The 72,089-nt window shown below is 46.6% G+C and overlaps 1 long non-coding RNA gene across 1 annotated transcript; it reads right to left on the bottom strand.

Moving 5' to 3' along the window:
* Positions 1 to 22,848: 22,848 nt before the first annotated feature.
* Positions 22,849 to 54,360, bottom strand: LOC119525094. Its single transcript, XR_005214918.1, has 3 exons — positions 54,322 to 54,360; positions 37,771 to 37,834; positions 22,849 to 23,266 (listed from the first exon to the last, which is right to left on the bottom strand). It is a non-coding gene; the product is annotated as an uncharacterized LOC119525094 (long non-coding RNA).
* Between the last annotated feature and the right edge of the window lie 17,729 nt (positions 54,361 to 72,089).

Genomic DNA, 72,089 nt, shown 5'->3' with positions numbered 1-72,089 from the left:
TAGGCCTCCCTATGGTTGTTCCTAAGAGCCTCCTCCCGAATGCCTCTTTGTTGCTCAGATGTGGCCCTCTCTCTCTAGCTAAGCCAACTTGAAAGGTGAAATCACTGCCCTCCCCCCTACGTGGGATCAGACACCCAGGGGAGTGAATCTCCCTGGCAACATGGAATATGACTCCCGGGGAGGAATGTAGACCTGGCATCGTGGGACGGAGAACATCTTCTTGACCAAAAGGAGGATGTGAAAGGAAATGAAATAAGCTTCAGTAGCAGAGAGATTCCAAAAGGAGCCGAGAGGTCACTCTGGTGGGCACTCTTACACACAATATAGACAACCCTTTTTAGGTTCTAAAGAATTGGGGTAGCTGGTGGTGGATACCTGAAACTATCAAACTACAACCCAGAACCCATGAATCTCGAAGACAGTTGTATAAAAATGTAGCTTATGAGGGGTGACAATGGGATTGGGAAAGCCATAAGGACCACACTCCACTTTGTCTAGTTTATGGATGGATGAGTAGAAAAATAGGGGAAGGAAACAAACAGACAAAGGTACCCAGTGTTCTTTTTTACTTCAATTGCTCTTTTTCACTCTAATTATTATTCTTGTTATTTTTGTGTGTGTGTTAATGAAGGTGTCAGGGATTGATTTAGGTGATGAATGTACAACTATGTAATGGTACTGTGAACAATCGAATGTACGATTTGTTTTGTATGACTGTGTGGTATGTGAATATATCTCAATAAAATGAAGATAAAAAAATATATGTAAAAAAAAAAAGAAAAAAAAATGGACAGTAGTGACAGGAGCTATGCACACTGGAGGTCATCCAAGGGGCAGTGTGTGTTGTTCCACAACTGTTGGTGGATCAATGGGGGCCTGAAGGTGGATAGTTGTGGCATGGTTTCTGCCAACGTGAGGTGGTCAAATGGTCACCAAGTGCGGGTCCACGGCTGCTGCTGGGTGGGTGGGAGATTGAAGGAGGGCAATTCTGACAGGTCTTGTGCACACAGGAAGTCATGAAAGGGGCATTGAGTGTGGGTCCATGACTCCTGGTTGATCAGTGGGGGCTTGAAGTTGAACAGTTGGTACAGGGGTTCTGCAGGTGGGAGGTTGTTCAAGGGTCACCAAGTTTGGGTCTGTGGCTGCTGGTGGATCAGCAGAGGCTCAAAGGTGGACAGATCTGACAGGACTTGTGCACACCAGAAGTTATCCAATGGGCATTGACTGTGGGTCTATGACTTCTGGTTGATCAGCGGGTACTTGAAGTTGGATGGTTGGGACAAGGATTGTGCAGGCAGGTGGTGGTCTAAGAGTTGGTAAGTCCAGGTCTGTGTCAGCCTGTGTATCAGCAGGGTCTTGAAAGAGGACTTTCCTGACAGGTGTTGTGCAAACCTGAGGTCATCCTTGGGGCAGTGTGTGTTGTTCCATGACTGCTGGTGGATCAGCATGAGCTTTAAAGTGAATAGTTGAGTCAGGGTTTGGCAGGTGGTAGGTGTACAGTGGTTGCTGAGTGCAGGTCCATGGCTGCCCGTGGATTGTCAGAGGCTCAAACGTGGATAGTTCTGACAGGACTTGCGCACACCAGAGGTCATCCAAGGGGCACTGAGTGTGGGTCCATGACTTCTGGTGGACCAGTGGGGACTTGAAGATGGACCTTTGGGACAGGGGTTCGTCAGGCATGAGGTGGTCCAAGGGTGGCCGAGTGCATTTCCACAGCTACTAGTGGATTGGCGGGACCTTGAAGGTGGACAGTTTTGACAGGACTTGTGCACATTGGAAGTCATTCAAGGGGCGCTGAGTGTGGGTCCATGACTTCTGATTGATCAGCAGGGGCTTGAAGTTTGGCAATTGGGACATGGGTTCCGTGGTAGGTGGTTCAGGGGTTGCCGATTGCAGTTCTTCAGCTGCTGGTATGTTGGCTTCTTGAAAGTGGACAGTACTGACAGGAGTTGTGCACATCAGAGGTCTTCCCAGGTGCAGTGTGTGTTCCAGCACTGCTGGTGGATCAGTGAGGGCCTGGAGTTGTGTGGTTGGGACAGGGGTCCTGCAGGCAGGTGGTGGTCCAAGGATTGCTGAGTGCATGTCCACTTCCACTGGTGGATCATTATGGGCTGGAAGCTGGATGGTTGGGACAGGGGTTGTGCAGGTGGTTGGTCTACCCAGGGACATCGAGTGTGGGTCCACAGCTGTCAGTGGATCAGTGAGGATGCAAAGTTGGATGGTTGGAACTGGGTTTCCCCAGGCAGGAGGGGGCACATCGGGTGTTGAGTGTGGGTCCATGGATTCCCTGTCCCACAACAGGAAGTGAAGCGGGATGCCATCCAGGGGGACCCCCGTTTGGGTGGGGTTCCTGGTATGGGATGTGTTTGCGAGGGAGGACCCCTCCACTGACCTGAACAGCTCGGCCAGAAGGAGCAGGAGCAGCAGCAGCGGCGCCATCTCAGCTCACTCAGCCTTTCTGCTCAGCCTCAGGCCCTGGCAACTGCCTTGGATCCAGGCCCCGCCCCCAAACCCACCCACCAATCAGCTGGCAGAACTCAGCTTGCTTCTTGTGACATCGCCGCCTACTCTCCCCTTGAGGTCACCTTCCCCTCCCCCATGACGTCAGCGCCCTCCATCCCCCAGCCCCCTGCTTGTGCCCTGCTGACTCCCTGCCCAGGGGACCTTCCCCACCACCATCCTCCCTCCGTGCAGCCCCCGCATCCCTCAGTCTGTCCTGGATGTGGCCATTGGGTTGGGGGTGGTGACCAGCACTCGGGCCTCACCTGAGGTGACTGTGGGCAGCCTGGGTAGCTGCCACCACCACGTTTCCTCAGGGACCCGGAGGGCTCTGGGATGGGGCAGGGAGGGGGACTTCCATTAACATGGTGCAGTTTAGCCCAGAGTCCTGCCCCTGCCCAAAGCCATGACCAACTCACTGCAGGTGGGTCTGGGGTCTCCATGGGGAACGTGCTCACCCCTCACCTGCCAGTGCTGCCCCCACTCCCTTTGCTGGTGGAGCTTTGGGCTGTGACACTGGGTCTGTGGACTGAGAACTTCAGGGGAGGGGAGACCCCAGTGCAGAGGTGGGTGCTGGGGAGGCTCCCACACCAGGAGGGGCCTTGTGCCCAGGAAATGCATGTCTGGGCCAGTCACACTCATGCCTCCTGGGCTGGGCTGGGAGCACTCCAGGGGTGTGAAAGCAGCACCGTGTCTCAATGCCTTCCCCCTAACAGCAGGAGTTCACTGGGGTCCGCAGGCCCAGTCTAATGGGACAGTGTCTCCCTGGCTCCCTGACCCCCTGGGGTGATCATGTAATGAACTTTTAGCAGAGGGGCTCTGCAGGGTTTCCACAGAGGATCTGACAGGGAGCAGCAGCCCCATCACTGCCGTTCCAGGGAAAGCTCTGCTGGGCTCTGCCCCCTGATGAGCCGCTGGGCTCCCGGGAAGGGGCTCCTCACCCCCTCACACCTGTCAAGTTCTCTCTCAGCCACTGTGACATTTTTTCAGTTGTAGGAACTGGGTGTTCACACCCCCTGGCCAGTCCTGCTGTCATTCGTGCCTCTGTCATTTCCTCCCTGGCCCCAGCACTAGGACACACCCCCCACCTCCCACAGCTTCCTCCTCTGTGTCCTCATCACACCCGGGGTGATGCCTGTGTGTGCTCATCAGATTCCTGCCTGCCCTTCCCCAGAAGGGGGCACAGGGTCACCCTGGCTTTATCCAGTGCCTCTATGCCCTGCTCCTGAGCATGGCACCAGCACAGGGAGTTGCTCAAGCATGTCCCTGCACCCCACTTTATATGACTCGGCTCCTGTGCAGTTGAGATATCCCAAGTTAGCAGATGCAGCCCCGATAAAGCCTGAGGTCAGACCACCCAGGACAGTTTCTCCCCATCCATGTTCTAACTGTCCACCTTCAGGCAGGTGACTTCCCAGCCCACTAATTTCAACTGTGCATGTGTCGATGCTGGGAAGCAGCCCATGCTGTGGATACAAGCTGTGGGGTGTGCATGCAAGGCCCTGGACCTGTGGCTGGCACAGCCTCCTGCTTGCCCATCCCAGCCTGAAAGGAATTGCATTAGGCCCTGAAGAGTCCTCTGCCAGGTGCTTGCTAGCTTGAGGATCTTATTGTGCTGCCCAATCTTGGAGGTGTTTGATGTAGGAGGTGGCAGTCAGTCCTCCAACCTGTCTGTTCCAGAGCAGGGCTCCAGGAGATGCACAGGGACAGTGCAGCCATACTGCCTGCTGGCTGGAGACACCCCTCCCCTCCCCACCTGAAGAGCCAGGCTGGAAGTCCTGTGGGGCCAGACTGGATGAGGAGCAGACCCTACTGTGTGGGGTGATGAGGGGGAGGATGCCAAGCTCTGGGGTGACCGAGATGTCTGTGGGGTGGAAGGAGGAATTCCAAGTGGCCCAGCCTGTGGGATTTTGGGAGGAGATGCAGGCTAGGGGCCAGCCCAGGGTTCCCAGCTGCCTTCCCAGGAGCCCAGGCCCCAAGACTGACAATGGGTGGGGACTCGGCATTGCAGAGGTGCAGAGAGCAGGCCACCTTGCACCTGTGCACAAGGGCCTGTGTGGAGAAGGACCCCCGCATGTGCACACGGTGTCAGGGGGACCACCCCCTCCCTCACCTGCACACACAGCCCCTCATTCTCTTCTGTGCCTGTGCACCAGCTTCCAGGGCAGTTCCTGTGAAACCCTGAGTGCTGGAATGTACCGATCCAGAAAGGGGGAGGCATGACTTTCGTTTTCCCTCCACACAGGTGGATTTGGCTGGGAGCACAGAAGAGGGCCTGACATCTGTCATCCCATCAGTAGTCCTCAGCATTTCTCCCATGAACAGCCTGTGGGAATGTGAGCTCCAGGCCTGGGCTTCCCTGCAAAGCAAAGATGGTGGAGCATGCTGGGATGGCAGGTGAGGCTAAGGGGACCATGGCAACATGGGCAGCTGAGGCAGGTGCAACACAGTGGACAGGAGGGCTGGGGCTTCAGGATGACAGGGTGGGTGAGGGTGTAGGCTGAGGCCTGGCTAGGAGCCCATATAATGGGGGGGGGGTACATGAGCAGAGGCTGTGGATCAGCTCAGAGCCCATATTTCCCCATTGTAGATGGGTGGAGGTGTGGAGCCCAGCTTGGAGCCCATATTACTATGGGATAGACAGGTGGAGGCTCTGAGCACATATTCCCACAGTATAGATGGGTGGAGGCATGGGCCAAAGTGAGGAGCCCCAATACCTGTGGGTATCAGGTGGAAGCTGGGGCCTGGCTCAGAACACATATGCCTGTGGGAAAGACAGGTGGAGGCTGGGTTCCAGCTTGTAGCCCATATACCTGTTGGGTAGACAGGTAAAGCCTGGGATGTATATCTTTGTGGTAGACAGGTGGAGGATAGGGCCTGACTTGAAACTCATATCCTCACAGTATAGACAGGTGGAGGCTAGGACACTGCTCAGAAACTGTACTCCCACAATTTAGACAGGTGGAGGCTAGAGCCTGTCTCAGAGCCCATATTCCCACAATGTAGATGGGTGGAATCTGGGGCCTGGTTTGGAGCCCATATCCCCTCAGTATAGACAGGTGGGGGTGTGGAGCCTGACTTGTTGCCCATATAACTGAGGGGTAGCCAGGTGGATGCTAGGGCTTGGCTTGGAGCCCGTATACACACAATGTAGATATTTGGAGGCGTGGGGCCCCGCTTGGAGCCCATATAGCTGTGGTGAAGACAGGTAGAGGTGTGAGGCCCAACTTGAGCACATACAACTGTGGGGTAGATGGGTGGAAACTGGGGCCTGGCTAGAAGCCCATACCCACACACTTTACATGGGTGGAGCTGAGCCCAGATTGGAGACCATGTATCTGTGGGATTGTCAGGTGGAGACTAGGGCCTGGCTCAAAACCCATATAACTGTGGTGTAGATAGGTGAAGGCTAGAGACTGGCTTGGAGCCCAAATAACTGTGGTATAGACAACTGGAAATATGGGGCCCACTTTGGAGCCCATATATAGCTGTGGGGTAGATGGCTGGAGGCTGGGGCCCAGCTCAGTGCCCATATCCACACAGTGTAGACACCTGGAGTCTAGGGCCCAGCTTGGAGCCCATATAACTGTGGGGTAAATGGTGAAGGCTGGGGCTCCATTCAGAGCCCATATCTACACAGTGTAGACAGGTGGAGGTATGGGACCCAGCTTGGACCTCATATACATGTGGGGTAAACAGGTTGAGGCTGGGGTCTAGCTCAGAGCCTATATACCCAAAGTGTAGATGGGTGTAGGCTGGGGCCCAGCTTGGTAGCCATATACCTATGGTGTAGACAGGTGGATGCTGGGGCCAGGCTCGGTGCACATATTCCCATATTGTGAAAGGGTGGAGGCTGGGACTCAGCTCAGGGTCCAAATTCCCTCAATTTAGATGGATTTAGGCTGGGGCCTGCCTTGGAACCCATATACCTGTAGGGTTGACAGGTGGAGGCTAAGGCCCAGCTCAGAGCCAATACACCTGTGGACACCTCAAGGCTGGAACCTAGCTCAGAACCTAAGTAACTGTGGTGGAGACAGTTGGATGCTTGGGGCCCAGCCTGGAGCCCATGTACCATCATGGTAGATGGTTGGTGGTCAGGACCCAGCTCAGAGCCCATATTCCCAAAGTATCGATGTGTGCAGGATGTGGCCATGATTGGAGCCCATACACCTGTGGTGTAGACTGGTGGAGGCTGGGTCCCAGTTTGGAACCCATATATGGTTGCCTAGACAGGTGGAGGCTAGGGCCTGGCTGGGAACCATAAACCCACGGTGTAGACAGGTAGAGGTGTGGAGCTCAGCTTGGAGCCTACATACATGCTGTGTAGACTGATAGAGGCTGAGGTCCAGCTAGAAGCCCCACTCCCCACAGTGTAGACAGGTATAGCCTGGGGCCAAGCTTGGAGCCCATATAACTCTGTGGTAGACAGGTGGAGGCTGAGGCCTGGCTCAGAGCCGATTTCCCCACAGTGTAGTTGGTTGGAGGTGTAGGGACCAGCTTGGTGTAGACAGGTTGAGGCTGATGCCTCTTTCAGAGCCCATATCCCAATAACGTAGATGGGTTGTGGCATGGGGCCCAGCTTGGGGCCCATATAAATTTGGTGTAGACAGGTGGAGGCTGGGGCTCGGCTCAGAGCCCATATACCTGTGGTGTAGACAAGTGGAGGCTGGGGCCGGCTTGGAGCACAAATAACTGGTTAAGACAGGTGGAGGCATAGGGCCTAACTTGGAGCCCATATATATTTTTGATAGCTGGCTGGAGGCTGGCTCAGAGATTATAACCTCACAGTGTAGACAAGTGGAGGCTTGAGGCCCAGCTTGGAGCCTATATACCTGAGGTATAGACAAGTGGAAGCTTGGGTCCAGTCTGGAGCCCATATAATTTTGGCTTTGACAGGTGGAACCTGGAACCTGGCTCAGAGTCCAGACAACTGTGGTTCTGACAGGTAGAGGCATGGGGCCCAGTGTGGAGCCCATATAACTGTGGGGTAGATGGATGGAGGCTGGGGCCAGGTTTAGCCCATCTAGCTCTGGGGTACACAGGCAGAGGCTAGGAACCAACTCGGAGCCCATATCCACACAGTGTAGATGGGTGGAGAAGATGGGCCTGTGTTGGAACCCATACACCTGTGGGGTAGATGGGTGTAGTCTGTGGCCCAGCTTGGACCCATGTACCCGTGTGAAGACAGGGGGAAGCTCAGAACAGTCTACATACCCACAGATTTCATGACTATGTTCTGGGGCCCAGGTTGGAGCCCATACACCTGTGTTGTACACAGCTGGGGCTGGGGCCCGGCTCAGAGCCCATGCACCTGTGGTGTAGACAGGTGGAGGCCAGGGCCCAGCTTGGAGCCCACATACCTCTGGGGTAACAGGTAGAGGTTGGGGTCCAGTTCTGAGCCCAGATTCCCACAGTGTTGACATCTGGAGGTTGGGGCCTGGATTGGAGCCCATACAACTGTAGCATAGACTAGTGAAGGCTGCGCCCCAGCATGGAGTTCATATACCTGTTGTGTAGACAGGTGGAAGCTGAGGCCCACTTGGAGTCCATACACCTGTGGGGTAGACAGGTGGGGCCTGAGGCAGGTCCAGAGCTCTTATTCCCAAAAATGTACACAGGAGGTGGCTGTGGACTGGCTGGGGGCCCATGTATCTGTGGTCTAGACATTTTAAAGATGGGGTATACCTTGAAGCCCATATACTTTTGTGATAGAGAGGTGGAGGCTAAAGTCCAGCTCAGGACCCATATCCCCAAAGTGTAGACAGGTGGAGATGTGGGGCCAAGCTTGGAGCCCATATACTTGTGGATTAGACAGCAGGAGGCTGGAACCCAGCTCAGAACCTGTATATCCACAATGTTGATGAGTATAGACTGTGCCCCAGCTTGGAATCCATATACTTGTGGTGTAGACAGGTAGAGGCTGGGGCCCAGCACGGAGACCATAAACCTGTGGGATAGAAATGTGGAGGCTGCCGACTAGCTTGGAGCCCATATCCCCACCATGTAGATGGGTGGAGGCTTGGAGCCTGTCTCAGAGCTCATATCCCTGTAGAGTAGACAGATGGAGGCATTGTACCCAGCTTATAGCTCATATACTTGTAAAGCAATGAGGTGGAGGCTGGGAAGTGGCTTGGATATGCTCTCCTCAATGTAGACAGGAGGAGGCTCGGCCCCGCATTCAGCCAACATCCACACAGTGTAGATGGGTGGAGGCTGGGTCCCAGCTTAGAGCCCGTATACCTGTGGGGTAGACAGGTGGATGCTGTGGCCTGTCTTGGAGCCCATATTTCCCCAATGAAGACAGGATGAAGTTGGTGCCCAGCTTGGTGCCCACATATCTGTGGTATAGACAGATGGATGCTGGAACCCTGCTCAGGGCCCATTTTCCTGCAATCAAAACAGGTGGATGCTCTGGCCCGGTTTGGAGCCCATATCCCATCAATATAGATATTGGGGGCTGGGGCCCACCTTGGAACCCATATACCTGTAGGGTTGACCAGTGGAGGCTGGGGACTGACTTGGAGCCCATATAACTTTGGTGTGGACAGCTTGAGCCTGGAGCCTGGTTTGGAGCCCAAATAACTGTGGTATAGACAGGTGGATGCATACAGCCCAGCATGGAAACCATATATCTGTGTGGTAGATGGCTGGATGCCAGGGTCCAGCTCAGAGCCCATATTCCCACAGTATAGATGGATATTAGGCTGGGCACGGGTCAGATCCCATATCCACACATTGTAGATGGGTGCAGGCATTGGGCCCAGCTTGGAGCCCATATCCCCATAGTGTAGACAGTTGGATGTGTGGGGCCAAGCTTCAGCCCATATCCCCACAAGGTAGATGGGTGGTGACTTGGGGCCTGTTTGGAGCCCATATACCTGTGGTTTAAACAGGAAGAAGATAGGGCCTGGCTCGAAGTCAAAATGACTGTGGTGTAGACATGTGGATGCTGGGGTTCACCTCAGAACCCATATACATTTGGTGTAGATAGGTAGAGTCTGGGGCCCTGGTTGGAGCCCATATCACCACAGCGTAAAAAGTCGAGGCATGGAGCCCTGCTTGGAGCCATAGACCTGTGGTGCAGACAGTTGGAGGCTGGGACCCTGGTCAGAGCCCATATCCTCACCCTGTAGCCTGGTTGTGTCATGAGGCCCAGCTTGGAGCCCATATAAATGTGTATAGACAAGGGGAGGTTTGGGGCCAGATCAGAGCTTGTATCCCCACAGTACATATAGGTGGAGGCCATGGCCTGGTTCGGAGCCCATATACCCAAAGTATAGACAGGTGGATGCTGGGGTCCAGTCTGGATATCATATCCCCACAGTATAGATGGATGGAGGCGTGGGGCCAGCTTGAAGCCCATATACCTGTGGTGTAGACAGGTGGAGGCTGTGTGTGGCATAGTGTCCATATTCCAACAGTATAGACAGTTGGAAGGAGGGGCCCAGCCTGGAGCCCATATGTGAACAGTATAGACAGGGGGAGGTTGGGGCTCGACTCAGAGCCCATATGATGACAGTGTAAATGGGTGGAGGCTGGTGCTCAGCTCCAAGTCCATATGCCCACAGTGTAGACAGGTGGAGGTGTGAGTCCCAGCTTGGAGCCCATGTTCCTGTTAGGTAGACATGTGGAGGCTGTTGCCTTCTTCAGAGCCCATATACCTGTGGTGTAGACGGTTGGATACTACAGCCCAACATGGAGCCCATATACCTGTGGGATAGATCTTTGGAGACTGGTTCCCAGCTTGACACCCATACACCTAGAGTGTAGACAGGTGGATGCTGGGGTCTGGCTTGGATACCATATCCCCACAGTGTGCACAGGTGGAGGCCCAGGGCCCTGCTCGGAGCCCATATCACTCTGGGGTAGACAGGTGGTGACTGGGGCCCAACTAGGATCCTGCCCATATTACCAGAGTGTACATGGGTGGCAGCGAGAGCCCTTCTTGAAGCTGAAATAACTGTGGTATAGATAGGTGGAGGCTGGGGCCCAGCTTGGTGTCCATATACATGTGGTATAGACAGGTGGAGGCTGGGGCCCATTTTGAGTCCCCCATACCTGTTTTATAGACATGTGAAGGGTGAGGCCTTCTTCAGATCTTATATACATGTGGTATAAACGGGTGGATGCTGCAGCACAGCATGGAGCCCATATACCTCTGTGATGAGTGGAGGATGGGGTCCTGCTCAGAGCCAACATACCAAGAGTGTAGACAGGTGGATGCTGGGGTACAGCTTGGATACCATATCCCCAGAGTGTATATGGATGGAGGCATAGGGCCCAGCTTGAAGCCAGTAAACCTATGGGGAAGAGAGTTGTAGGCTTGGGCCCGGTTTGGTGTCCATATCCTGGCAGTATAGATGGTTGGAACGGGGGGGAACAGACTGGAGCCAATATCTGAACAGCATAGACAGGTGGAGGCTGGGGCCTGACTCAGAGCCCATATAACTGGGTTAGACAAATGGAGGCTGGGTTCCAGCTTGGAAGCCATATACCTGTGGGTAGACAGGTGTAGCCTAGGGGCCAGCTCAGAGCATATATACCTGTGGTGTAGATAGTTGGAGGCTGGTTCCTGGTTCGAAGTCCACATCCTGTTGGATAGAGAGGTAGAGGCTGGGGCCCAGCATGGAGCCCACACACCAACGGTGTAGACGGTAGAGGCATGAAACCCAGCTTTGTGTCCACATACCTGTGGTTTAGACAGGAGGAGGCTACAATATAGCCACATTGTAGACATATGGAGGCTGGGTCCAGCTTGGAACCCATATCCCCACAGGGTAAATGGGTGGAGGCTGGGGCAAGGCTTGGAGCCAATATCCCCACAATGTAGACAGCGTCCTTGGGCCCAACTTGGCCCCATATTCCTATGGGGTAGACAGGTGGGGGCTGGGGCCAGCTCAGAGCCCATATAACTGTGGTGTAGACAGGTGGAGGTTGTGGCCTGGCTCAGAGCCCATATCCCCACAGTATAGACTGGTGTTGGCTATGGCCTGGCTAAGAGCCCATATTCCACAATGTAGATGGTGGTAGGCTGGGGCCCGGCTTGCAGCACATATACCTGTGTAGACAGGTGGAGACGGGGCCCAGCTTGGAACCCATATACATGAGGGGCACACAGGTGGCGGCTAGGGTCCAGCTAGAGCCCATATCCCTCAGTGTAGACAGGTGAGTGCTTGCGGCCAGGCTCAAAGCTGATATCCCAACAGTATAGACGCATGGAAGCCGGGGCCTAGCTTGTAGCCCATATACCTATAGTACAGAGAGGTGGATGGTGGGGCAAAGCTCAAAGCCCGTATTTGTGGTTAGATTGATGGAGGCTGAGGTCCATCTTGTAGCCTAGATACCTGTGGAGTAGAGAGGAGTAGGCTGGGCGCTACTCAAACCGCATATCAACAAAGTGTAGACGTGTGGAAGTTGGGACTCAGTTTGGAGCCAAAATCCCCTAATGTTGATGGATGGGGGCTTGGGGCCTGGGTTGAAGCCCAGATGTTGGTGTAGAGATGTGGAGGCAAGGGGTCTGGCTCAGAGCCCAAATCCCCACAGTGTAGACAGTTGGAGTAGGCGACCCAGCTTGAAGCCATATCCCTAGAATTTAGACTGGTGGAGGCTGGGGCCCAGCTTGGAACCCAGATACCAGTAGGAGTGTCAAGTGGAGGGTGGGACCTGGCTCAGGGCCCATATACCTGTAGTGTAGACAGACTGAGGCTAGAGCAGGGCTCTGAGCCCAAATAAATGTGGTGTAGATAGGTGGAGGTGGGGTGTCCCACTTGGAACCCTTGTATCTGTGGTGTAGTTGGCAGGAGGCCAGAGCGCATCTGAGAACCCATATTCCTACAGTATAGATGGGTGCAGGCTGGGGCACGGCTCTGAGCCCATATACCTGTGGGGTACACATGTGGATCTTGGGGCCCGGCCTGGAGACAATATTCATGCAATGCAGATGTGTGGGGCTGGGGCCCAACTCAGAACCCAGATACCAGGAGCATTGTCAGGTGGGAGCTTGGGCATGGCTCACAGCCCATATACCCATGGTGTAGACAAGTCCAGACTACAGCCTGGCTCAGAGTCCAAATATCTGTGGTGTAGACAGTTGGAGGTGTGAGCCAGAGCTTGGAGCCCATACACATGAGGGGTAAACAGGTGGAGTCTGGGTCCTGACTGAACCCATATATTCACAGTGTAGTTGGGAGGAGTCTGGGGTATGGCTGGGAGCCTATATCCCAACATTGTAGATGGGTGGTGTCTGGGGCCCAGTTAGGAATCCATATACGTGTGAGGTAGACAGATATAGCCTGTGGCCAGGTTCTGATCCCATATCCCACAGTATAGATGGGTGGAGGCTGGAATCTAGCTTGGAGGCCATGTACATGTCGGGTAGATAGTGGACACTTCAGCCCAGTTCAGAGCCTCTATCCCCAAAGTTCAGACTTGGAGATGCTGGTGCCCAGCTGGGAGCACATATCACACAGTGTAGACAGGTGGTGGCATTGCACCCATTTTGGAGCCCATATAACTGTGATGTAGACAGGTGCAGGCTGGGGCCCAGTTCGGCACCCATATTTCCACAATGTAGATGGGTTGAGGCTGGGGCCAGGCTTGGAGCCCATATCCCCACAGTATACATGCATGGATGCTTGGGCCCATCTTGGAGCCCATATATCTATGGGGGTAGACAGGTGGAGGCTGGGGCCTGACTTGTAGTCCATATACATGTGGTGTAGACAGGAGGATGCTAGGAACCTGCATGGAGCTGATGTATCTTGGGATAGATGTGTGGAGTCTGGGTCCCTGCTTGGAACCCATATACCTGTGGGGTAGACAGGTGACAACTGGGGCCCAGCATGGAGCCCTTATCCCCATGATATAGACAGGTAGCAGCTGGGGCCCAGCTCAGAGCCCATATCCCTATGTGAAGATGTGTGGAGGTGTTGGGTATGACTTGGATCCAATATACCTGTGGTGTAAACAGGTGGATGCTGGGGCAGAGCTTGGAGCCCATATACCTGTGGGGAAGATGGATGGAGGATGGGCCCGGCAAAGAACCCATATTCCCACAATGTAGACAGTGGAGTCTGGGGCCTGGCTATGAGCCTAGATACCTGTCGGGTAGACAGGTGGAGGCATTTCTCAAGCTTGGAGCCCATATAACTGTGGGATAGACAGGTGGAGGCTGGGGTCCAGCTCAGAGCCCCTATCCCCATAGTGAAGAGAGGTGAAGGCTGGGATCCAGCATGGAGCCCAAAGAACTTTGGTGTAGACAGCTGGATACTGGGGCCCGTTTCAAAGCCCATATTCCTGCAATGAAGACAGGTGGAAGCTGGGGCACGGCTTGAAGCCCATATCCCATCAATGTCGATGCTGGAGGCTGGGACTTACCTTGAAACCCATATATCTATAGGGTTGACAGTGGAGGCTGTGGCCCAGCTAGGAGCCCGTATACTTGTGGTCTAGACAGGTAAAGCCTGGAGCCTGACTTGGAGCACAAAATAACTGCGGTGTAGACAGGTGGATATATGTGGTCCAGATTGGAGCCCATATATCTGTGTGGTAAATGGCTGGAGGCTGGGACCCAGCTCACAGCCCATATTCCCACAGTATAGAAGAGTACATGTTGGGCCCAGGTCAGATCCCACATCCACACATTGTAGCCAGGTGGAGGTGTGGAAATCAGTTTGGGACCAATATACACGAGGGGCAGAAGGGTGGAGGCTGGGGCCCGGGTAGAGCCCATATAACTGTGGGGTAGACAGGGAGAGAGTGGGGCCCTACCTGGAGCCCATATCCACACAGTATAGACGGGTGGAGGCTGGGTCCAATCTCAGAGCCAATATCCCCACACTATAGACAGGTGGAAGCTGGGCCCAGGCTTGGAGCTCATACTCACACAATATAGATGGCTTTGGGCAAGGGGCCTGGCTCATTGCCCATATAACTGTGTGATACACTGTTGGAGGCATGTGGCCAGGCTTGGAGCCTGTATACCTGTGGAGTAGACAGGTGGAGGCTGGGGCCCAGCATGACCCCATATGCCTATGGGGTAGACAGAGAGTCTGGGGTCTGGCTTGGAGCACATATCTCCACAGTAAAGACGGGTATAGGCTGTGGCCAGGCTAAGAGCCCATATTCTGCAATGTAGATGGGTAGAAGCAGGGGCCTGATTCAGAGCCTATATCCCCACAGTGTAGATGGGTAGAGGCTGTGACCCAGATTAGAGCCCATGTATCTATGGTGTAGACTGCTGGAAGCTGGGGCCAAGCTTGTAAGCCATATACCTGTGGGGTAAATGGTTAGAAGCTGGGTCCCAGCTCAGAGCCCATAAGACCACAGTGCAGATGGATGGATGCTGATGCCTGGCTTTGAGCCCATATGCCCACAGTGTAGATGGGTGGAGGCATGGGGCGCAGTTTGTAGCTCATATATGTGTGGGGTAGACAGGTGAAAGCTGGGTCCCAGATCAGAACTCATATCCCCACAGTGTAGACAGGTGGATGCTGGTGCCTGGCTTTGAGCCCATATGCCCACAGTGTAGAATGCTGGAGGCCTGGGGCTCAGCTTCGAGTCCATATACCTGTGGTTTGACAGGTGCAGGCAGGGAACAGCTTGGAGCCTGTATACACACAGTTTAAACAGGTGTAGGCTGTGGCCCAGCTTTGAGCACATATACCTGTGGTGTAGACAGGTGGAGGCTGTGGCAAGCCTGGAACCCACATATATTTGGGGTAGACAGGTTCCAGCTCGTACCTCAAATTCCCACAGTATAGGTGAGTGGATTTGTGGGACCTGGCTTGAATACCAAATACCTGTGATGTAGATAGGTGGAGGCTGGGGCCTGGCTCAGAACCCACAGCCCCACAATTTAAAGAGGTGGAGGATGGGGTCCAGCTTGGAGCCCATATACCTGTGGGACAGATGGGTGGCGGTTTGGGCCCAACTCACAACCCATATCCTCACAGTGTATATAGGTAGAGGCTGGGGTACAGCTCGGAACCCATGCATCTCTGGTGTGGACAGGAGGAGCCTGGGGTTCTGCTTAGTGCCCATTTACCTCTGGGGTAGATGAGCAGAGGATTGGGCACAGCTTAGAGCACACATATCCTCACAGTGTCTATGGGTGGAGGTGTGGGACTCACCTTGGAGCCTATGAACCTGTGGGTTAGATAGGTGGAGGCTGGGGCCTGGCTCAGAGTCCAAAAACATGTGGTATAGACAGGTGGAGGCTGGAGGCCTGGGGACAACTTTGGAGCCCATATACCTGTTGGGTAGATGGGTGAAGGATGGAGCATGGCTCAGAGTCCAAATGTCCACACAAGTGAGGAGACGAGGCTGGGGTCCAGCTTGGAGACCATGTAACAGTGGGGTAGACAGGGGTAGCCTAGGGACAGGCCTGGGGCCCATATCCCCACAGTGTTTATGGTTGGAGGCTGGGGCTTAGCTTGGATCCAATATCCCCACAGTGTCCACGTGTGGAGGCTAGGGCCCATCTTGGAGCCCATATACCTGTGGGCTAGGCAGGAGGAGGCTTACACCCAGCTCAGAGCCTGTATACGCACAGTGTTGAAGAGTATAGGCTGTGCCCTGGCTTGGAGTCCATATACCTGTGGTGTAGACAGGTAGAGGCTGGGGCTCAGCACAGAGCCCATATACCTATGGTGTAGACAGGTGGATGCTGTGGCCCACCTTTGAACCCATATACCTGTGGGTAGACAGGTGGAGGCTGGGGTCCGGCTCTGAGCCCATGTCCCCACAGTATAGATGGGTATTGTCTATGTCCCATCTTGGAGCCCATATACCTGTGGGGTATACTGGCGGAGGCAAAGGTCCGGATTGGACCATATATTCCCAAAATGTAGACAGGTGGAGGTGTGGGGCCTGGCTTTGATCCCATATAAGTTTGCTGTATAGAGGTGGAGGCTGGGGCCCAGCTCAGAGTCCATATACCCATGAGTATAGGCTAGGGCTCAGTAAGGAACCCATATCCTAACAGTATAGACAGGTGTAGGCTGTGGCCCAACTTGAAGCCATATCCCCACAGTGTAGACAGCTGGATGTGTGGGGCCCAGCTTCAGCCCATATAGCTGTGGAGTAGACAGGTGGAGGCTGTGACCTGGCTAGGAGACTGTATCCCCACAGTGTAGACTGGTGGATATGTGGGGCCCAGCTTGGAGACAATATAACTGTAGGGTAGATGGCTGGAGGCAGGGGCCCAGCTAAGAGCCCATATCCCCACAGTGTAGAACTCTGTAGGCTGGGTCCCAGCTTGGACCCCATATAACTTTGGTGTAGACGGATGGATGCTGTGGCCCAGCTTTAAACCCATATAACTGTGGTGTAGACAGGTGGAGGCATGGGGCCCAGCTTGGAGGCCATATACCTGTTAGGTAGACAAGAGGAGGCAATGGCCCAGCTCGGAAGCCATAACCCCACCGTGTAGACAGGTGGAGGATTGGGACCAGTTTCAAGCCCCTATACCTGTGGTGTAGACAAGTGGAAGCTGGGATCCAGCTTGGGGCCCATATACTTATGCATACTGGTTTGTATATATTATGTCCCCCAGAAGACACCATATTCTTTAATGCAACCTTGTGGGGGCACACATATTAGGGTCGACTAGATTGGAATTTTTTGATTGAGTGTTTCCATGGAGATGTGACCCACCCACCTGTGAGTGAAATGTTTGGATAATTTCCATAGAGGTGTTACCACGCCCATTCAGGGTGGGTATTAATTGGATCACTGGAGTCATATAAAGGAATTCACAGACAGAAGGAACTCAGAGCAACTGAGAGTGACATTTGAAGAGGAGCTGCAGCTCAGAGAGGACAAAATGCCCAAAAGCAACATTTTGGAGAATGCCATTTTGAAACGCAACCTGGGAGCAAGCGGATGCCAGCTCTGTGCCTTCCGAGCTAGCAGAGGCTTTCCGGATGCCAATGGCCATCCTTCAGTGAAGGTACCCTATTGTTGATTCCTTACCTTGGACACTTGATGGCCTTAAGACTGTAACTTTATAACCAAATAAACCCCCTTAATAAAGCCAATCCATTTCTGGTGTTTCACAAAACGGCAGCCTTAGCAAACTGAACATTATGGTTCAATGAATGGAGTCTGGGGCCTGGCTCATCTTCCAAACAACTGTGGTTTTGACAGGTGTAGGCACGGGGCCCAGCATGGAGCCCATAAACCTGTGGTGTAGACAGGTGGAGGCTGGGACCCATCTCGGAGACCAAACTACCAAAATATATACGAGTGGAGGCTGGGCCCCAGCTTGGAGCCCATATACCTCTGGTGTAGTCAGATGAAGGCTTGGGTCCAGCTTGTAGGCCATTTACCTCTAGTGTAGACAGGCGGAGGATGGGGCCTAGCTTCAGCCCATATAGATCTGGGGTAGGCAGGTGGGGGTTGGGGCCTGTCTTGGAGCCCATATCCTCACAGTGTGGACGGGTGGAGGCTGGGGCCCATCTTGGAGCTCATATACTTGTGGTGTAGACAGGAAGAGACTGGGGCATGGTTGGAGCCCATATATTTGTTGGGTAGACAGGTATATTCTAGGACCTGGCTTAGAGCCCATATCACCACAGTGTAGACAGGTGGAGGTGTGGGACCCAGCTTTGTGACCATATACTTTTGGAGTAGAAAGGTGGAGGCTGGGGCCTGGCTCGGAGCCCATACCCAATATGTGGATATATGTGTCTGGCAGCAGCTTAGAGCCCATAAAACTGTGGTGTAGATATGTGGACGGTGGGGCTAAGCTTGGAGCCCATGTTCCTGCAATGTAGACAGGTGGCAGCTTTGGCCCGACTCGGAGTCCATATTCCCACAATGTAGACAGTGGAGGATGGGTCCAGGCTCCAAGCCTATATACACTTTTGGGTTAGAGATTTGGAGCCTGGGGACCAGCTTGGAGCCCATATCCCCACAGTGTAGACTCCTGGAGCCTGGTGTCTGGCTTGGAGACTATATACCTATGGGGTAGACAGGTAGAGGCTGGGGCCAGCTCAGAGACCCAATAACTGTGTTTTAGACAGGCTGAAGCGTGGGGCCCAGCCAGGAGTCCATATACCTGTGGGCTAGAGAGGGGGAGGCTGGGGTATGATTGGGAGCCCATATACCTGTGGGGTAGACAGGTGTCGTCTGGGACCAGGCTTGAGGCCCATATATCCACAGTGTTTAGGGGTGGAGGCTGGGGTTCAGCTTGGGGCCTGTATACCTGTGGGTTAGATGCTGGAGGCTTTGGCACAGTTCAGAGCCCCTATCACCACAGTTTATACTGGTGGAGGCTAGGCCCAGCTCAGAGCATATATCACAGAGTGTAGACAGGTGGTAGCATGGTGCCCAGCTTGCATCCCATATACCTTTGGTGTAGACAGGTGGAGGCTGGGTACCAGCTTAGTGCCCATATTCCTGCAGTGTGGAAGGGTGGAGGTTTGGGCCAGGGTCGGAGCCCATAAACCCAGAGTGTAGATGGGTGGAGACATGGGGTCCAGCTTGGAGCAAATATACCAGTGGTATAATCAGGTGGAGGCTGTGGCCCAGCTTGGAGACCATATACTTGTGGGGTAGACAGGTGGAGGGTGGGGCACAGCTTGGAGTCTATATACAATAATGCAGATGGGTAGAGACCTAGAGCCTGTCATGGAGCCCATATACCTGTGGAGACTAGCGCCCAGCTCAGAGACCATATCCCCACAGTGTATACGGATGGAGATGTCAGGCCAAGTTTGGAGCCCACATTCCTGCCAGGTAGATGGGTGCACGTTGGTCCCAGCTTGGAGCCCATATCCCCAGGGTGAAGATGACTGCAGGCTGGGACATGGCTCAGAGCCTGTGCTGGTTTGGATGTATTATGTCCCCCAAAATGCCATGTTCTTTAATGCAGTCTTGTGAGGGCAGACATACTAGTGTTGATTAGGTTAGAATCTTTGGATTCAGTTGTTTCCAGGGAGATGCAACCCACACAACTGTGGGTAATACCTTTGAATGAGATCATTTCCTTGGAGGTGTGGGCCCACCCATTCAGTGTGGGTCTTGATTTAATCACTGGAGTCCTATAAAACAGCTCATAAACAGAAGGACCTCAGAGCAGCTGAGAGGGACATTTTGGAGATGGCTGTTGAAAGCAAATTTTTGCTGTCACCTTGCAGATGCTAGTCCAGTGTTTGTTCTGGAGAAGCCAAGAGAGGACAAAATGCCCCAAGAGCAACATTTTCAAGAAAGCACAGGAGCTGAGAGAGGAGCTGAAACACAACTCAGGATTAGCAGATGCCAGCCACGTGCCTTCTCAGCTAACAGATGTTTTACTGACACCATTGGCCTTCCTTCAATGAAGGTATACTCATGTTAATGCTTTATTTGGACATTTTCATGGCCTTAAGGCTGGAACTTTGTAACCAAATAGACACCCTTTATATGAGCCAATCTATTTCTGGTATTTGGCAAAATGGCAACATTAGCACACCAGAACAGAGCCAAAATCCATACAATGTAGACAGGTTGAGGCATGGGGCCCAGCATAGAACCCATACACATGTGGAGTAGACAGTTGGAGGCTGGGGCCCAGCTTGAGCCCATATCCCCACAGTGTAGACTGGTGAAGGCTGGGGCACAGCTCAAAGCCTATATCCCTACAGTGTAGTCGGGTTGAGGCTCAAGCCTGGCTTGGAGCCCATATCACCACAGTTTCAATGGGTAGAGGCTGGATCTGGGCTCGGAGCCCATATCTCCTCAGTGTAGACAGGTGGAGGCATGGAACCCAGCTTGAAGCCCATATACCTATGAAGGAGCTTGAGGTTCCACTTAGATCCCATATACATTGGGGAAGATACGTAGAGGTTGCGGTATGGCTCGGAGGCTATATGCCTGCAACATAGACAGGTGGAGGCTCAGGCCCAGCTCGGAACCCAAATCCTGACAATGTAGACAGTTGGGGGCATGGGGGCTTGCTTGGAGCCCATATAAACATGGTGTAGACAGGTAGAGCCTGGGGCCTGACTCAGAGCCAAAATAACTGTGGTATAGATAGGTGGATGCATGTGACCCAGCTTGGAGCCCATATATCTGTGTGGTAGATGGCTGGAGGCCGGGGCCCAGCTCAGAGCCCATATTCCCAAAGTGTAGAGGGGTGGAGGCTGGGATTGGCTCAGACCCATATACCTGTGGGGTAAACAGGTGGAAGCTGGGTCCCATCTCATAACCCATGTTCCTGCAATTTAGACAGGTAAAGGCTGTGACCCAGCTTGGAGCCCATATCCCACAGTGTAGACTAGTTGGGGCTTGGGGCCTGGTTTGGAGCCCATATAACTGTGGTACAGACAGGAGGAGGCATGGGGCCCAGCCTGGAGTACATATATTTGTGGGTTAGATGGGGGGAGGCTGCAGCCCAGGTTGGACCCCATACTCCTACAGTGTAGATGGATATAGGTTGGGGCCCAGCTTGGAGCCCATAACCCCACAGTGAAGACAGGTGGTCGCTGGCACCTGACTTGGAACCCATATTCCTGCAATGCAGATGGGTAGAGGTCTGGGGCCTGCCTCAGAGTCCATATACCTGTGGGGTAGGTGGGTGGAGGCTGGGGTCTTGCTCAGTGCCCATGTCTCCACCGTGTAGATGGGGGAGGCTGGGTTCAGCTTGGAACCCACATACCTATAGTGTAGAAGGCAGAGGCTGGGGCCGGGCTTGGAGTGTGTATCCCCACGATGTGGGTAGGGTAAGGCTTGGGCCTGGCCTGGGTGTAGGATTAGAGAGCACAGGTCTCCTGAAATCCCCTCTGCCCTTGAACCCCCCTCCCAGAGCATCCTCAATCAGGGAGAGAAGCAGCTAAAGTGGCAAAGCCCTTTGTAGAACCGGAGCTAATGAGATCAGGCTCCAGGCACTGGCTGCACCAGCCCTCTCCATGCTGGGCTTTCACTGCCAACCTGCCAGCGTTGGCGTGGCTGGTGCGCACAGGGCACTCAGCGGACATTTGGCAACAAGCAGGGAGCACTGGGGACCACAGGCGGCAGGCGCCTCCTGTCTCAGCCTTCCAGCGCAGGCCCTTCAGGCTAAGAAGGCCCTGGGGATGCGGAGAGGGGAGCCCGGGGCTGGGAAGTTTCTGAGAGTGCGCTCGGGGTGCACGTGGTCCCTGCAGCTTCTTGCCAGAGCGCCCTGTGCCCCTAGCTCAGTGCGGGGGTCTCTAGGCCAAAGAGCCTCTCAAGCCGCATAGGTCTCATTGACACCCCACGCGCCCGCAGCCAAAGTCCCAAGCACGGGGACCCGGAGCCCCGCGCTTGGACGGCCCAGAGAACGGAGAGGACCAACGTTGCACGGTCCCGGCGGCCGAGCCCTGCTCCCGAGGAAGCGCGACTTGGGGCACCGGGTGCGGGCGCGCAGGCCTCGCCGCCAGGTACCGCGAAGCCCGGCCCGCCGGGGGTGGAGCGCTGCTGCAGGGGACGGGCTTGTGGATGGCGGCTTCGGCTTGGGACGGGGCTCGAGGCTCGACGCGGGAGGGGCAGGGCCCCTGCACCCGGGCCCCGAGCCAGCCGAATGCCAGAGGGGCGCGGAGACTACGGACTGGAGCTGGCCTAGGGAAGCGGTCTCCACTGCCGCCGCCGCGGCGATTGGAAGCGCCACTCCCAGAAGTGATCGGTGTCTGTTAGGGCACGGGGAAGGTTGGGGACGGCGCCGGGGAGGGGCCAGCGTGGGACCGAGATTTAAAAAATATCTCGAGCGCGGCAGCCGCCGCTCTGTTCGCTCAGCCACCATGGCAGGCTGCGGAGCGCGGGGGTTCCGGGCGCCCTGCCGCCCCCGGAGCAGCGCGCACGCTGGCCCCGAAAGCCCCGGCCGGATTGCGCAGCCGCTCTGCCATGCAGGGTCTCATCGATCGCTCCCTCCCGCGCTCGCTCCGGCCGGGGAATCAGGGGGCTGCCGCGCCGCTGCCGCCTGGGACCAGACTCCAGGCAATGCGGCGCCGGCCGCCCGCGGGACCCGTTGCCCCGGACTGGCAGACGCCAGCGCGCTCGGGTGGCCCGGACCTCTGGAAAAGCGGCGGGCCGGGAGCGCGATGCAGTCGCTGCCACTCCGGGCTGCCAGGGCCGGCGGTGAAGGCTCGGATTCAGCCCCGGCTCCGGCCCCGCGGCGTCTGCACTTCGTCCGAGGCCCGGAGGGGACCCGGGGACGCCTGAGCCCTGCAGCGTCCCCCGCCTGGTGCTTCGGCGGATCCAGCTGGAGCCCGCGGGTCGGACTCCACCTAGTCGCGCGGGGGCTTCCCTGTAGAGCCTGCCCAGAGCTGGGCGCGTGTGCCTCGGGCCCCCTGCGTGGTGGGGGCGCCCCTTTCCCCTGCCTCGCCCCAGGGTTCGGTAGAGGCGGGAGCACCGGGGCCCAGGAGCTGGCTGCTGCGTGGAGGGCTCAGGGCCGGCGGCACTTGGGAGGGAGAGCCCAGGGTTCTGAAACAGGCACAGGGGCCTGGAAACACACTCAGGCGGGGGCCCGCACACGCCCACCTCCTGGCCCCAAAGTGCCACATCCCTCAGGCCAGCTGCCTGGCTCCCAGCGCCTGGCTCTCTGGGCACATTCCCCCCTCCCGCCCCAGGTGCCACAAGCGGGATCACTGAGGGACATTTACTGACCTCATTAATGAGGAGTTTGGGAGCCGGGCCTGGGTGCTGTCGGTACCAGGAAACATAGTTTTAACCCCAAAGTCACTGCTGCTTCCGGCACAGGAGATGGCGACTGTCTGTCCAGGAGCCCTGGACACTGAGGGAGGCTGAGACAGCGCTGATTGTGCCCAGGACCCTGAGAAGGAAAAGAAAGACAGTGAGTTCAGGACCAGGCCCCAGGTGAGTGAGGGGAGGAGTAAAGAAAGGGGTCACCCATGAACCAATAACAGGGAGCCTCAACTGTGTAGTGAGGATGGTGAGGAGGAGGGAACCCAGGCCAGGGTGGAGGCACCCAGAATTCTGCTCACTGAGACACCCAGGTGGGCAGGGCACCTTGAGGACTTGATCCCTCCAGGCTGCCTGACTCTGAGGGGAGGGGTGGGGGAGAGGAGGACTCATGAACATCTAGTGTAGCCTTGATCTTCCTCATTGCCTGTTGTGGCTACAGAGCCTTGAGGATGGGACCCTTCAGTGTGACCTGGGCCCTGGCATAGAGGGCAGACTCAGAGATGTGTTCCACCCCCAAGTAGCTCTCAGGCTGGTCCCTCGAGTCACAGAGCTGCTATGCAGAGGTTGCAGGAGTCAAGGAACCCGAGCCTTTACCCCAGCCCCTCACAGTCCTGGCCAGAGCCCAGAGAACTCCACTCAGCACAGACCAGCCAGAACCTCAGGACTGTGGGAGGGACCCCAGTGCCCAAAAGTTCCATGTTGTGTCCCAGATCGATGCCCACAGATGTCACATAGAAGAGAAGAGATTTTCCTCCCAGGGACAATCCTGCCACCAACTGTCCCTAAATGCCTGCCAGGGCCCTGCTCTTTAAGTGACCAAACTTCCAGACACATTCTTCTGTATCCAAAGGGCACTTAATATAAATTAGACAGAAATCATCAAGGAGCAGTTTCCAGCATTGTGCTCACAGTTCTATCCCCTGCAACCCAGAATGTAAATTCCATGGGATGTGCTTGCAAAGAGTAATCAAGCAAGGACAGGAAGAGAATAGGATTATTGTGTATGTGTTATTCTGTACTTTTTTCCCACTCAACAATATTAACATCTTAAATCACACATGGCCCAATAACACAATTTTTTTCCAATATATTTCTCTGTCATCCTTCTCAAACTCAGGGGTCAAGATTGAGAACTGTGGTGACCTTCATCCCTCACTCACCCTCATGCCCCATCTCAAATCCAAAAGCAAGTCCTGCTGATCGTGCCTCCAAAAAATCACCCAAACTGTCCACCAGCCCCAGGTGGAAGCATGGACCTCCCACATAGAGCAACATTGGGGTTCCCACCTGGTCTTCTCCATTCTCCTTCTCTTCCCCCCAGACACTGCCCACACGGCAGCCACAGGGAAGCCTATAAGTGTACCTCCAGTCATGTCATGACCTGCCTTACAAACTTGTCACTTCTCTTAGCAAACCCCTGCCCCGGGCATCCACATCTGAGCTCCCAAACCTACTTTCCACTTTCCCCTGTTTCACTGTGACACCTCCCCCAGCCACCTTCCTTCTTTGGAACTCTCCAAGGGAGTCAACTCTGGGCCCACAGTGCTCTCTGGTAGACAAAATCATCTCAGGAAATCAGGATCAGCTCCAGAGGAAAAGAGAGCAATGAAGGAATTGGTGATTGGGAAAAAAAATTGTAAGGAGGGAAACCTGAGAAAGCCCAAGGAGTGCATATTCTGGAGTGAAGAAAATCTAATTGAATCTCACTGGGATCGCCTCTGCTCCCTGGCTATGGAAATGAGTTAAAGACCTGGGAGCAGCTGGATCCCACTGGCCTGAGGCTCCCCATCCAGGAGCTCTTGTCAGACTGAGGTCCTTGTCAGCAAAGAGGAGGAGGTGGCTGGGGTTGTCTGTGGTCATCCTGGGAACCAGGATTCTAAGGTCACCTCCATCCCACAGAAATGTCTCTTCCTTTCTGGCACAGAGACTTTGAGGGAGGTTCCCAGAGAGATGTGACTAAAAAGACAATAGGGACTTTGGCTCACTCAGTGAATGGAAAAGGGAATCCCTCCCTGACCCTACTGGGAATGGGAGGGATGGGGGCACAGAGATTTTACTGGTGAGAAAGTCCTGAGGACAATATTTCAGCATCACTACCCTTCCCATGGGGCCACTTTTCCAGACCTTAAGACCTGAAAATGAGAAAGAGTTCTGAGGTGGTCGCCTTGGTAACTGTTGAGAATGAGGCCTAGGAGGACTGGGGAGGAAAGCCCAGTTATAGAGACAGGGATTTGTACCGTCTCTTCACAAGCTAAGAGGACGTGCTTTACTGTTCCAGACCTTGGTGGCTCCTCTCCCTCTCTCTCTCTCTCTCTCTCTCCCCCTCCCCCTCTCTTTTCTCCCTCCTTCCTTCCTTCCTTCTGTTTTTGGAAGCAGCATATCTTCCAAAGACAGAACACAATATGGGGTGTCAGATCTGATGGCCAGGTCAGAAGCCATCAGTCTGGGGATGCGGGCCTGGTTTGGGACCCAGTGGATGGAACTGTTTCTTGGGCTCCAGCAGAGAGAGTTCCCAGGGAAAACCCCACCTCCAAGCTCAAAATTCTCCTCTTCCTTAGGTTGTCATACAAAAATCACACTTCAGTTTTACCTCCATCCTGTATCTCTCTACACCCTTTGTCCTTTGCAGGAGACTGCAAGATCCTGGCATGATTCATATTAAAAATCCATTGATGCCAAATATTTAAGTCAGGACAAAGTATCAAAAGAGATTCATTTATTTTTGTTTTTTTTATATTTTAATAAAAGACAGTTTTACAATAGAAGAGACAAAAATATTTATCCTGATGATTGACCTGGCTGAGAACCCACTGGGAATAAGTGTGGTTGTGCTGCTGGGTGCTAACCACTCCACGGCACACATGAGCTCTGTTAGGAGGGCTTGCCCAGATCCAACAGGCTAACAATATAAGGAGAAAATGATCTTTACCAAACTTCTCACCATTTGGGAAAGACTACTTTTATTTTTTGTAAGCTTCCTTCCTAGGTCATTGGTTGTCAAAACTTTGGTTTCAGAACCCCTTTTTGCTTCTAAAAATAACTGAGGATCCCAAACTTCTTTTGTTTATGTAGGTTATATCTATCAATATTTATGATATTAATTAAAACTGAAAACATACTCTAACTTAAATCAGACTTAATCCTAAACCCATCACATCAAAATGTAAATAACATATTTTTAGATAAACTGGCTATGTTTTCTAAAATTAAAAAAAAAATGTTTTTCCATGAAGTGAGGCATTGTTATAAATTTCTGCAAATTGCTTTAATGTCTGGCTTAAGACAAGACAGTTGGGTTCTCATGTCTCCTGCATTCAGTTTGCTGCAATATGTGTTCTGGTTGAAGTTTAGGAAGAAAATACAGTCTCACACAGGGATGTTCATTTGGGGCCTTTTGAATCCTGCAGCAGGACTCACCAAGAAGAAATGGAGGAGACCCAGCTAGGAGTGCCCCAAACCGCCCCACAACATGGCCAGTTGAGATTCCAAAGAAAGAGGCACTATGTGCCCAGGTGATCAGTCCTTAAACACTTATTAGTTGATCTTACAGAGGGATGCATTTAACTTGAAACAGACAGCAAGACAGCCAGAAGTTCACTTGCGTTCACTTGCATATATTGCACCTATGGCCACTGCTCATTAGATTATGTAGGGCAGGGGGACAAATGTGGCTTAATTGCCAGAGGCTTGCATGAAAGTTTTGGGAAAACATCTGGGTATGAGCTCTTTGCTCAAAACAAGATAGGATAGGGGCAGGTAGTGTTTCAAGATTATAGCAACAAAAATCACAGCGTGCTTCCAGGGAGTAAGGAGAGGGGGGCCCGAGGAGGATGGCAGGTTTGAGGCCAGCCCTCAGTCAAGTAGGAAATGCTACAAGGACATACACAGCCTTGTTACTGAGGGACAGAGGGGCCATTTATAGTGAACCCATCCTAAGAAAGGAGCAAATGGAGTTGCATGATTTGGTTTCAGGAGAGCAGTCAGAGATCTGAGGGGAGGGCTAGTTTGGTACAGAATGAGCATTCATCACAGAAACAATGTCCTGGATGGGAGGACCCCGAGGGGAGGGATGCTGAAAGGACAGGACCAAAGTCTCCTTTCCTGCTGGTCCCTTGGCAAGATGTGCAGGGCCTTTTCACAAAAGGCTTAAAAATGAATTTGATGTGGCAAAATGTCAAAGGCTGGTTGGATCTGTGCATCTGGGATGTGGATATGTTGGAGTTCTCTGTATGTATTGTGTAATTTTTTAAGATAATTTTTGATAGTTTATTGACCAAAAACATATATACATTTTAAAACTGATTAACATGCAAATTAATAAAAATAAAATAAAATTTAAAATGCAGTTCCTCAGTTGCACTAGCCACATCTCAAGCACTCAACAGCCACATGTGGGTGGTGGCTACTGTATTGAAGAGTGCAGACACAGAACATTTCCTTTATTGCACAGAATTCTACTGGACAGCACTGGTCTAGATAATCCAAGCTGAAAAATAAACCTAATGTCTCTACAGAGATATCATCAGGCTTGAGAATGGTTACTGCATCAAAGGATTCCCCTTTTGTGAGCTACTGCATGTGTAAATGGAAAAAATGCAGTAAGAATGAGTTCAACCCTAAGTTTCAGGGGTGGGATGGTAGGTGGAGAGACCTGCCAGAGGAGGTGCCTGTTTGTAGCTTCTCTCAGATGGCATCTGGGGCACAGACAGCAACTGGCTGAGGTTCTCCTGTTTTTCTCACCCTCCAGACTCCTGAAACAATCTCACCCACACATACATAAACTAGTAAAATGAAAACATCCATTTCTAACACAGATAGAACTCCTGCCTTCAGATCCATATATCTAACTTCCTTTACCCAGTATCCCAATTTAGACTGTTTTGAAAGTGCCTCACTTAATATATCAAACCTGAACTCATCATTCCTGCCTTGCCCCCCGCAGATCTGCTTCCCTCAGAGTGTTCACTGATCACAGCAAATGGCACATCCGTCCAACCATGAGCAAATGGGAGAGAACAGGTCACCACTCTTCCCTTTCAACTGCTGTGGGAGGTTGAATTACCCATGCCAAGTTAGACATGTTCTTAATCTTATCTCCTGTGGATGTGAACCTATTATAAACAGGATCTCATTAGGATGTTATTTTTAATTAAGGTGTGACAAACTGAACCATATTAGCTCTTAATCTGGATTGGTGGAATCCTTACAAGGAGCAGGCCTCAGGGAGAAGCAGGGAGTCAGTGGGAATCTAGAAGAAAAAGAAGACCTCACCATGTGATGGAAAAGCTAAGGAACCCAAGGATTGGGGGGATACCAGCAATGCTACGTATCATCTTTAATTTAAAGAGTTAGACTCATAGCTTATAATTATGTCATCTTTTCCAGACTGTCTACCAAGCTATAGTTACTAGCATTTAATTTTAGCTATATGTCCACTGGGCTGTTTCAGTCTTTATTCAAAATACCTGTATCAATAAAAAGCATTACATTGCTTAATTCTTATAAACCTGCTTACAAGTACCCCATTTTAAAGAGATACAGTTGAATAAAGTTTCTCTTAAGAAAAATTTATCAATTGTCACTGAAGGGTAAGAATCATTTTTCTTTGGTACCATGATAATTTGTGTGTGTGTGTGTGTGTGTGTGTGTATAAAATCATGCTGTGCCTATAAACTGTGACTGTATTTTTAAATTCAGTTTTATTGAGATATACTCACATACCATACAGTCATCCATGATGTACAATCAACTGTTCAAAGTACCATCATATAGTTGTGCATTCATTACCCCAATCTATTTTTGAACATTTTCCTTATACCAGAAAGAATCAAAATAAGAATAAAAAATAAAAATAAAAAAGAACACCCAAATCATCCCCCCATCCCACCCCATTTATCCACTCATCCATCCATACACTGGATAAAGTGAGTGCAATCCACAAGGTTTTCACAATCACACTGTCACCTCTTGTAACCTACATTGTTATACAATGGTCTTCAAGAGTCAAGGCTACTGGGTTGGAGTTTGGTAGTTTCAGGTATTTACTTCTAGCTATTCCAACAAATTAAAACCTAAAAAAGTTATCTATATAGTGTGTAAGAATGTCTACCACAGTGACCTCTTAACTCCTTTTGAAATCTCTCAGCCACTGAAGCTTTATTTCAGTTCATGTCACATCCCTCTTTTGGTCAAGAAGATGTTCTCAATCCCACAATGCCAGGTCCAGGTTCATTCCTGGAAGTCATATCCTGCATTTCCAGGGAGATTAACACCCCTGGGAGTGTGACTGGTTTTTGAAATAAACATACCAGAAGTTAGTCACATAAATTAAATTTGTTATTCAAAGTAATCTCCTCTGGAGACTCAATCCAATAATGGAACCAAGGCTCAAAACATTTTGGAGTGCTCGCTTTGGTAACTGTGTTTAGATTTTACAATACATTTTTTGAATATTCTCATAGATGGTAAATATTTAGCTTCTAATAAATCTTGTTTTACCTTTGCAAGCAACTAAGTCATTAAATAAGGCCAGAGATCTTGACATTTTGAATCAAAAACAATATAACACTGGCAATGTGCAAGTTTCTTTGTATAATATACTAACTAGTTCTGAAAACCTGCCAAGAGGGGTTCTGGAAATGTTGATGGGGCCGGGGAGACAGAGAGAGCATAAGGAAACTTGTGTTTATAAAGAGGAACAGGCCCTTCTAAGAATCTGAAGAAAATTAAGCCAGGGACACCTTGAGGTCCAACTATGGAACCAGATTAAGACTCCATGTTTTAGAGTAGCGGTTTTGATTTTTTTTTTTAACTGTACTCCACAGTAAAAATTACATTTTTTACTGTGACCTGGTTTGTACAGACACGGATACATCCAATTAAAGTGAAAGTTTCAGAAAACAATTCTGAACCATACTATATGTGATAAACTGATATTTTTTCTTCTATATGATTTCATTAAGGAAAAATGTTTCTCCTGACCTATGGCACCAGTTTCACAATCCAATTTGAAAAATACTGGTTTAGAGCAACTGCTGTATATAATTGGAGTAAGTCAATGAAAAAGAGCAAACTCACTTAATTTTTAAGATTCTGATATTATTTCATAATGATAAACACAAAAGTCATTACAGCCAAATCTTTTAAGTGGCTGGATTCTTTATGACAAAGTGCACTGTGTTGGTCATTCATCTTCTTGGCTACTACTGGAGGCACTGAAAAATAAACCATACATTGGTGACGAAAACTCCATGTCTTAATATAGAAAACCATAAATGATTTTCATGTAAAGTGGCAAGGTAGACAGACGTATGAAGTCCAACGCAAAGGGCAGTGGTTCTACGAATTGTCAGTGACAGAATCTTCCATAATCTGCTACTGGTATAACCAGATGGCAATTTATTTTCCAACTCCACATTTTCTTCTTGTGCTGAACAAGCCTCAGAAACTTCTTCAGTATGTACTGCTTTACTTTGCTGCATGGGCATCACGATGTCAACGACTTACATGCGTTGTTCTTCTGACCTTCATTAGTTAAGAATGACTAGTATGTGCTGGCATCTCCTCAGCATGCAGGGCACTTTCTCCAGCTTAGCTCTGCACCACAGCCCTCCATACCTGGTCTCCTCTTTAGGTACAGGTATCCGCAGGGACAGTTGGTGGCAGGGTAATTCAGTAACTTGTTCCAGGTCATCCAGATCCAGTGGCCCTGCAAAGGTCATGAACCAAGACAGGCTTCCTCCCATGGGGCCAAGTCCAGGGAAAATGCCCAAGATGCAGGCATCGCCACTCCACAAAATTACTCTTGAGCTCCAGCCCTCAACCTCTGTGTGTGCCCCATCCCTATCAAGATGCCCCAAGTCCTCACACAATGCGATGGTGGTTGAGGGGCTGGCAGTCATCACCATGGATTCCATGAATCACCCTGGGCAGGACACAAAAGTGAACTAGGCCACTCTGGCCCCGCCATGCAGCCCCCACAACGGCAACACAGCCCCAGATGTGCAGCCCCTCAGCCACCTTCAGGCACACGCAGGGAAGGGCAAGGAGGCCCCTGGCAGGCCAGGGCCCTTGGAGGTGGGACCATCCAGAGCTGTGGGAGGACTGTGAGAGGCAGGGCTTTGCGCAGCACCTGGCTTATGGGATTGTACATACATCAGCTGCCCCAGGAAGGGGCACTGTGTATTGTTTTTGAAACTGTGTGATAATTTTCCAAGTATTTTAAAATAAAAGTTTAGTTAAAAAACTTTTACACACACACACACTCCTTATTTATGGGTTCTGAAAGATCCTCTCCATGGTAACCCCCCACGGGTCACACCCTTACATTGTCATCTTCACAAGTCTGGATGGAACCTGAGACTTGCCTCTGACCAATAAAATACGCATAGGTCATGGGCAAAGTCTAGCAAAGATCATAGGCTATGTTACATAAGACTCCGTCTTAGCAGACTGTAGAGAGAGGCTGGCTCTGAGGAAGCAGAGGCCCCTGCCATGAGCTCTGCTTGGCAGCCCTGCAGCTTCTTCCCCAGTTGGGCCTCCTGATGATGCTGCAGTTGTCCCAGGGCCTAGATTCACCCCCTGCTAAGTCCTTGTGCAGAGAGTGGCAGCCAAGCAGGGCTGAGGCCCCCGGCCCTGTCAATCTGTGAGCCAATAAATGGGAGCTGTTTGCAGATGTCTGTGGAAGTCATTTCACAGCAATGAGAAACTAAGACATGGGTCACTGGGTCACTTCCATTTGTGCCAACTCAAGTCCCCTTGGAGACAGTCTCTCTTTCCCTCTTCATTATATGGAGCAATAGCACTGTGGGGAGCCCTGTCCCTAAAGTATCTGCAGCCCTGGGATGAGGAGCACAAGAGACAGCAGGGATCACTGTCCAGCCCTATTGATGGGGTGAAATTGGAAGACATGGAGGATGTGGGAGATTTTGGCCTCACTTTCCTGCAGTCTTGGACCACCATGTTAGTGCTGCTGTCCCCAGGTGACCCACAATGATGATGTGCCCCGGCCTAAAGGTGGAGCCTGGAGATGCTCAGGGAGGCCACATTCTGAGACTTGGAGCCAGAGAAGTGAGGTGGGACCCCAGCTGTCTGACAACTGATGGTGTAAATCAGGAGTCTGGGTGTCATGCTCAGTTGCTGTTAGGATCAGGAGATCTGGTTCTAATTTCCAATTCTGCTGCTGCTTCCAGAACAGGAGATGGCGACCTGTTATGGAACCAAAGGCACTGAGGGAGGCTGAGTCAGGGCAGACTGAACTATGGGCCTAGAGAAGGGAGAGATGCAGGGCTGGATGAGGTCTGGGTCATGACCCCAGGGGATCCCAGGGAGGAGGAGAGAAGGTTCAGCCTAGTGCCCCCTGACGGTCTCCTCCTTTGGTGACTCTGAAGTGTGCAGAAAGCAAGGAGGGAGAGAGGACTGGAGTCCAGGCCATGGGGAGATTGCCCAGAACTCTGCCTCCCAAGCCCCACAGCTGGCACTGGGGTCCCCAAGCCTCTCTTATCTCTTCTTCATCTTCTGAGATGCAGGAGGGGCCTTCATCTGCTGGATCCTGAACCATGACAATTTTTAACCCCCCTATGCTCTGAGCACTTGAGGTTTGGCGCTCAGCAGACTATGTAGGAAGGTAGTGGGGGGATAGCTCACCCATGTAAGAAGTGGGGGATACAGAGCTGCAAAGAGACCAGGCATCAGTGAGCACCTGGCCCTTAGTCAATTCTCTCCTGCCACACTCAGCCTTCCCATCCCCTTCACATTCGTGTGGAGGGTTCCCCCTGCTCCCTTCAAATCCAGACCCTGCAGGAGGCCTGAGACCTGAGACTGGGATGAAATAATGTTGTAGCGCCCCCCCCTCCCCCCAATCAGAGCTCAATCACAGCCAACTCAAAATGATTTTTAGAATGGTGGTTCTCCCACAAGGGCACACAATCATGGAACACAGATCAGCCCACCGTGAATTCTCTCTGAGACCATGCTCTGGGATGACCTCTGCCTCTGCTTAATCTTAAAGTAGATTAGGAGTGTAGAGGTCATTTTGGGAGGGTGCATTAAATCAGAAACCCAGTGTGCACTGGGTGTCACAGACAGGTGGCTATCCAGTGAAGCTCTGTGCCAGAGCAAAGTAGTCTGGACAAAGACTCAGCAGCACCAGGCTCCATCTTGCTTCAGCCACTTTCTAATGTATCTTGTGTGCAAGTGGTTTATCTTTTTCAGCCTCAGTGTCTGAAGGACTCCTATTACAGTGTGATGGTTAATTTCAGGTGTTTACTTGGCTAGTTCATGGTGTCTGGTTGCTTGGTCAGATAGGCACTGGCCTGATTTTTACTCTGTGGGTATTTCATAAATGGATGTGCATCTATAAAAAGTTGATTGCATCTACCATCAACAAAGGAGGTTGCCCTCAGCAATGTGGGCAGCCTCCTCACCCAATCAGCATGGGTTGGAGGTGTTAGTGTAAGAACTGGGGATTTCAAAAACCAGAAAGAAGAATCTCTGCCTCAACTTCAGTCAGCCAGTTTCCCCTGGGGAATTTGGATTCAACTTTAGCATCATTTCAATTGGCATTTCCAGCTGTGGACTGTCCCATGGAATTCAGAGTTAGCAGACCCTAAGATCACATTCACTAGCACGTTATATAAATGTTGCTTTACATGCACACACACACAATCCTGCCACTTCTATTTTTCTAGAGCACACTAACACAGACAGCCTTAAAGTTCACAATGACCTTGGATGAATCTAGACAGAAAATCTTATACAAGTGAAATCAAAGTGTTCCCCGTAATTTGTAAGTGTTCTCTGATTTTTTTCCCTGTCATGGTTAGGTGGAGGATTCCTTCTTTTCAGCTTCAGGCACAGAAAATATTATTTCCCTGTCTCAGTTCTCCCCTGACATCCTTCACCAGTTAGTGGAGACCCAGCCTCCCTCAGTCCCAGGCAAGCCCCAGAAATGGATATTTTCCAATGCACCTGCTCCTTATTTTTCCTTTCATGAAGGTTCTTATAGTCTCTCTCATCAGCATTCTAATATGGTACAGGTTGACTCTTGCTTTCCCCAAATGAAGATAATTCTATTTTGTCACTGGTCAAGGAAAAAAAAATCATAGAAGAAGTTTACAAGTCAGGTGGAAATATAACTGAAATTCTCACTACTTTATGATAACCAGTGTCATCATTCTGAAGGCCCTCTGCTGCACTTCTCAGCATGCTTATTTAAGATGTTCACATATATGCATTATGTATACTCCCTGATGGTGGGGTCTGTGTAACTTTCACTCACCATTCTATATCCAGTATGATAAACATTTGGAAAGCATTATTTGAAATAATGAGTGAATGAATGTTATATATAATTTTGCAAGAGAGGATCACATTGTATCATCAATCCTGTGAACTAATATTTTGCTTTCAAGCATGACATCTTTTCATTGTATGCTAGCTCATCTAAAAAGTATCATGAGCCCAAAACAGCACTTTCTCTTTCCTCTGGCACTGTTCCTCTACCATTCAACTCATCACCATATAAACAAGGACCAGTGGCCTGACTGACTACATCACAATTCCAGAAGTCACCCTCCAGCCATGCTTTCCCTCATGCCCCACACCTGAACTTCCTGCAACCTGACAATGCCATGACACCTCCCACATCTGTCCACCTCTGTGGCTCTCCTTGACTATGCTTTGTCCAACCCTGCCCGCTCAGGGTTCTCCCTTCCTCCATAGCGGCTCCCTTCCAGCATCACCTTAGCGAGCTAAAAAACATGAATCAGGACTTGCGAGGGTCACTGGATCCTCTTTTCATTTAGAAAACCATCCAGCCCTCTTATCTCTTCTACCCCATGAACTGTCTGCTCCTTCCCTGCCAGTCATCTCCCTCCTCTCTGCCCTCATTTCCATGGCTTCTTCTTGCTATCAAACTGGCCAAGCACTTTACATCAGGACTTGAGCAGTGTCCCAATGTCCAGAGCACTAGTCCCTCAAGTTCTCCTGCCTTTGTCATTTCCTATGTCACCCTGCCTGCTTTCTTTAAGATTTAGACACAACTAGCTACTTCAAAACAACATCTCTGTGTGGGTTTTCTTTTTCTGTTTTCCAAGCTAAGCCTCACCAATCAGAGCCAGTGCGTTCCTCTTGAGCATCTGCAGCCAACCAGGAACAATTGTTTGTTGAATGAGTAAAAGAGCGAGAAGACAGCTGAGTGTCTCCATCCCAAGGTGAGAAAAATGGAGGGTTTCCTATGCACACCACAGGTCTAATGGGGATACATGCAGTGACCTCATTTACATGCATGTATTCCCACATTCATTCATTCATTCATTCTGTAGCTGGGAGCCTGAAGCTCTGTGGCTCAGAAGCAGAAACATGTTTGTGGGAAGAGCAGGGCAGGTCCACAAAGAAAAACCAGCCTGAGAGCCTGCTGTGATGCTGGGGGCACTAGGACTGTCCTATGGCCTGTGGTAAAAGATCTGGGGTCACTTGAGATGACAAGGACATGTACGAGACCACACTCCTTCCCATCCTTTTCCAAAAACACGGTGCACAGTCCAAACAGGCTGAGTATTTCCCAAGTCTGAGTGATCCACAATAAGATCCAAATAAGACCTCAAAGAAGTCCCCTCTCTGAACTTGAATGACAGGGCTGAGGTCCTCATCTTCCTCCCACTGTGCCTCATCCCTCCACCAGGGAAGGATCCTCCCTCATCTCACTCACCCCATATGTCCTAAAGCCTGACTTTTCCCCCTCAAGATGGACCTGGCAGAAGCAGGCACCCAAATCCAACTCTGAACAGTTCAATCAGCCCTGGTTCCTACTTGTTGCAGATGTGAGGCCCAATGGTAAACAGACAAAGCTCAGGAGACCCTGCTCCAGCCCCCATATGGTCCCCTCTCCAGGCTCAGCATTCCCTCTGCCTGCACTGACCCCTGTGCCCTGTAGCCTGAGCCCTTCGCATGTTCAGACTCTATGAGAAGAGATTTGTTAGTGAGGGAAAAAGAGGGCAAGAGAAATCTGAAGTAATCAGGATGCAAAAGGTGCTTCATGGTGTCGTTCAATTCCCTGAGATGTTGCTCATATTTTTCCATTCTTTTCCCTATCTGTTCTTTTGTGTGTAGGATTTCTAGTGTCTTCTTCTCCACTTCCTTAGTGTTTTCTTCTGCCTCTTGAGATCTACTGTTGTACATCTCCTTTGTGTTTTTCATCTCGTGTTGTGCCTTTCATTTCCATAGATTCTGCCAGCAGCTTTTTCAAACTGTTGATTTCTACCTTATGTTCATCCCTGGTTTTCTTTATATCTTTCATCTCTTTCACCCATATCTTCTCTGAACTTGTTGATTTGGTTTTTTATTTGATTTAGCATATTTCTTTGAAATTCTTTGATTGTTTCATTGAAGTGAAACAATATCTCAACCGTATCTTGATTGAGATGTAAGCTTGTTCCTTTGGGCCATATCTTTGTTTTTTTCTATGGTAATTTGTAGTTTTCTGTTGTCCAGGTGTCTGGTTTCCTTGGTTACCCCAATCAGATTTTCCCAGACCAGAATGGGTTCAGGTCTCAGAATGGGGTTATATTCTGGGTTTATCTTAGAAGAATGACAGGCTTTCCTGTGAGGCCTCTAGCTCCTGTGCTTTGCCTAACCAACCCAACAGGTGCCACCTATAAGCCTGTCATTCCAGACTGGTTTAAGGAGGTATAGCTAATCCCTTTAGTTTCTGTTTTGGCTGTTTTCCCCTGGGATCTGGGTTCTGAGTTCTGAAGAGAAGGTTGGACCTAGATCTGGGCCCCAACTCCTTCCTCTAAGGGAAGATACACCCCCTAGGGAGTTATCATCTTCATTTGAATTGGTGCTTCTGTTATCTCCACCCCTGTCTGAGTCAGAGCACTGCAAACTGAAAATGGCTGAGGCTCTCTCCACTGAAGCACTCAGGTTGAGAAAGAGAGGGAAAGGAAGGCCCTTTTCAGAGTCACCCCATGCCCCCCTCCCAGTTTTGCCTGTTGATCAGAGAGAGCCCCTGGTCTTTCTGGCTCTTTAAGGTCAATCATCTCTAAAAGCCTCTGTCTGCTTGTTACGGGTTTTGTCTATGTTTGTAGCTTGTATTTAGCAGTCCACATTTGTTAATTAAAATCCCAGTTGAAGCTGGGCTGAGCTATATTCACTGGCTCTGGGAATGCTAGTTTCTCCTATAGTGAGGGCTTTGCAGCTCAGCCTGCCATGGAAGGAGGGGACTCCTGGCATGGTTCTGCAGGTTTTAATCACAGATTTTATGCTGCAATCTCAGCTATTCCACCCAATCCAGATTGGTGTAGAATATGTGGACAGTCACAGTTGTCCCCCAGCAGTTGTTCCATATTATTTAGTAGTTATACCTGGTCATTTATTAATTATTCCAGGGGACCAATTAAATTCCACTCCTTTCTATGCTGCCATCTTGCCCCTCCTCTCTATTTTAAGGATGCAATTTAGAGGACTCCAGAAGTATATGGATTAATGAGTAGCCTGAATTTATCATGTACATCCATATTCCCTCAGGAAACATTGCCCAGATAGTTATATTCTAGCACAAGAGCATAGGAGAGGAAAAAACTAAAGAATAGAAAATATAAACATGGACCTTATTATAAAGGCATCTCTCACCTCACCTCAGGTGGACACTGATACTTCTAAAGCCCCTCAGGTATTTCAGGCAGAAGGTCACATCCTAGAGCCAAACAGAGAGAAGGATTAGTGATAATTACAATATCCAGGGATATTTTACATCACAATACCTATGTGGCACTGCCATTTGAATGTTTATCAAGCATTTCTCACTTAGCTGGAAAAAATAATTGAACTCTGTTTCCCAAAAACATATTCCTCCAATCTATCAGTCAGTAAAGAAAACACACCTTTGAACCACCCAAATCAAAAGCCTGGAAATCAGCCTTGGTCCTGGCCCTCAGAGGCTTCATTAGAGTCAAGGGGGGCTGCATTAGAATTGGGGCAGATACACACAGGAAACAGACAAGATAAAAAAGTAAGGCAACTGGTAGGGTAAAATGGGAAGGTGTACAGTGGGCAAAAAGATCAAGAAATGAATTTGTATATGCATTAAAAGTCATTAAAGGGTCTGTGCCAGCAGGGTGTAGAGTGGAGGTGGGGTGGGATTACAAACTGGCTTAAGATTTTTTAAGGCATTAACCACCTCCAGAGACCATGAGGGACGACGCATCTCAGCTTTGTGGTTCAGGCCGCCCTGACCCTCAGCCTGGTCCTTGCCTCCTTCCACTTGGCTTGCCTAGCAGAAGCAAGCAGCACCGAATCTTCAACCTTGGCCCCCCACCACCCAGGCCCTGGGACCCTGGAGCAGTGCCCAAATGTCCATGTCTGCCCACAAGCTGCCCGGTGCTGCCACCCTGCAGTGGACAAATATGGCTGGATCACTGCTGCTGTTGGCTGGAGTCCCTGGTTCCTCACCCTCATCCTGCTCTGTGTGGACAAACTGATGAAGCTGACTCCAGGTGAACCCAAGGACTTCAAGCATGACACTTAGAATCCTAGTCCCAAGAATGTTATATGCCACCAAGATGGAGAACAGAGAGGAGGGAATAGTGCTAATGTGGTTTCTCTCATTTTAAAGTCATTTACAACTTTAAGCCTCAGTTACTTTTAAAAGGGAAGGAAGTAAGAAAGGGGGATCAAAATAAGGAAAGACCAGTGCTGCCTTCACAGCTTGTTTCAAAAGGCACTTGGACCTTCTGACCCCTGATAATTTCCTTTTTCAAGATAAATAGTCTCTTATGAGAACTGCTCCTACTCCAACCATAGCTCCCTTCTAGGTCCCAAGAGAGGTGCACGTGAAATAGAAGACTTATTACTTTAGTTAACACATTAGAAACTACACAATTTTTTCACCAAAAACAGCCTCCTTATTTCAGTCAAGGGCATCAATTCAAAATGTGAGGATTGTCTTTTCTTAAATGCACACACACCATGTAAACTATCCAAAGTATATTTACACACCATGCAAACTATCCGAGGTATACAATCACTGGCTCACAGTATCATCACCTAGTTATGCACACAACACCATGAGAGAATCACCTTTGACACTCTCACCTTCCTTACCCCCAAATCCAGTTCTTTTTCTGCCCTTGTTCTCTCTTCAACATCTCTTCCACAGCTGTCCTATCCCACTCACTCTCACCACCACATCCTAGTCTGGCCTTCACTACCTTGTGCCTAGGTTATTTCAGGAGTATTTCATTTCACTCTCACTGCCTTCAGGATCTGCTTCCCCAGATGAATTCTCCCCAAAGCAGCTGCCAGAGAAGATGCTACTGATTAATGTAAAACTTCTCAGACTTGCATTCTGTCTTTTGTATGCATCCAACCATCATTCTAGTGTACTTCCCAGCATGTTCTGGAGTAAAGGCTCTGAGGGACCACACTGGCCTTCTCCTCATCCTGGTCTTCAAGTTTTCTGTTGCCATTCCCTCTGCTGGAATAAATGCCTTCCAACTCTAACTCAAGAATGAAAACCATCCCCCAATGTCCAGCTCAAATGTATGATCTGCATAGAGTCTTCTCTGATCACCCCGGGGTGAAGCATCTCATCCATGGGCCACATGAACATATTGTGGGTTCTCTTAGGGCACTTCTGCTCTACCCTACTGTGCAGCTATTGTGAATGCACCTTTTACAATTAGTTTCTATCTACTTCAGCTCCCGGGACATAGTAGGCTCATAATAAATGTCTGTCCAATGAATGAATGAATGAGTACTTGCCCTAGGAGACATTGTGATCATCACTCTGTATTTGGAATCACCATTTTTCTCCAGATGGTTAAAGTAAACAACCGCTGAAGAAGCTAACTTGTTAGTCACTGCTTTCTCAGCAAATGACAGTCCTCATCTCTTAGCAAAGAGGATGACACACTTCATCATGAATTCTTCCAGTAGGGATCAGAGGAGAGGAGGATGGGTTCATCAGAAGGAAGAAAAAATGATTCATCATGAAACAGTTTCTGCCCTTTGTAAGAAAATATGTATTTAGACTGCATCAATTCTAAATGTTCCTGAGGCAAATAAAAGAAAATTGAGAGGCCTCTACAATAGGAGGAAAATGAATCCAAGCTGATCAGTTCCTCTTTCAGAAACTCAAAATAAATTTTCCTGACAACAGGAACTGAAGGGATGGCCTTGCTTATCTTGCTGTCTTATGAAAAAAACAATTTCTGAACCTTAGTTGCTTAATCAGCAAAATGGGACGATTTATTGTCCACAGTATTAAATGAATATATAAACATGTCTGTATAATGCCTGGTGCATGCTGTTGACAAATACATTAGTTTGTGTTCCACTCATTTTTTTAAAGAAATTCAGTGACTTTCCACAGTATGTGATGGTTTGATTCCCTGGAGGGGAGAAGGTTCATAAGTAATGCACTTTGATTTAATATCTCCAAAAATTTTGGGGATAAAACTGTGTTGTAGTGGAAAGAGCACTAGCTAAAAAAAGATGAGGGATATCAAGATTTATTTCTGGCCAATGTGAACAGAAGCAAGCCACTTTATCTCACTGAGCACCAATTTTCTGAGTGAATAGTGTATGAAATCAGTGGTTTCAGACTCAGTTGCAAAAGCTTATAGAGGTATTTGAAGCACTAAATGGAAAAGGGGTGAGTAGAAGGCCTGTCCCTTCAGCCAGAACATCTTGACTCTCATCTCTTAGGTATACTAGACCTTACATTAGTAAGATTTCATACTAGTTCCATGAATGTATAGATCCTTCAACTACTCCAAAGTGAATTATATCTAGTTTCTGTCAATATCATATTCAGATTTCAGGCATTTTGTGATTTGCTTTTCTTTCATCTGCACCAAAATGAATGATAGACCAAATCTAACACCATTCTCTTCTTCCTGACCAGGCACAACCTGTGGATGAGCCTACTTCTATCAGAATCAAGGCAATTCCCTTTGATGCTCTGTGCTTACCATCTACCAAGAGTTAAAGACCGAATTGACGTCTTTGTAAACTAAGAAGTAGGATAAGGTAGTAGTATATTTTCTAAACCATGCATTTTCAAAGAACAGGGGCCTAAATTATAAATTGGTGAAAAATGCAGTGTCTAAGCAATGTGTGGTTTATTAGAAACAAATTTATAGCTTGAAAAGCATTTTTGATACAGTAGTAATATAAAAAATTTCTCTGATTTCTAAGAAACAAATTTATACTTATTTCCAAATTAAGCACAAGAAGAAGAGTGGCTGTTAATATTCTTAAAAAATATTTTTAAATGTGATTTTATGTAACTGAAGAAAAAATCTTGCTAATTTTACTTAATGGTTCATCATTAATCTCAGGACAAGTTAACTGCACGGCAAAAGAAGTTACTGTCTCCCAGATAGAACTGTGACAACCTATATAGAAATTACATTATTGTGTTTTCTATTTCCATCTTTGAAGAAAATATAATCATGAATTTTACATAATTTATAAACCTGAAGCCCAAAGATGTTTTTAAAACAATATTAACAACTGTTAGGTAAAGAGAAAATGGCTGAACATTTGTTTTCATAATTATACATTGTTTTGGTCCAATTACAGTAGTTTCTGTCCTCAGTGCTTTGTGATTACACTACTAGGAGAAAGCAAAGGGCTAACTGCTGTTGGGTTTAGTATATTTGGCTTGACTACTAACTAATATGTGAGTTTTAGTAGTATCTGAGGAATTCGTTGGCTCCATGTAATGTTCCAATTAATAAACACCTCCTGATATCATTGGCTCTAAGGATACTTTCCAATTTCATTGATATATCTATTTATAGTTTGAATTCTACACAGAAAGTAGACTTTAATAAACAATTGCATTTAATTAGGAGAGACTAGGAGTAATTATGATGTGAAGCACTTATGTTTATTTTTTAATGAGGTGGATTTTCTTGAGCCTGTACTATTATATGGAAGTGTCCATAAATTTCCCATTTCTATGATTTACAGGAGTCCACTAACAGCACAGTTGATGAGTTCTGGTGAGACAAGATATAGAAGTCATTAAGAAAAAAAATAAAAAGGAGAAAAAAAAATAAAGCTTAGACCTATACCTATTGTAGTTTGCTAATGCTGCCAGAATGCAAAACACCAGAAATGGTTTGGCTTTTATAAAAGGGGGTTTATTTGGTTACACAGTTACAGTCTTAAGGCCATAAAGCATCCAAGGTAATGCATCAACAATTGGGTATCTTCACTGGAGGATGGCCAATGGTGTCTGGAAAACCTCTGTTAGCTGGGAAGGCACATGGCTGGTGTCTTCTCCAGAGCTCTGGTTTCAAAATAGCTTTCTTCCAGGATGTTCCTCTCTAGGCTTCAGCTTCTCTCCAAAATGTCACTCTTAGTTGTTCTTCAGGCGTTTGTCCTCTCTTAGCTTCTCTGGAGCAAAAGTTGGCTTTCAAAGGCCTTCCCCAAACTGTCTTTCATCTGCAGCTACTCTCTCAGCTCCTGTGCATTCTTCAAAGTATCCCTCTTGACTGTAGTTCCTCTTCAAAATGTCACTCTCAGCTGCACTGAGTTCCTTCTGTTTGCCAGCTCATTTATATGGCTCCAGTGATTTACTTTAGACCCATTCTGAGTGGGTGGGGTAACACCTCCATGGAAATTATCCAATCAGAGTCATCACCCACAGTTGGGTGGGGTGCATTTTCATGCAAACAACCTAATCCAAATGCTCCAACTTAATCCCCACTAATATGTCTGCCCCACAAGATTGCATCACAGAATATGGCTTTTTCTGGGGGACATAATACATTCAAACCAGCACACTTATAAAAATTAGAACTTTACTTAATTCCTATCTATGGGCATTTGACATGTCGCTGTGTGGAGTCTTCAAGTTATAAATGTTCAGCATGTTTTTTGGAACAATGTGCTAAATCAATACTGAACCCACTGCCATATTAGTTATTCTGGACACACTAACACAAGTTAAGCTAGATTGCAGTTTAATGATTAAACTGTAATACTGTGCATATAATGAATTTTTATCTTATGTAAATTATTTTTAGAATACAAATTGGGAAATGTGGCTTCTGTTCATTTTTTTAAATTATAGCTACCTCCTAAATTATAGTGCCTGCCAGTAGCAGAATATTAAACTGTGGTTTACGTATTTTCTGGATTGTAAATAGTCTTGGTTGTACACTGTCAGTGTAATAAAAACAGAATTCTTTTTTATCAAAATCATGTAGTTTTGCACACTCTAGGGTAGCAGGGGTGGGATGGGGAGGGGAAGGGATGGGGAGGGGAGGGGAGAGGGAGGGGAGGGGAGGGGAGGGGAAGGACCCAGCTGGGCAGAAGGAGCTGATGAACAGTGAGCACAGCGTTGCATGGCCCCGAGGATCCTCATGTGCAGTGTGTCTCCAGCAGCACAAGGAGCAGGAGGCAGGCATCAGCATTGGCCTGGGCCACAGAAGCAGGCACTGCTGCAGTATCCAGGCCTTGCCACTGCTGCCACCATGGCCTGGCTCTGGCATACTCAGCACTGAGGGCTCATGGGTCCCAAGGGGAGGAGGTGAGCCCAGGGTGGGCACTGAGCTCTTCGGTGCCCCCACCCCCATTTTCAAAGCCTTCCCTGCTCAAACCCTGGCCTCTCAGGACCATGGCCAATGACAACATGCTCTTCAAGGATGTGTACCAGCTGTGTGAGGTGATTGGCAAGGGTCCCTTCAGTGTTGCATGACCATGTATCAACAGAGAAACTGGGCAACAATTTGCTGTAAAAATTGTCAATGTAGCCAAATTCACATCAAGCCCAGGGTTAAGTACTGAAGGTAACAGATGGATTTCAACACTGCAGTAACCTTGAAAACAAACAGCTCACAATCATGGTAAAACAAAAACAAAAACAAAACAAAACAACAGCAGGCTGGCAGCCACCAGACAAGACAGAATGGAGTTGGAGCTTCTGCAAAGCCTCATTCCCAGAAAATTGTAATTATTTGACTTGCCTGATGGTTCCCTGGGAGACCACACTTTCAAGACTGACTGACTTTGAGATGACTCAAAGATTGCCCTAGGCAAAAATCTTTGTGAGGGAGGGGTGATGAAAACATTTAGAGGCAATTATTTAACTTCACATCTGCTTGAGGTGGTGAATAACAGTTGTGGCAAACAAAAAGCTAACCAGAAGCTTAAAAGGAAAAGCAAAGGAATGAGATGTCCAAGTGGCTTTGAGAAACCAACATATTCCTGAGAATCTAGTCAATGCACATATGTAGGGCTGTGCACATACTCAGGAAAGATACGAGAAGGTCTTAAGTTCTTATGTCTTGCTCATGTTGAGGCTCTGTGGAAGCAGGAAGTAGAGACTAAAGATGAGTTGTGAACTGCCTGGCTGAGGGTTGAAGGTACACCACAATGTGCACACAGCACCCCCAAATAAAGACTAATAAGCTAGCCAGGCTTCATTGGCTACACATGATCAAAAAATATAGACTTTTCAGAATTTATTCAGAAAAGTCATTAAACAAACAAATAAGAGCAACAACAAATAATAGCTACACTAAGACCTGGGAAGTGGGGAGAATCTGATTTCAGAGATGCCCTATTACATTATATAAAATATCCAGTTTACAAGAAACAATTATGACACATGCAAATAAATAAGAAAATATGGCTCATACACAGGCAGAAGGAAACAATCAGCAGAAACTGTCCCTGAGGTAGTCTAGATGCTGGACTTACTAGAAAAAGACTTTTAACTATTTTAACTATGTTCAAAGAACTAAAGGAAATCATGTCTGAATAACTAAAGGAGAGTACGAGAGCAAAGTCTCACAAAATAAAGAGTATCAATAAAGAGAGAGAATTTATTAATAACAGAACCAAAATAGAAATTCTAGAGTTGTAAAGAACAATATTCATAATGATAAATTCACTAGAGGGGCTCAACAGCATATTTGAGCAAGCAGAAGTAGTACTCAACTCAGCTGAAGATAGGTCAAATGAGATTATCCAGTCTGAGGAGGAGAAAAAAGAATGAAGAAAAAATTGAACAGAACCCCAGACACCTGTGAGATAATAACCATACCAACATATGCATAATGGGAGACTCAAAAGGAGAGGAGTTAGAGAAAGGGGCAGAAAGAATATATGAAGAAATAATGGGTGAACACATTGCAAAATTGAAAAGCACTAGTCTGCAATCAAAGAAACTCAATGAACTCACTAGGATAAACTCAAAGACACATCAAAATCAAACTATCAAAAGCCAAAGATAAGGAGGGTGTCTTGAAAACAACAAGACAGAAGTCACCCTTCATATACAAGGGATCCTCAATAGAATGAATACCTGATTTCTCATTGGAAACCATGGAAGCCAGAAGGCAATAGGATAGCATATTCAAAGTGCTGAAAGACAAAGATTGTCTACCAAAAAATTCTATTCTATATCCAGAAATACTGTCCTTCATAATAGAAGGAAAAGTTAAGCCATTCCCAGATAAAAAAACCATGAGAGAATTTATTGCTAGCAAACTTGCCCCATAAGAAATAGTGTAAGGAGTCCTTCTGGCTGAAAAGAAAGAACACCAATAGTAACTTGAATCTGTATAAAGGAATAAAGAACACCAATAAAAGTATATCAATAAATATAAAAGAAAATATATGTCTTTTTATTGTAATTTTTCCTAATTGATTTAAAAGACGGCTGTGTAAAGAAACACTTATAAATCTGTGTTGGACTTACAATGTAAAAGTATGTATTTGGTATTAAAATAACATCACAAAGGAGGAAATGGAGATATCTAGAGCAAAGTGTAGGCTATTGAATTTAAGTTGCTGTTAATCTGAACTAGAATGTTATAAGGTATTAATTCTCATCCCCAAGGCAACCAATAAGAAAATTAAAAATATATAGTAAAAGAAATAACTTGGGAATTAAAATGGTACACTAGAAAATGCCCAATGCATAAGAAGACATTAATGAAGAAATTCAGAAACAAAAAATACTTAAGGCATACAGAAAACATAGCAAAATTGCAGGGTAAATCCTATCTTATCTATAATTACATTAAATGTAAATGATTGAGCTCCCCAATTAAAAGGAAAAGATTTGCAAAATGGATGAAAATATATAATCCAACTATATGTGCTCTACAAGAGACATACTTTAGATTTGAAGAAACAAATAGGTTGAAACTAAATGGATGCATCTTATCCAAAATTTAACTCAAAATGGATCATAGATTTAAATGTAAAATGTAAAAATACATAACCTTTAAAAGAAAATGTAGTAGATAATCATTGGGACATAGGGCTAGATGAAAAATCGTGGCACCAAATGCAAGATCTATACAAGAAAAACCTGGTATATTGAACTTCACCAAAATGTAAAACTTTCTCTCTTTAAAATTCTGTAAAAAGTATGTAAAGAAAAAGTACAGACAGTGAAAAAATATTTGTAGACATATCCGACAAAGTATTCAGATCTAGAGTATATAAATAACTGTCAAAAGTCAACAGTTAATCAAAAATTAATTTTGGTGATGAACACACAACTATATAATGGTATTGTGAACAAATGAATGTACACTTTGTATGACTGCATGATATGTGAATATATCTCAATAAAATTGAATTAAAACAAAACTCAACAGTTAAAAAAAAGTCAGTTGGTAAAAGACATGAACAGACATTTTCCCAAAAAGGTTTATACAATGACAAAGCACATGCAAACATGTTCAACATCATTATCCATTAGGGAAATACAAATTAAAACCATGATGAGATCTCTCTACAAACCTATTAGAACAGCTACAATAAAAATGACAATATGATAAATAATATAAAACTTCCAAATATAAGACTCATTGGTGTTCCAGAAGGGGAAGAGAAGGGTAAAGGTCTAGGAAGAGTATTCAAAGAAATTGTTGGGGAAAACTTCCCAAATCTTCTAAACAACATAAATACACAAATCATAAATGCCCAGCGAACTCCAAATAGAGTAAATCCAAATAAACCCACTCTGAGACATATTCTGATCACACTGTCAAATACAGAAGAGAAGGGGCAAGTTCTGAAAGCAGCAAGAGAAAAGCAATTCACCACATACAAAGGAAACAGCATAACACTAAGTAGTGACTACTCAGCAGCCACCATGGAGGCGAGAAGGCAGTACCATGACATATTTAAAATACTGAGTGATAAAAATTTCCAACCAAGAATACCTTACCCAGCAAAGCTCTCCTTCAAATTTGAGGGAGAGCTTAATTTTTTCACAGACAAACAAATGCTGAGAGAATTTGGTAACAAGAGACCTGCCCTACAGGAGATACTAAAGGGAGCCCTACAGACAGAGAAACAAAGAAAGGAGAGAGAGACATGGAGAAAAGTTCAGTACTAAAAAGAATCAGTATGGGTACATTAAAGGATGTTAACACAGAGAGGGAAAAAACATATATGACAAACATAAACCAAAGAAGAAGATGGCTGATTCAAGAAATGCCTTCACGGTTATAACGTTGAATGTAAATGGATTAAACTCCCCAATTAAAAGATATAGATTTGCAGAATGGATCAAAAAAAATGAACCATCAATATGTTGCATACAAGAGACTCATCTTAGGCATAGGGACACAAAGAAATTGAAAGTGAAAGGATGGAAAAAAATATTTCATGCAAGCTACAGCCAAAAGAAAGCAGGTGTAGCAATATTAATCTCAGATAAAATAGACTTGAAATGCAGGGATGTTATGACAGACAAAGAAGGCCACTATATACTAATAAAAGGGGCAATTCAACAAGAAGAAATAACAATCATAAATGTTTATGCACCCAATCAAGGTGCCACAAAATACATGAGAGAAACACTGGCAAAACTAAAGGAAACAATTGATGTTTCCACAATAATTGTACGAGACTTCAACACATCACTCTCTCCTACAGATAGATCAACCAGACAGAAGACCAATAAGGAAAGTGAAAACCTAAACAATCTGATAAATGAACTGGATTTAACAGACATATATAGAACATTTCATCCCAAATCACCAGGATACACATTCTTCTCTAGTGCTCACAGAACTTTCTCCAGAATAGATCATATGCTGGGACATAAAACAAGCCTCAATAAATTTAAAAAGATTGAAATTATTCAAAGTACATTCTCTGACCACAATGGAATACAATTAGAAGTGAATAACCATCAGAGACTTAGAAAATTCACAAATAGCTGGAGGTTAAACAACACACTCCTAAACAATCAGTGGGTTAAAGAAGAAATAGCAAGAGAAATTGCTAAATATATAGAGATGAATGAAAATGAGAACACAACATACTGAAACCTATGGGATGCAGCAAAAGTAGTACTGAGGGGGAAATTTATAGTGCAAAATGCATGTATTAAAAAGGAAGAAAGAGCCAAAATCAAAGAACTAATGGATCAACTGAAGAAACTAGAAAATGAACAGCTAACCAATCCTAAACCAAGTAGAAGAAAAGAAATAACAAAGATTAAAGCAGAAATAAATGACACAGAGAACAAAAAAACAACAGAGAGGATAAATAACACCAGAAGTTGGTTCTTTGAGAAGATCAACAAGACTGACAAGCCCCTAGCTAGACTGACAAAATCAGAAAGAGAGAAGACCCATATAAACAAAATAATTAATGAAAAAGGTGACATTACTGTGGATCCCGAAGAAATTAAAAAAATTATAAGAGGATACAATGAACAACTGTATGGCAACAAACTGGATAATGTAGAGGAAATGGACAATATCCTGGAAACATATGAACAACCTAGACTGACCAGAGAAGAAACAGAAGACCTCAACCAACCAATCACAAGCAAAGAGATCCAATCAGTCATCAAAAAGCTTCCCACAAATAAATGCCCAGGGCCAGAAGGCTTCACAGGGGAATTCTACCAAACTTTCCAAAAAGAACTGACACCAATCTTACTTAAACTCTTTCAAAACATCAAAGAAAATGGAACACTACCTAACTCATTTTATGAAGCTAACATCAATCTAATACCAAAACCAGGCAAAGATGCTACAAAAAAGGAAAACTACCAGCCAATCTCCCTAATGAATATAGATGCAAAAATCCTCAACAAGATACTTGCAAATGGAATCGAAAGACACATTAAAAAAATCATACACCATGACCAAGTGGGGTTCATTCCAGGCATGTAAGGATGGTTCAACATAAGAAAATCAATCAATGTATTATAACACATTAACAAATCAAAAGGGAAAAATCAAATGATCGTCTCAATAGATGCTGAAAAAGCATTAGACAAAATCCAACATTCCTTTTTGATAAAAACACTTCAAAAGGTAGGAATTGAAGGAAACTTCCTCAATATGATAAAGAGCATATATGAAAAACCCACAGCCAGCATAGTACTCAATGGTGAGAGACTGAAAGCCTTCCCCCTAAGATCAGGAGCAAGACAAGGATGCCCGCTATCACCACTGTTATTCAACATTGTTCTGGAAGTGCTAGCCAGGGCAATCTGGCAAGACAAAGAAATAAAACGCATCCAAATTGGAAAGGAAGAAGTAAAACTGTCATTGTTTGCAGATGATATGATCTTGTATCTGGAAAACCCCGAGAAATCGATGATACAGCTACTAGAGCGAATAAACAAATTTAGCAAAGTAGCGGGATACAAGATTAACACACATAAGTCAGTAATGTTTCTATATGCTAGAAATGAACAAATTGAAGAGACACTCAAGGAAAAGATACCATTTTCAATAGCAACTAAAAAAATCAACTACATAGGAATACACTTAACAAAAGATGTAAAAGACCTATATAAAGAAAACTATATAACTCTACTAAAAGAAATAGAAGGGGACCTTAAAAGATGGAAAAATATTCCATGTTCATGGATAGGAAGGCTAAATGTCATTAAGATGTCAATTCTACCCAAACTCATCTACAGATTCAATGCAATCCCAATCAAAATTCCAACAACCTACTTTGCAGACTTGGAAAAGCTAGTAATCAAATTTATTTGGAAAGGGAAGATGCCTCGAATTGCTAAAGACACTCTAAAAAGGAAAAACGAAGTAGGAGGACTTACACTCCCTGACTTTGAAGCTTATTATAAAGCCACAGTTGTCAAAACAGCATGATACTGACACAAAGATACATATTGATCAATGGAACTGAATTGAGAATTTGGAGATAGACCCCCAGATCTATGGCCAAATGATCTTTGATAAGGCCCCCAAAGTCACAGAACTGGGTCATACTAGTCTTTTCAACAAATGGGGCTGGGAGAGTTGGATATCCATATCCAAAAGAATGAAAGAGGACCCCTACCTCATACCCTACACAAAAATTAACTCAAAATGGATCAAAGATCTCAATATAAAAGAAAGTACCATAAAACTCCTAGAAGATAATGTAGGGAAACATCTTCAAGACCTTGTATTAGGCGGCCACTTCCTAGACTTTACACCCAAAGCACAAGCAACAAAAGAAAAAATAGATAAATGGGAACTTCCCAAGTTCAGAAGTTTCTGTACCTCAAAGGAATTTGTCAAAAAGGTAAAGAGACAGCCGACTCAATGGGAAAAAATTTTTGGAAACCATGTGTCTGACAAAAGACTGATATCTTGCATATATAAAGAAATCCTACAACTCAATGATGATAGTATAAACAGCCCAATTTTAAAATGGGAAAAAGATATGAAAAGACAGTTCTCTGAAGAGGAAATACAAATGGCCAAGAAACACATGAAAAAAATGTTCAGCTTCACTAGCTATTAGAGACAAGCAAATTAAGACCACAATAAAATACCATCTCACACCAATTAGAATGGCTGCTATTCAACACACAGGAAACTAAAAATGCTGGAGGCGATGTGGAGAAATTGGAGCTCTTATTCATTGTTGGTGGAACTGTACAATGGTTCAGCCACTCTGAAAGTCAGTCTGGCAGTTCCTTAGAAAACTAGATATAGAGTAACCCTTTGATCCAGTGATTGCACTTCTTGGTATATACCCGGAAGATCGGAAAGCAGTGACATGAACAGATATCTGCACGCCACTATTCATAGCAACATTATTCACAATTGGCAAGAGATGGAAACAACCCAAATGTCCTTCAACAGATGAGTGGATAAATAAAATGTGGTATATACACATGATGGAATACTATGTGGTAGTCAGAAGGAACAATGTCATGAAACATATGACAACATGGATGAACCTTGAAGACATAATGCTGAGCGAAATAAGCCAGGCACAAAAAGAGAAATATTATATGCTACCAACAATGTGAACTTTGAAAAATGTAAAACAAATGGCTTATAATGTAGAATGTAGGGGAACTAGCGATAGAGAGCAATTAAGGAAGGGGGAACGATAATCCAATAAGAACAGATAAGCTATCATGGGTAAATTTAACATTCTGGGATGCCAGTAATGACTATGGTCTGTTAATTTCTGATGGGTATAGTAGGGAACAAGTTCACAGAAATGTTGCTATATTAGGTTACTTCTTGGGGTACAGTAGGAACATGCTGGAAGTAAAGTAGTTATCTTAGGTTAGTTGTCTGTTTCTTACTCCCTTGTATGGTCTCTTTGAAATGTTCTTTTACTGTATGCTTTTTAAAATTTATTTTATTTTTTTATTTTTTATACAGTTGATTTAAAAAAAAAAGTTTAAAAAAAAACACAAGGAAAAAAATATGCAGAGCACCCTTCAGGAGCTGGTGGAGAATGCAGGGGTATTGGCTTGCCCCACCTCGATGATTGCTAACATGCTCACAGACATAGGGGACTGGTGGTTTGATGGGTTGAGCCCTCTACCACAGGATTTGCCCTTGGGAAGACTGTTGCTGCAAAGGAGAGGCTAGGCCTGCCTATAATTGTGCCTAAGAGCCTCCTCCTGAATGCCTCTTTGTTGCTCAGATGTGGCCCTCTCTCTCTAGCTAAGCCAACTTGAAAGGTGAAATCACTGCCCTCCCCCTAATGTGGTATCAGACACCCAGGGGAATGAATCTCCCTGGCAATGTGGAATATGACTCCTGGGGAGGAATGTAGACCCGGCATGGTAGGATGGAGAACATCTGCTTGACCAAAAGGGGGAAATGAAAGGAAATGAAATAAGCTTCAGTGGCAGAGGATTCCAAAAGGAGCTGAGAGGTCACTCTGGTGGGCACTCTTACGCATAATACAGACAACCCTTTTTAGGTTCTAATGAATTGGGGTAAGCTGGTGGTAGATACCTAAAACTATCAAACTGCAACCCAGAACCCATGAATCTTGAAGACGATTGTATAAAAAGGTAGCTTATGAGGGGTGACAATGGGATTGGGAAAGCCATAAGGACCACAATCCCCTTTGTCTAGTTTATGGATGGATGAGTAGAAAAATGGGGGAAGGAAACAGACAAAAAAACAGGCAAAGGCACCCAGTGTTCTTTTTTACTTTAATTGCTCTTTTTCACTTTAATTTTTATTCTTATTACTTTCGTGTGTGTGGTAATGAAAATGTTCAAAAATTAATTTTGGTAATGGACACACAACTATATGGTGGTACTGTGAACAACTGATTGTATGCTTTGTATGACTGCAAGGTATGTTAATATATACCAATAAAATTGGATCATTAAAAAAAATCAGCTTAAAAAAATGACAATACTAACCTCTGGAGAGGATCCGGATAGACTGGACCTCTCATACATTACTGGCAGGAAGATGATGGCATACTACTCAGCAATAAAAAGGAAAGAACTATTAATGTTTACAAATACTTGAATGGCTCTTAAGGGAATTAGGCAGCATTAAAAAAGTGTTCTCTAAAAGTCACAGACTTTATGGCTTCTTTTATATAGTCATCTTAAAGTGCCAACAGTATAGAACTGGAGAAAAGATCATTGATGGTCAGGCATTGGTCACAGTGATGACTAGGTGAGGAGCAGTGGAAAGGGGTGGGTGTGACTGAAGGATAGATAGCACTAAGGATCTTAGTGGAACAGTTCTGTAATCTCTGTGGTGATTGCTACATTAATTTATACATGTGATAAAACTGAAGAACTCTACCCATATACACATGTGAGTGCATATAAAACCAGTGAAATCTGAATAAGGTCTGTGGATTGTAATAATGGTACTTGCCTGGTTTTGATACTGTACTATAGTTATGTAATTGATGTTTAGTTATATGTTTACCATCAGGGGGAACTGGGCAAAGGATACACAGGACCTCTCTGTACTATTTTCGCAATTTTCTGTTAATGTGCAATTATTTAAAAATAAAAGTTTTTTTATAAATCATGTAGTTTGTACAAATTATGGGAGGGATTAATATACCATGTGTTTTAATTTTGTTAGGCCAACTATTCACATGTTTTAAAAATTGTTATGTTTGTATATTTAGACATCTCATAAATATTAAATCATAATTGTTAAAAAAAAAAAAGAGTGGCAGCAGGAAGGAAAGATGGTTATATAATTCTATGGTTATGCTTCCCAGATTCTGCATTTCAGATTTATTCTCATCCTGGAATGTCTTCATTATAGCAGAGGGAAGCATGATCAATTAATTAAAAAGGAAAACCTGAGGGGGAAAAACAATCATCAACTTCCAGAGATCCAAGAGCTTCCCGGTATAAAGAAAACAAGAAGGCCTGCCTAACGGTAGAGGTTCTGTCATTTTAAAATTCTGCTCTTAGTAACTGATGCTCCTCAGCACAACCAGAGTGTGATGCAAAGTCAACACTGTACAGGGCTTTTCTGTATCCAAAGGCCATATGTAGAAATACAATACCAAACAGCAAAAACAAAAAGAGAGTGAGAGACCTCCGAGGGGGGGTCGGGGACAGGAGGGAAGGGTCGCTAAGGACCTAGTTCCGCCCTTCCCCAGGAGAGCAGGTGGGAACTGCGGGGAGGGCAAAGCCTCGGGGGCGGGTGGAGGAGAAGGGTGACCAGGTCCCCAGGGGAGCAGAGGGGTCTGTCCCCTGAGGGGAGGGAGTAGGAATGAGGGCTTGGAAGGAAAGGTGAAAGGGACCCACCTGGTGTCGCCACACAGTCCCCTCGGAGCTCCGTGGCAGGTAACAGAACCTTCGGGACACAAGGGACTGAGAGCAACATTGCGACTCATGGGGCTTCCACCACATAATCCCTCCCACCTCCCCTAAGAGAATGCTGGAGGCAATTCTAGGTGGCGAAAAGGTGTCCTTACCTTCCAGTCCAAGGCAGTCCTGGAGCTCCCGGCGGTGACCTGGTGCAGCAGCGCTCCCAGGCGAGGCCCTGACAACTGCGCCCCCTCAGGCCCCGGCACTGCTGACTCCCCGCACGTGGACCCACTGCGCCCGCTGATTGGCTGCCAGGTCCCAGCTCCTGACCAGGCGAGGGTCAGGCGCATGCGCACACGCCCGGAGCGCCCAGCAGCGATCAGTTTCCGCAGACACAAGGCGGGACAGCGAAGAGTCGCATCTCGAAATGGGGTGCTCCGACCCCATAATGACCCTCTTCTGTCTCAGTGTCCCGTTCCTCCTGCTCCCTGCGGCCATCACAGTTCAGGGTTTTCCGGCCCAGGTGCTACTTTGGAGAAGAGATTTGTTTGTGAGGTAAGAAAATGATGAGAGAAATCTGAAGTAATTGTTAGGATTGCCGGAGGATGGGTAGGGAGAGGACAGGAAGTTTTTGCTTCTCTGGAAGCTACTGAAGAACAAAAGGCCAGGGGATGGCTGAGAAAAGAACCTTCTGGAGAGAAGCAAAACTAAGGGCATAGCCAGTGGGGGGCGGGCTGCCACTTCCCGGGCAACAAAAATGGGGTAAAGTGCAGCGGGCGTGGGGGCTGGCCAGGTCGGACATCCTCTCTAGAGGAGGGAGAGGGCCTCCAGGGTCTACCCTCGCCTTTTGCTATTGAGCTCAGCACACCCCACAGACCGGGCCCTGCACCCCGACTCTGAGGGAGGAAAGTGGACACTGGTCTCACCTTTCCCCATCCCAGAGCCGTGCAATTTGGTGGATGTAGTCATGGGGGCAGTAGCCCAACCCCTATCTGCCAGCCCCCACCCCTTCCCAACACTAAGGCCAAAGTCCCTACCCCACCCCACTCCCAGCTCCCACACCACCCCCGGACCAGCCAGTTCCCTCTCCCCACCCCAAGCACAGCTCCCCCCACCACCACAGGAGAAGCCTAGTCCCCTCTCCCCACCAGAAGCCCAGTTCCTCCCCCACATCATGATCATCCCACTCCCCCCCCTTCCCAAGCCCAGTTCCTCCCCCACCCAAGGACCAGCCCTTAAACAGGCCCCAGGCCAGGGCCCAGTCCTGCCTTACCACCTTCACCCCATCTTATCAACTCTCTCCCAACACAACTCCAACCCTCCCCCACCCTAACTTGTTCATGTTGAAAAGGGGTGCTGACATTATGGGAAAAGGGGATGCAACTGGTTGATTTTCTTGAAGAGGCTGTTGCTTCTGGGTTTGGGGTCTTAGGTCAAAAAGGCATTCTAAACCCCTCAATTCCAGGGCAAGGCTCATTTCTGGAATCTGTGTCCTACATTGCCAGGAGACTCACTCACCTCCAGAGTTCTGACAATGTCAGGCAGAGAGTGACTAAATTTATTTGAAGAGTTGGGCTCAGAGAAAGAAGTTACACATTTGAGCACCGAAAGAGGTTCTCTGGAGGTGACCCTACTCATAATTATAGGTGGGCTTAGCCTCCCCTTTACAACCATGTTGCACAAGAGCAAGCCTCAAGATTGAGTTTTTGACTTATAAAGTAGGGGGTTCCTGATTTCACACAGCATATGTTCTTCCCCAATAGTCAATCAATATCCCACATTATCATCACTTAGTTGTACAGTCCTTATCACTCTGCATTTTAAACAGTTCTCATGACCCCACTCACTCCACAGCTCTTTTCAGCCCTTAAATATTTGTCCCTAGGGTTTGTGTGCTGCTAGTACAGTATTACTTTTAATTATTGTCCATAAAATGGATTTTCCCATATACCACTGTGTTGTCAACAGCCTGTACCAATGTCGTTACTTGGAAGTATACCATGCAAGCTCCTCTCTATATTTGTAGTGTTGATCCATGGGATACATGCCTTTTAAAAACCCATTTCAATCCTGTTCACCTTCAGTGAAGCTCTGATACTTAAATTCAGTTAACAAAAGTCATCAGTGCTATCCATTCCCATGCCTGTAAATTGACTCTCATTAATATGTCATAATATTTTAGGTTATCATTCCTCCTTCACTAGCTTCCATCTCTACGTCCCAAGTATTCTATATTATAAGACATTGACTTTGCATTGTTCTGGGAGTTCATAGTGGTGGTAACATACAATATCTCTCCTTTTGTGTCTGACCTATTTCACTCAGCACTATATCTACAATGTTCATCTATGTTCATCTCTGTTGCCATGTTTCAGGACCTTGTTCCTTCTTGTTGTGGCATGCTATTCCACCATACACACACACACACACACACACACACACACACAAATGTGCGCATACACATACTACATTCTGTTTATCCACTCATCTGTTGAATGACACTTGGGTTGTTTCCATCTCTTGGCAGTTATGAACTATGCCACTATGAACGTCAGTTTGCAAATACCTGTTCAAGTCACTGCTTTCAGATATTCGAGGTATATACCAGGAAATGGAATTGCTGGATTGTACAGTAATTCCATATCTAGTTTTCTGAGAAATTGCCAAGCTGTAATCCACAGCAGCTGTGCAATTATCCATTCCCACCAGCAATTTCTCCAATTTCTCCACATCCTCTCCAGCATTTGTTGTTTCCTGCTTGTTTAATGACAGCCATTCTTATTGATGTAAAATGCTGGCTCACTGTGGTTTTGATTTGCATTTCCCTAACTGCTAGTGAAGATGAAGATGCTTTCATGTGTTTTTTAGCCATGTGTATTACCTCTTCAGAAAAAATGCCATTTCATGTATTTTGCCCATTTTATAACTGGGCTGTCTGTAATATTGTTGAGTTGTAAGTTTTTTATATATGCAGTAAATCAGTCTCTCCTCAGATTTATGGCTTCCAGATATTTTCCCACATTGAATTCATTGCCTCTTCACCTTTTTGAAGTCTTTTGAGGAACAGAAGCTTTTGATTTTGAGGTGTTATCATTTATGCATTTTTTCTTTTGTTGCTTGTGCTTGGGGTATAAGGTCTAAAAAGCTAACTCCTATTACAAGGCCTTGAAGATGTTTCCATATGTTATCATCTAAGAGTTTTATTGTGCTATCTCTCATATTGAGGTCTTTGATAACTTTAAGTTAAACTATGCTGTTTCAATGACTGTGGCTTTATAGGAGGCTTCAAAATCTGGAAGTGTAAGTCCTCCCACTTTGTTGTTCTTTTTTTAGAATGTTTTTGGCAATTTGAGGCCCTTTTCCCTTCCAAATAAATTTGATAACTAGGTTTTCCAAATGTGCAAAGTAGGTTGTTAGAATTTTCATTGGAACTGCTTTGAATCTGTATCTCAGTTTGGTTGAATTGAAACTTAATCATGTTTAGCCTACATATCTATGAACACAGAATATTTTTCTACCTTTTTAGGTCCCCTTTGATTCCTTTATTAACAATTTGTAATTTATTGTGTAGAGATCTTTTACATCCTTGGTTAAATTTATCCCCAGGTACTTGATCTTTTTAGTTGCTATCATGAATGGAATCTTTTTATTGTCTCTTCAGTTACTTGTGTGTAGAAACATTCCTGTCTTAGGTGCCTTAATCTTGTTTCCTGCCACTCTGCTGAATTTAATAGCTCAAATAGCTTTCCTGTTGATTTCTCAGGATTTTCCAAATATAGGATCATGTCATTTGGAAATAGAGTTTTACTTCTTCCTTTCCAATTTGGATGTTGTTTACTCCTTTTATATCCTTAAATGTGCACACTAGATCCTCTGGCTGGATGTTGAATAGCAGTGGTGACAGTGGGCATCCTTGCCTCATTCATGATTGTTTTTCAGTTTCTTACTGTTCTAGTTTCCTAATGCTGCCCTTTATGCAAAATACCAGAAATGCATTGGCTTTTATAAAGTGGGTTATTTGGTTACAAAGTTATAGTCTTAAGGCTATAAAGTATCCAAGGTAACACATCAATAATCAGGTACCTTCACTGGAGGACGGCCAATGGTGTCTGGAAAACTTCTGTTATCGGGGAAGGCACATGGCTGGTGTCTGCTCCAGAGTTCTGGTTTCAAATGGCTTTCTCCCAGGACGTTCCTCTCTAAGCTGCAGTTCCTCAAAAATGTTACTCTTAGTTACTCTTGGGGCATTTTTCCTCTCTTAGCTTCTCTGGAGCAAATATCTGCTTTCAACGGCCATGTTCAAACTGTGTCTCATCTGCAGCTCCTCTCTTCTCAGCTCCTGTGCATTCTTCAAAGTGTCTCTCTTGCCTGCAGCAAGCTAGCTCCTTCTGTCTGAGCTTATATAATGTTCTAGTAAATGAATCAAGGCCCACGATGAATGGGTGGGGCCACACCTCCATGGAAATTATCTAATCAGGTTATCACCTACAGTTGGGTGAGTCGCTTCTCCATGGAAACACTCAAAGAATTGCAATCTAATCAACACTAATATGTCTACCCACATAAGACTGCATGAAAGATAATGGTGTTTTGGGGGACATAATACATTCAAACTGGCACATTCTGCCCCCTGGAACCCAAAATGAGATGATCTTTCCATATACAAAATCCATTCATCCCATCACAATATCACAAAAAGTTAAATCATTTCAGTAACAATAATTAAGTACAAGATCCCATCAAAATCAGTTACAGGCATGGTTTGTCCAAAAGCAAAATTCCCTTCTGTCTCTGTACCTGTGAAACTTAGAACAAGTTATCTGCTTCCAATATATAAAGGAGGGACAGTTATAGGATAAACATTCCCATTGCCATAAGGAGAAACTGAAAGGAAAACAGGGTTTGAGGGACCAAAACTGTCCCTAAAATCTGCAGGGCAAACTCCATTACATTTCAAAGTCTGAGAGTCATTCACAGAACGATGTTGTATTCTTGGGACATTAGAGAGCAGGAGTCTGACCATTCCTAAGGGCCTTTGTGAAAGCCCTTTTCTCTCCAAACACTGGGGTGAGTTCCCCAACATATCAACACATTGGGGAGACCACCTTTTTGGCCCCACACTTCTCAAACATCAGGGCAGTACTTGGATTCTTCTCCATCTCCAGGGCACATGCTCAACCCCTTCAGAACAGTGGGGTGGTGGCCAGGGTCTCCCCAGTCCCCTGGGAATGTGCTCCACTCTCTTTGAGGCCTGAGGTGGCAACACCTTTCTTGAACATCGATGTGGAAAGCCCACCCTTGACCTCTGGGGCAAACTCACCCTTTCCATGCATGTGGGCCACTCTGCTCTCCCAGCCCAAGACCTCTTAACTCCAGACCTCAACCTCCATGGCTCTATCTTTGAAGAAATTTTTCCTTCAATTTTTTTCCTTGGCTGTCTCCTCTAGCCCAGACTGGCAGTGGCTCCATCTATAAAGACCTTGCAAAAAATTTGTTGGCTTCACATGAAGAACACAGGGGTCAAAGACATCAGATGATAGGACTTTCCACACATCCTTTCTGGATAACTCCATCTCCAATCCTGGCTGGTACTGAAATGGCAGCTGGGTTCCATGTTTGGTTAAATCTTCAGGTTGGGCTGTAGCTTCTGGGGTTCTACTCCCTGGAAGCCTGGAATTTCCAAACCATCAGTTTCTGGTTTCTGTGAACCCAGGAGTTCAGTTCTAAGTTTATCTCTGTCCTGTCATATTTTACTATAAGCTGCAAGTAGAAGCCATGCTACTTATATATTTTGCTTGGAGATCTCATCAGCTAAATAGTCTAGCTTCTCGCTTTCAAATTCTGCCTTCCATCCAACACCAGGACTCAATTTTGCCAAATTCCCTGCCACTTAAAAACAAAGATTGCCTTTCTTCCAGTTCGCAACAGCACATTCATCATTTCTGCTCAAGTCCTCAACAAAAGTATCTTTGGAGTCCATATTTCCACAAACAGTCTCTTCAGAGCAGCTTAGGCCTTTTCTGTCAAGTGCCTCACAATTCTTCCAAAATCTTCCCCTTATTCATTTAAAAAACTGCTCCAACATGTTTGGTGTTTGCAAACTCAGCAGCACCAACACCCCACTCCTGGTACCAAAATCTATTCTAGTTTGCTAATTCTGCCTGTTATGCAAAATACCGTAAATGGATTGGCTTTTATAAAGGGGGTTTATTTGGTTACAAGGTTATAGTCTTAAGGCCATAAAGTGTCCAAGGTAAGTCATCAGCAATCGAGTACCTTCACTGGAGGATGGCCAATGGTATTTGGAAAACCTCTGTTAGCTGGGAAGGCACTTGGCTGGCATCTGCTCCAGAGTTCTGGTTTCAAAATGGCTTTCTCCCAGGATGTTCCTCTCTAGGCTGGAGTTCCTCAAAAATGTCACTCTTAGTTGCTCTTGGAGCATTTTTCCTCTCTTAGCTTCTCTGTAGCAAAAGTCTGCTTTCAATGGCCATCTTCAAACTGTTTCTCATCTGCACCTCTGCTCTTCTTGGCTCCTGTGCATTCTTCAAAGTGTCCCTCTTGCCTGCAGCAAGCTTGCTCCTTCTGTCTGAGCTTATATAGTGCTCTAGAAAATGAATCAAGGCCCACGCTGAATGGGTGGGGCCACACCTCCATGGAAATGATCTAATCAGGTTATCACCTACAGTTGGGTCGGTTGCATCTCCATGGAAGCACTCAAAGAATTGCAATCTAATCAACACTGATATGCCCACACAAGAGTGCATCAAAGATAATGGGGTTTGGGGGGACATAATACATTCAAACTGACACACTTACCATTGGTACAGTGTTGGTTCTGGGTTTTTTGTATATGCCCTTTATCATTTTGAGGAAATTCCCTTTGATTCCTTTTGAAGGATTTTTATCAAGATAAAATGCTGAATTTTCTCAAGTTTCTTTTCAGCATCAATTGAGATGATCAAGTGATTTTTTTTCCCTGTAGATTTGTTAATGTGTTGCATTAAATTAATTGATTTTTTGGGGTGTTTAAGCACCCTTGCATGCCTGGAATAAACCCCACTTGGTAAGTCTTTTAACGTGCTGTTTGATTCCATTTGCAAGTATTTTGTTGAGAATTTTTGAATCTATATCCATTAGTGAGATTAGCTTTTACTTTCTCTTTCTTGTAGTATCTTTATCATGTTTTGTTATTAGAGTGGTATTAGCTTCATAGAATTAGGTACTTTCCCTCTTCTTCCATATCTTGGAAGACTGAGCAGAAATGTTTTAGTTCTTCTTGGAATGTTTGATAAAATTCACTTGTGAAGACATTTAGCCCTGGGATTTTGTTTGTAAGAAGGTTTTTGATGAATGATTAAATCTCTTTACTTGTGTGTTATTTTTTGAGGTCTTGTGTTTCTTCTCAAGTCAGTAAAGTATGTTCATGTGTTTCTAAGAAATTGTCCATTTCACCTACCTTGTCAAGTTGTTGGCATACAGTTTTATATAGTATCAGGTTAGGATCATTTTTATTTGTTCAGTATACATGGTAACCACCCCCCCTTTCTGATTTTATTCATTTGCATTTTCTCTCTTTTTGACTTTGGCAGTCTGTTTTTCAATCTTGTTGATCTTCTCAAAGAACCAACATTTATTTTATCAATTCTCTTTTTCTTCTCCATTTATTTCCACTTCAGTATTTGTTATTTCTTTTCTTTGATGTGCTTTATAGTTAGTTTGCTGCTCTTTCTCTAGTTTCTTCAGTTGGTCAGTGTGCTGGTTTGTATATATTATGTCCCCCAGAAAAAGCCATGTTCTTTGATGCAGTCTTGTGGGGGCAGATGTATTAGTGTTGGTTAGATTGGAACCTATTGGTTCAGTGTTTTCATGGAGATATGACATAATCAACTGTGGGTGAGACCTTTCATTGGAATATTTTTATGGAAGTGTTGCCCCACCCATTTAGGGTGGGTCTTTATTGGATCACTCAATTATTTTATTTTATTTTTTTTAATTCATTTTTATTGAGATATATTCACATACCATGCAGTCATCCAAAGTGTACATTCAGTTCACAGTACCATTATACAGTTGTGTATTCATCACCAAAATTAATTTTTGACATTTTCATTACTGCACACACAAAAATAATAAGAATAAAAATTCAAGTGAAAAAGAACAATTAAAGTAAAAAACAACACTGGGTGCCTTCCCGACACTCATTTTTCTACTCATCCGTCCATACACTGGACAAAGGGAGTGTGGTCCATATGGCTTTCCCAATCACATTTTCACCTCTCATAAGCTACATTTTTATACAAGTGTCTTCAAGATTCATGGGTTCTGGGTTGTAGTTTGATAGTTTCAGGTATTTACTGCTAGCTATTCCAATTCATTAGAACCTAAAAAGGGTTGTCTATATTGTGTGTAAGAGTGCCCACCAGAGTGACCTCTCGGCTCTTTCTGGAGTCTCTCTGCCACTGAAGCTTATTTCATTTCTCTTCACATCCCCTTTTTGGTCAAGAAGATGTTCTCCAAAAAAATGCCCCAGAGATGAAACCAAGAGAGGGCCTGCAGGACAAAGGGTGGAAGCCACAGGAACCAGAGCTGAAAACAGTGAAACCCAGGAGGGAAGAACCAGCAGACAGCGGCCATGTGCCTTTCCATGTGACAGAGGGATCCCAGATACCAGCAGCCTTTCTTCAGAGACAGTATCCTCTTGTTGATGCCTTAATTTGGACATTTTCATGGCATTAGACTTGTAAAACTGTAAGCTAATAAACCCCCTTTGTAAAAGACAAAAAAAAAAAAAAAAAGATGTTCTCCATTCCATGATGCCAGGTCTAGATTCCTCCCTGGGAGTCATTCCACATTACCAGGGAGATTTACTCCCCTGGGTGTCAGATCCCACATAGCGGGGAAGGCAGTGATTTCACCTACCAAGTTGGCTTAGCTAGAGAGAGAGGGCCACATTTGAGCAACCAAGAGGCATTCAAGAGGAGGCTCTTATGCACAATTATAGGCACTGGAGTATTTTAAAAAGAGCCACATGGGCCCAGATGCAGAGCAATTGAGAGTGACATTTTGAAGAGCAGCTGCAGCTATGAGAGGACAAAATGCCCCAAGAACATCACGTTGGAGAATGCCACTTTGAAATGCAACCTGGGAGCAAGCAGCCACTAGCCATGTGCCTTCCCAGCTAACAGAGGTTATCCAGATGCCAATGACCATTCTCCAGTGAAGGTACCTCTGATGGTTAGGTTCATGTATCACCATGGCCAGGTGATGATACCCAAGGTAACTGGTCAAGCAAGCACTGGCCTAACCATTACTGCAAGGATGTTTGTGGCTGCTTAATAAACCAGAAGGCTGGTTTGTTAAATCATCAGTCATTTGGCTGCAGCTGTGACTGATGTCATCAACAATGGTGTGTCTTCTACAAGGGGAGAATACAGTAAGCTGGATTTAATCCAATCAGTTCAAGACTTTTAACTTAATACAGACATAACTGTATTAAGACTTAACTTTTAATACAGACAGAGGAACTTCACTTCTTCTTCAGCTGACCAGTGAAGTGTTTCCTCAGGAGTACATTGAAGTTGCCAGTTCATTTCCTGAGGAGTTCATTGAACACATTTGTTGTAGTTGCTAGTTCACTGCCTGAAGAGTTCATCGAACATCTTTGGAGTTCTCAGTTTGCTGCCTGCCCTACAGAAGTTGGACTTGTCCATATACACAGTTGCGTGAGACATGTTTATTAATCTTATATTTATAGAAATCTCTCATTGATTCTGTTTCCTTGAGAACCCTAGCTAATACGGTACCCATTGTTGATGCCTTACCTTGATCAATTTATGGCTTAAAGTCTGTAACTTTGTAACCAAATAAACCCCTTTATAAAAGCCAATCCATTTCTGGTGTTTTGCATTCAGCAGCATTAGCAAACTGGAACAGTCAGTTTAGCCTTATGGTTTTAGTGCTCCCTTTTAATGTAGGCATTTAGAGCTATAAATTTCCCTCTCAGCACTGCCATTGCTGCATCCCATAAATTTTTGATACATTGTATTCTGATTTTCATTTGTCTGCTGATATTTACTGGTGTGTTTTTCAATTTCTTCTTTGACCTGCTGATTTTTTAAGAATGTGCTGTTACTCTCCTGTGCTGGTTAGAATGTATTATGTCCCCCAAAATGCCATTATCTTTGATGCAGTCTTGTGTAGGCAGACATATTAGTGTTGATTAGATTGTAATTCTTTCAGTGTTTCCATGTAGATGCCACCTACCCAACTGTGATAACTCTGATTAGATAACTTCCATGGAGGCATGGTCCTGCCCATTCAGAGTGGGCCTTGGTTCATTTACTAGAGCACTATCTAAGCTCAGACATAAGGGGCAAGTTTGCTACAGCCAAGAGGGACACTTTGAAGAATGCATAGGAGCTGGGAGGGGCTGCAGATGAGAGACAGTTTGAAGATGGCTGTTGAAAGCAGTCTTTTGCTCCAGAGAAGTTAAGAGAGGACAAAAGCCCCAAGAGCAACTGAGAGTGACGTTTTGGAGAGAAGCTGTAGCCTAGAGAGGAATGCCCTGGGAGAAAGCCATTTTGAAAGCAGAGCTCGGGAGCAGATGACAGCCATGTGCCTTCCCATTTAACACAGGTTTTACAGACACCATTGGCCATCCTCCAGTGAAGGTGCCTGATTGTTGATGTGTTACCTTGGACACTTTATGGCCTTCAGACTGTAACTGAGTAACCTAATAAACTCCCTTTTATAAAAGCCAATTCTGACAGCATTAGCAAAGCAGAACACCTCCATATGTTTGTGACAGTTCCAGTTCTTTGGTGGTTGTGGATTTTCAGCATCATTCCATTCTGATTGGAGAATGTGCTTTGAATAATTTCAATCTTTTAAAAATTGAGATTTTTTTTGCCCCAGTATATGTTCTATCCTGAAGAATTATCCATGAGCACTTGAGATAAATGTATATCCTGCTGTTATGGTATACATTATTGTATATATGTCTGTTGGTTTTAACCCATGTATCATATGTGAGAATTCAATTAAGTTTAGCTTTCACACAGGGTGGGGGTAGCTCAGGGGAAAGGCAGAGGGTCAGGAAGCCAAGCTATCAGTGGCCAGTCCTCCTGTTCATCTGCCCACTGTCCTTGCAAGGTGGAGACTGGGGGCGGGGAGTGGAGGTTCCTAAAATAGCTTCATAAGTTGTTACCAAACTAGCTCAGACTGGCTCTGCAGTTAAAGAACAAAGGAAAGAGGGGTGGAGACTTGTTTCAAATGTTCCAAGTTTGCACAGGAGACTTTTCTTTCAAATGTTTCCAATTTGGGCCAGCTGGGTGTTTCAAATTTGAGAAGGCTAGTTAGGCTTGTCAAATAGAATGTAACCTCTGGAGTATCCAGCCACTGGAGAAACAGGGGAGAGAGTTGTGGTTAGGTGTAGGGAATAAATACTGCTGGGTCTATTGTTCTGTGCACCAACGCCCCCACATTTGGTTGGGCACCCGTTCTTGCAAGATCATGAATAAATTCTCTTTTCCACAACCGGGTGAGCATTTATTCCTTTTTAGGTATTGTGCTTGTTTCTCACACATATTATTTAGTTTCAATTCATTTATCATATTATTTAGGTTCACTATTTCCTTATTGAACCACTGCCTAGCTGTTCTATTTATTGAAAAGAGAGGTGTTTTGATGTCAACCACTATTAATGTACAAAATGTCTCTTGCTTCCTTCAGTTTTGTCAGTGTTTGCCCTCAAGTACTTTGTATCACCTTGATTGGGTGCATAAACATTTCTTATTGTTATTTCTTCTTGATGAGATACCCCTTTTGTTAGTGTACAGTGTGCTTCCTTGCTACTTGCATCTTTGCAATCAAAGTCTATTTTTTTATATTAGTATATAGTATCAGTATATAGTATTTAGTATATTTTTTGGTTATTGCTTGTGTGTAATATCTTTTTCCATCCATTCACTTTCAAACTATTTTTATCTTTGTATCTAAGTGAGTCTCTTGTAATCAGCATATAGAGAGGTTATAAATTTTCATCCATTCTTCCAGACTTTGTCTTTTTATTTGAGAGTTTAATCCATTAACATTCACTGCTATCACTCTAAAAGCTCTGCTTACTTCAACAATTTCCCCTTGGCTTTTAATTGTCAGATCTAGTATTTTTCCTCTCTTTTATCCTTTTAGTTTATGCTTACTGATAATCATCATTTCCATATTCTCCTCCAAGTCTCTCTGTCCTGTGTTGTGTGTGTCAGTTGAAAGAACTCCCTTTAGTATTTCTTACAGGGCAGGCTTCTTGTTAACAAATTCCTCTCAGCATTTTTTTGGATAATTATAAAATCTCCCTCATCTTTTGAAGGGCAGTTATGTTGGGTAAAGAATTCTTGGCTGACAGTTCTTCTCTTTTCAGTATCTTACATGTATCATACCACTGCCTTCTCTCCTCCATGGTGCCTGACAAGTGGTCAGGGCTTATTCTTACATGGCTTACCTTGGTAGGTGGTGAATCCACTTTTCTCTTGCTGTTCTCTATTCTATTTTGAGTTTGTTGGGATTCTTTTATTTGCATATTTATGATTTTTATAAGAGTGGCAAGTTTTCCCCAATTATCTGGTCCAATAATCTTCCTAGTCTGTTCCCCTTCTTTTCTTTTCAGTCATTCTTATATTTGTGTGTTTCATGTTCATCATTTCCCTGAGATCCAATTCAAATTTTTCCATCTCTTTCATCATTGGTTCTTTTGTGTGTTTGAATTCAGTTCCTCTCTCCTCTAGTTTGTTGATTATTTCTTTGACCTCCTCATATCTGCTGTTGTGTGTCCAGTATATTTTTAATTTGATCTTTGGTAACTTGTATTTCCATAAGACCTGCTATTTTTCTGTTTATTCTTTCAAATTCTTTTTATGCTCTTCTAGTGTCTGATATCCTTGATCTCTTTAGCCAGCTTTTTGAAGTTATTTAGGAGATTCATTTGAACATCTTTGATTAGTTGTTTTAAATTCTGTGTCTCTTCCAGGTTTTTTATTTGATCAGTTTGTGTTGTAGTTTGCTAATGCTGCCAGAATGCAAAACACCCAAAATGGATTGGCTTTTATAAAAGGGGGTTTATTTGGTTACACAGTTACAGTCTTAAGGCCATAAAGTGTCCAGCAACAAAGGGCACCTTCACTGGAGAAAGGCCGTTGGCATCCTGAAAACCTCTGTTAGCTGGAAGGCATGAGGCCGGCGTCTGCATGCTCCCAGGTTGTGTTTCAGAATGGCGTTCTCCGCAATGTCTGCATCAGCTTCCAACGGCCATCTTCAAAATGTCTGTCTCAGCTCCAGCTAGCTCTCAGCTTCCGTGCATTCTTCAAAGTGTTCCTCTTGGCTGTAGCAAGCTTGTTCCTTCTCTCTGAGCTTATATAGTGCTCCAGTAAACTAAACAAGGACCATGCTGAATGGGCAGAGCCACACCTCCATGGAAATTATCCAGTCAGCATCATCATCTACAGTTGGGTGGGTCACATCACCATGGATACTGAATGAACAGGTTCCAACCCAACCCACAGTAATATGTGTGCCTCCACAAGAATGCATTAAAGAATATGGCTTTTTCTGAGGGACATAATATATACAAACCAGCACAGTTGCCTTAGCTATATCTTGTTGCTTCTTCTTATAGTTTGTGATTTTTTGATGGTTTCTTGTCATTTGGTTATCTTGATAAGGGTATTTTGAAAGTTGGTTTCTCTTGCTCATCTGATATTTAGTCCACAGGGCCCCCTTGTACATCTGGAGTTCCCTGAAGCTGATGGACTGCTTATGCTACTTGTGAGAATCCGTATTTGGGGAGTGGGTAGCTGGGGCTGCTGGTTTCCTGCAGAGCAGGACTCTGGCACTTTGGCTTCATCTCTCCTCCTCCTCAGACTAACCCCAAACTGGGCCAGCCTGTTTCAGAGGGATGTTTCCTGGGTACCAGGAGAGGAGGAAGGATGCACTGTGGTCCAGGGGGGTTACACTTAACTGTGGAGGATGGGGCATTTTCAGCCTTCTAAAGGGGCAGTCTGTAATGCCATCTCTTTGAACAGAAATATGCCACCATGAGCCAGGCCTTCATCTCTTGGACTTAGCTCATGTCATGCCCAGTGACTCTGTGATTGGGAAGCAGAAAGAATGGGCTCTTCATCATGGCCTGGTGTTTCTGCACACCATGTGATATTGGCAGGTACAGACTCCTAAAGAACCAACTGATGGTCATTGGCAGGTGTGAGAACCAATAGGAAGAGGTGGCAGCTCCCTCAGTGGCCATCTGTCCCCCTATCCAGCCACATGGGGACTTTAACCCAGAAATGCCTGGATCCGTGATCCTTGTCTGCACTGGCCATGACAATTTAACCTAAGCCACGTGTCAAAACAAAGGCCACTGCCCATATAGAGTGTGTGTGAACTGCTTCTGTCCACTCAGGAGGGGAGGCAGGAGGCCCCCTGTCCTCTCACTCCAGGGGGGGCCCTGTTGCATGGTGCAGTTGGAAGCTCCTCTGGCTCCAGCAGATATTGGCCTTGGTGTCCTTGGCTGCTGTAGATGCTGTCTGCTCAGCAGTGGAGTTCTGGGGTTGCTAAAGTGAGATTGGATAGAAGGACAGGTGACCCCGTTTGCTCCTGTTTAACGGAGGCAGCGCTGTCCACAAAGAGCAGGCCCCAGGGCCCCAGAGAGGTACCCATGGGGACAGCTGTTTGGGGCAGTGAAGGTGTCAGGTAGGGGGAGCTCCCACAGGCAGCAGTGAAGAATGAAGGGGGCCAGTACTTACCCGGAGCTGCCCTGCCCAGTGAGCCCCTCTCCTCCACTCCTGACCCCTCCTTGCCCCCAAGACCCTGAGTGGATCATGTGGTGCTCAAAGGGCCACACCAGGGAGGGAGGACACTCACAGAGATCCCCTTTGTGGTTTACCTGAAGCTGCACCATCTTGACTAACTTGAAGTTTGGGGCAAGCGTTCAGCTCTCAGGCATTTCCCTGGGGTTGCTGGAGAGAGAGGTGTTGCTCCATGGCAGCCTGGGCATTATTTTACAGTGGGCTAGACTCGGGATGCCCTCAGACAGCCCTGCTCTTAATATTAATAAGCAGTTCTAGAAATAGGGCAAGTCTTGCTGGCTCAGTGTCTCAGGCTGGAGGTTGCACGCTCCATGGGACACAGCTGAGGGCAAAGGGATGGGGAGCCTGACCTTCTGTGGGATGTTCGTGTTTTCCCACAACCCAGGGCTGCCTGAGGTGGAGCAGGGAGAGCTTGTCCTGGCTCTGAACTCAGTCTTTATTGCTGGGCCCTTCCTCTGCCTTCTGGTAACTGGGGACAGCAGGGCCTCTGGGTGGGGTGCTGGGGGTACCAGGAAGGGCTCCCTGTATGCAGGGGTTTGGTATCCCTTTGTGTCCCCAGAGTTGAGGTTGGGGGGCATGTGGGGCAGCTCTGGGCCAGCAGAGGGGCAGGGAGGGAGCTAAAAGCAGTGAACCAGACCTGCACAGCCAGCTCCACTGTCCTCCAAGGTCCCCAGCTTGGCAGGCTAGTGAAGGTGCCCACATTGTTGCTCCCTTAGTGACCCCACATCTTACACCCACAGTTTCTGGTTCAGACAGGTTGCAGTCCCAGCTCCAAAGGCCCCATGGTCTTGGCTAGGAGTTACAAGCCCAGGCCATCCTCCAGCAGGGCCTGGGTAAGTAGGTCCAGGCTCTGGGTTGGGCAGGGGGGGGGGCCAGGGAGTGACTGCCAGGCAAGACTCAGAGCCCCAGCATGGAGGGCAGGTGGCTCATTGTGCCCTGAGGAGTGTGTTCTGTGTCCTGGAAGTCAGGAGACTGGGCACGGGTGGACAAGTTTCTCCGGGGTTCATTTTCCCAGATGAAGAAAACAATAGCAAGAACCTCAAAAGGTCCTCTGGTCTCTGACACCTCCTGTGGCCCCAAGGCCCACCTCTCACTGCTTGCCAACCTCCTCCTCCACACTGGGCCTTCTGCCAGCTTCGGGGATGGAGAGAGAAGATGCTAGAGAAGCCCATGTTTGCATATTTCTGTGGTTTGCAGCATGGTGGATATTCATTATTAGAGCTCATGTGTGTATGATTACAGACAGTTTAAGTATAAAAATTGTTGCCATGGAGCAAATTGCCTGGATGATGCAAGCCGGTGCATGACAGGGCCCACCCCCTGTGACTGGATTTACTGGCTTGGGCCTCCTGGACTGGTCTTTGGTCACTGGGTTAATTGAAGCCAAGTGGGAGATGTGCTCATAAGAATATTTGATAGAGCAAAAATGTTTCAAAATTAAAATGGCATGTCTGGGGGAAAGGTAGTTGCATAATTGGAGCAGAGCGGTTTGTAGAAAAGTGGGCTGAACCTGTGCATTGGCCGGTGGGCGGCGGGTCCTCCAGGTGGGCCAGGCAGGCCAGGAGGAGGAAAGGCAAGTGAGTGGGTGTGCTCCCTGCATTGCAGCCTCTGGCAGGGGTCTGGGCTGCTCCTTGGGCAGCTGTGGCCCTAGCAGCTGCCTCTTCCATGGGTTTAGTGCACCCTAGAAGGCTCCCTACTCCCCCCCAAATACCTCCCAGTTGTGGGTGAGTGCTTGAAGCACCTCCCATGGGAAAGAAAACATTATGTCCATTCGGCAGGAGCTCGAGGGTAGAAAGATACCCACCCCCAGCTCAGAAAGAAAAAGCTGCATCTCAGTTCAGTCCCAGGGTGAAGGGCTGAGAGCAGCACCCTCTCCCTGTGTGGTTGAGGCTTGAGGAGAAAGGAGGGAGGATGGGCCAGAGGCTCCAAGATCCCAAGTAGATGGAGGGTCCCTCTCCAAAGGGGGCTTGTGGCACTCTCGTGGGTTCCACTTCTGCCCCCCCCCTCACTCATGCTTGGTGCCAACAGCCCCAGGAGCAAAGTTGGTGGGTTTCTGGAAGCACCCATCTGAACATCCCCTCCCAATGCTCCTGTCTTCTCCCTAACAGCCTGCCCCTTCCCTCCTGGCCATGGCTCATGGGTCAGGAACCAGCAAACCTGGGCACAGCTGCAAGGGCCATTTCACAGCACATGTCCTTCCTCTGCATTTGGCGCTGAGGGGACGACTGGCCCAATGGGTCTTACTGTGAGACCCGGCCCCATGGTAAGTTTTGCACATCTGTGTCCCTTGTGGAGAGCGCTGGGCGTGGTGTGGCCACATGAACACAAGTGGTCTCGGGGTCCAGGTAGGCAGAGGGAAAAGGTCTCATCTTTGTGTCTCTCTGGGGGGTGGCAGCCTCCTGCCGGGGGGGTACCTGTGCTGTGGGATCACAGGGGAGTCCAGGGCTGGAGCTGATGCCGGCAGCTCGTGGGAAACTGTCCACATCCTGAGAGGAGATGGGGAAGGGAGCAAACTCACCCTGGAGGAGCGCACTTTAAGCTGCTGTCAGCCAATATTGAGCATTGCTGTACCCTCAACAGGGAAGAATGTGGCCCAGGGAGCTGGAAAGTGCCAGAAGGAAGATTCCGGTCCCCAGCTGCTCCAGAGTCTGGTTTCAAAATAGCTTTCTCACAGGAGTTCCTCTCTAGGATGCAGCAGCAGCGAGCTCCTTCTGTCTAAGCTCTTATAAGGGCTCTAGTAAACTAATCAAGGACAATGCTGAATGGGGGGCCAAGCCTCCATGGAAATTAATCAGAGTTATTCCTACAGTTGGGTGGGTCACATCTCCACGGAAACAACCTAATCCAAAAGTTCCAAGTTAATCACCCCTAATTACATCTGCCCCACAAGATTGCATCAAAAAACATGGCTTTTTCTGGGGCATACAATATATACAAAACGGGTACATTCCCTTCTACTCGACTTACTTTGATGTGGAGACCAGAACATTTACTTTCTGCAACTTAAACTTTCCTTTATTTTAAATTATTTATTAGAGAAGTTGTAGATTTACAGGAAAGTCATGCAGAAAAATACAGAG

This window comes from Choloepus didactylus (assembly GCF_015220235.1).
Source record: "Choloepus didactylus isolate mChoDid1 chromosome 23 unlocalized genomic scaffold, mChoDid1.pri SUPER_23_unloc6, whole genome shotgun sequence".
Lineage (NCBI taxonomy): Eukaryota > Metazoa > Chordata > Mammalia > Pilosa > Megalonychidae > Choloepus > Choloepus didactylus.
The sequence above is the reverse complement of the archived record's forward strand: the minus strand, read 5'-3'. Positions and strand labels throughout refer to the sequence as shown.